This window comes from Gossypium arboreum, chromosome 13 (assembly GCF_025698485.1).
Source record: "Gossypium arboreum isolate Shixiya-1 chromosome 13, ASM2569848v2, whole genome shotgun sequence".
NCBI classification, from domain to species: domain Eukaryota; kingdom Viridiplantae; phylum Streptophyta; class Magnoliopsida; order Malvales; family Malvaceae; genus Gossypium; species Gossypium arboreum.
Window position 1 is genome coordinate 92,730,975 of NC_069082.1, and position 72,089 is coordinate 92,803,063.

The 72,089-nt window shown below is 37.0% G+C and overlaps 1 non-coding gene across 1 annotated transcript; it reads right to left on the minus strand.

Annotated features, from left to right (window-relative positions):
- Positions 1-31,502: 31,502 nt before the first annotated feature.
- On the minus strand, positions 31,503-31,608 carry LOC128287417 (small nucleolar RNA R71). Its single transcript, XR_008278117.1, has one exon. It is a non-coding gene; the product is annotated as a small nucleolar RNA R71 (small nucleolar RNA).
- Positions 31,609-72,089: the final 40,481 nt, after the last annotated feature.

Sequence of the window (72,089 nt, forward strand, 5' to 3'; positions counted from 1 at the left end):
CTCTTTTGATATTATATTTATATCGCTATTATATATCTTTGTACATTGAGGACAATGTACATCTTAAGTGTGGGAGGGTTATTTATATCATTATCAGAAAAATCCTTGAATTTTGTCTTGGTCTCAAATAATCTTCTCATATCATTATTAGAATAAATTTTGATTAATTTGTGATTTTTATTGATATGTCTTGAATTAAAATATAGGCATTTATGCATTGATTGTTTAAACTTTAAGGAATTAGAGAATCAAGCATGATAAGTTGATTTTTGAGAATTAAAAAATTTTTTAGGTTGTTTTCCCAAGTTTAGGTATTATCTTGAGTTGAAATTCATAGGTTTAACATCAAAAAGCCATAAGTTTTTGTGAGATCTTGAGCCTTTAGAGCATATATTATTTCTTTCATGCTCACTTTTATTATTGCTATGAGTGCGTCAATATTAAATTGTTATTCTAGAACTTGTTTGATTATACGTGTCAAGACCACACCTTTGATTTGATATGTCAAGATGATAAAGACAGTTAGGTTTAACTCACTCATTCCATAAAAGCCTACCTTAATAATTAACCTTTAGTGAACCCCCTTGAGCCCAACAACCCATTCATTGATCTAACCTCAATATTAACCCATAACCCATTATTGTTGAAATCCCCTCAATTAATTTGATCCCTATTTTTTGTTGAGATTCGATTTGAATAAATTGCTTAGCTATGTTTTATTTTTAGCAAAGTTCTATGTTATATTTGACTTTTTTCTTAAAAAAAACATACATATTAGTAGTAATTCTTTTTTTTTGAGCTTAAATATTTAATTCCTTATTCCTTGAAGAAAAGCTTAATTCTAGGATCTTCTAATTAGGAATGTAATTTGTCAGTTGCAGTATTTTTCTAGTTAGGTAATTTTTCAATTCAATCTCGATTCTAACCTTTTCTTTCAGCTTGTAACCACACCCCCTAACCAAAGCCACGTTACAACCCTCTAAAGACCTTTTGATTGATGTATCATCTCAATATATAGTGGTAGAGATTTGATTTTCACGTAAGCTTATGGTAATAACTTTTCATATTGACTGTTGAGTGCTAGATTTCTTGTCCTTAAACACCTCGAGTGATTTGAGTGAATCTTTAGTGAGGATATGAAACTCTGTGATATTTTGAATCAAAGGTGATTACTTAAATGAGGGGAGACACCTAGGTTTTTGTGATAAAATGCTCAACTTGGAATGGTTGAAACTTTGATGTTCTTCGAGTTGAATTTTCAATATATGATTACTTATGGATTATTTTGAGATACTATTGATGAGAATTATAAGTTAAGAAGAATTTATTTTGATTGTGAGTTGAGGATTTTGCTTGAGAACAAGCAAACGCTTAAGTGTGGGGGTATTTGATAAACCGTAATTTATACATATTTTTTATCCCATGCTTAGCATATTTTTGGATGAATTAGCATATATTTGGATGAATTATCCTTAGATTTGGTGAATTTGATGCTCCTAATCCTTTAATTTCATATTTTATACTTAGGTGAGCATAGGAGAGTAAAAAGAGCGAGAAACGGGCAAAAAACAGAGAAAATGGGTCAATGTGAGAAATCAACACGGCCTGGACTTCCTCACACGGGTAGTTCACACGCCCGAGTAGTTTTAGCAGACTCTAACACGGCCTAGACTTCCTTACATGGGTAGACCACACTCCTGTGTCTATTCAACAGACTCGAAAATGGGTTGAAGCACTTGCACACAGGCGTGTCCCTGTCGAGCCCAAGTCTAGTCCAATTTAGAAAAGGCCACTCTTGAGGGTTCTGAAGCATTCTAAAGCCTATATAAACATCCCAGGAGGTACCTAGAATGATAGATACGGAGTAGGAGACAAGGAATTACTCGAAGAAAGCCGATTGATCCATCTCAGAAGCCAGATTATCCTTCAAGACTGAAGATCACCCTTCAATTTCCTTCAGGAGTTTTTGGGTTTTCTTTATGTTTTGTTATCATTATTCTTTTGAGATGTTTTCTTTCACACTTATGAACTAAACCCCCCAAATACCTAAGGGGAATGAAACCTAAGACGGATCTTATTATTATTTTCTGAATTATATGATAAATATTTGATTTCTTCTTAATTATGTGTTCTTAATTCTTGTTTTAATATTCCAGAATATTGATTCAAGTATTGATGTGCTTATTCAGAGGAGCAAAAGTCCTTGTTTAAGAGTAGATCTAGCATAATTAAGCGGAGTTGATTGCACGCCTAGACATAGGGTGACATAATTTTGCCGAATTAGGGTGAAACCTAATAAAAAAATCCATAGATCGAGTTAATGCAAAACAGGGGTTTTAATTAGAAAGAGATTTCAATTAATCAACCTAGGGTTAGACATTGTTAGTCTCGAGAGAGATAATAATATAAATTATGGATTTGTATGGATCAAGTCAAATGAATAAATCGTCTAATTCAGAGTCAATAACAAGTGAAGTCTAGGTGGATTTTTTTCCCTTGGGTATTGTCCCAATCATTCAGTTTTCCCAAAAGTTATTTCCTCAATTTACTTTCTGTGCATTCTTAGTTTAGTAATTAGTTTAGATAAAAACAAACCCTTTTAGTTTTAGGCTAGATAATAAAAATAAAGTTAATACTAGTACTCTTAGTTCCTTTGGGTTCGACATCCCGGTCTTCCCATAAGCTATACTACTGTTCGATAAGGTGCGCTTGCCTCTGTCGTGATAATAGTTAGTTTTCAAGAACAGACATTCATAAATTATAAAATTTATCATGATTCACATCAAAATAAGCCATGGACGTGTGCCTCTAATTGGTTGCTGATGTTAGAACAGAATGTCAAAGTTTTTAGACACGGGCTAAGACATGGGCATGTCATGGCCATGTGAGGGACACGAGCCATAGACATAGGGGTGTGTTAGGCCATGTGAAAACCCCTGTAGGTTTGAATTTAGAAATAAATTTACATGGGTTTGGGGCACTGGCGTGTCCCCTTATGCTTAGGCTGTGTGGTTCACATGGGCCCTCAGCACAACCATGTAAAAATGGTCACACGGGCGTGTCGCCTTTGTTTCAAGTGACATTTTTCAAAGTTTTCAAAGGTGTTCGGAATAATCCCGAATCGTTTCCAAAGTGTATTTTGGTCCTCCTAGGCCCATATTAAGAATTTCTATATTAAGACTGAAGAGTTTTAAATTTGACCGAGTTTTTATGACTCGGAATGATTGTATGCATGTGTTTAAGTCAGGTAATGCCTCGTGCCCAGTCCCGACCTCGGACTCGGGTAAGGGGTGTTATAGCTATGGTCTTAAGCGAAGTCTCATATCGATGCCATAGCCCAGATATGGTCTTACACAAAGTCTCATAGTGATGCCATATCCCAAATATGGTTTTACACGTACTCTTAGTAACCCTAATGCCATGACATTTGTATCCTTATCTATTCCTAAGGTTCAACTAGGACTTTCGCTGTATCGAACCTCAATCGGTTATTTCCGTAATGTCGTACTGAATAACATTCATATTTTATTTCAATAATATAACATTTACCACAAACATATCAATTAAGCAATTATACATATATACTTTAATGCTTATTAATCATACGAACTTACCTTGGCATAAAAATGGTGAAAAGGACCTAACTGTAAAATATGCGTTTTTCCCCTGTTCCAGGCCCGAACCTCATTTTTCTTGATCTATATTATCACATTCAACTTATTTAATCATAAACTATTCAAATCAGCCCAAAATCCCATTATGGCAAAAATTACATTTTTACATTTTAGTCCTTAGGCTCGTAAAATGATTTTCATCAAATTTCTTCATTACCCAAGCCTAGCCGAATCTTTTTTGTACTCATACCAGCCCACATTTTTCATTAAATCACACATTTACTACTTATTTTATAACTTTTACAAATAGGTCCTTTTAGGCATTTTCATCAAAAATCACTTAGTAAAAGTCATTTATCAAACATCAAACTTGTATAATCTACCATTAAACATCAAAAAACACAAATATCAATCATGGGTAAAATTTTAGACTTTGATTATATCTTAAATTAGTGGTAGAAATAAATAGATCTTGTTAGGAGGATTTCAAAAACATAAAAATCATTAAAAACGGGGCTAGCATGGACTTACAATCGAGCTCGGAAGCTTGAAAAACCCTAGGCATGGTTTCTCCTTGGTACATTCGGCCATGGGGTAGAAGATGGACAAAATTTGGCTTTTAATTTTCTTTTTAATTCATTTAATTACCAAATTACCAAAATGCCCTTAATGAAAAACTTTAGAAACATACTTAACCATGTCCATTTTTGTCCAACAACTTAACCAATGGTCTAATTACCATTTAAGGACCTCCAATTTAAAATTTCATAACATTAGACACCTTTCGCTTATAGAAATCAAGTTTTACACTTTTTACATTTTGTCCTTTTGACTAAATTGAGTGCCCAAACGTCAAAATTTTCGAACGAAGTTTTTATGAAATCATTCAATAAAATTGTAGACCATAAAAATATAATAAAAATATTTTTTTTGTGTCGAATTTGTGGTCCTAAAACTACTGTTCCGACTAGACCCAAAATCGAGATTTATAAAATAAATAAACTTTAATAAGAAATCAAGAATTTGGTTTAAAAAGAATCTTGAATTTGTATTGATTGATGAAGCGCAAAATCCACAAGAGTTTGGTCGAATCTAAAAATCAGATTCTCCAAAAAACACGAATGGAAATAACTGAAAATAAATCTAAAGCCTCAAAGAAAAGAAAAACTAAAAACTAATTACAGAAGAAATTCTAAATTATGAAAGTTGTCCCTAAACAAGTGTCTAAAAGGCCTATTTATAGAGTTAGGTTAGCTGTCGTCCTTAACCCTAGGTTTGTTGATGTTTTTGTGTTAATTTTCATTGTACAGACCAAAGCGCCCTCAGCTTGTAAATCATTCCTGTATAGAGCCAATGTCGCGACACTGAAGAGAATATGCTTTATTTTCAGGCTCAGCTTCAGAGTGTGTCACGACATCATCTAGCTATGTTTCCACACCAAAGGCAATATTGGTATTCTTGTATTCTTCCCCCTATGTTGTGACATTGGACTTTCCATATTGCTACACGATGACCAGCTTTGAGCTTTTATGCCTTTGAATGGTGCCCTGCACACTCACTAAATACGTTAGCTCACCTTTAGGCCTTATTCAGTCCCTAAGGTCATAAAATGACTCAATTTACACTTTTTTCCGAATTAAAACTAAAATAGAAAAATTAACTAAAACATAATAGGATTTCTTGTATTCAAGTTCCTTAAGTATGAAAACTAGTTTAATTTGCTACACAGAATTATGACAGATCAAACTCCCCACACTTAAGTCATTGCTTGTCCTCAAGCAAGGAAAACTAAAAATGAAATAAAAGACGACCATTGAGCAAGTATGATACAAAGATTGGTTTTGGAGTACATAATTTGGCACATTTATATCTAAACATAATGTAACACCCCTAACCCATATCAGTCGCCAGACTAGGGTTAAAGGCATTACCAAATGAATTGGAACATTTAACTTTCATTTTGTAATCATTAAAGCAGCAGAGATCAATATCGATATAGAGTCCCTTATATAGGTCTTCGAGACCTAAAACATGCTTTAGAAAGGGGTTGGGACTACAACATTTTTTTTTGAAGAAGTACAGGCCACACACCCGTGTTAACAGGCCGTGTGCCTTACAAGGCATTAGACACGCCCGTGTGTCTAGGCCATGTCAAAACAGGGCATACATACTAACTTGCTTACAGGGCCACAAGACAAGCCCGTGTGCTTTGGCCGTGGTCGAGCCTGACCTAGTCCACACGACTGGCCACAGGCCCATGTGCCTTGGCCATGGTCGAGCTTGACTTACAATTGTAAGGTACCCTAGGGGGCACACGACTGTGCCACATAACCTTGTGTAGCACACGGCTGAGACACACACCTGTGTCTCTACCCCTATGGACAAAAATAGGTCATTTGAATAGTCAACTTGCCACCCCAATTGGGTCAAACCTACAAGCACCAAACCAAACATATATGCACAACCATTTCAGTCAATATCTATCGATAACATTATCAATCATTTCAAATCCAAATTCATCAATCAAATCATATTAGCATCACATATCATATACCATTATCAAACTATAAGTTCAAACACAAACAAGCTTGATCACATAGCTAAATATGTACATCACAAAACATAATTCCACAACTTTTACCCTATACATGCCATACTTTAACATATACATTTTCAAAGTACCAAAATAAGGTTCGATAGTGTGGTAACAATCCTGGATGATCGTTGAGCTCACAATAGCTTTGATATCTATAAAACAATGCAAACACATACAAAGTAAGCTTTCAAAAGCTTAGTAAGTCATATACAAATAAACATATCATTCAAAGCAAATAAGTATCATCAAATCATTTATAAATGCTAACAAAAATCTCATATTCAAATACTTACCTTTCATTCTCAATTAGGCTTTACAAAGTAAACATACCTGAATCTGATATGATTTCACCAAATTATTCATTTTCTTGGAATGGCTGTTGAACTATTCAGAAACGTAAGGATACGCGGATAGCTCAGAGAACATATACAATGCCAACGTCCCAGACATGGTCCTACATGTAATCAAACATTGATTCCACTGTCCCAGATAGGGTCTTACACAAAATTAGATATGATGCCGATGTCCCAGACATCGTCTTACACGTAAAACAGATGTAACATCCTAATTTTTAGATTTATTCGCGGTTTTCAATATTTTGTAAAGATTTTAAAATTTTGTATTTGGATGTGAAATTAATGTTTTGAGTAGGTAAATGGGCTTATAGAAGTCCCATGTGTTGACCAAAAACCGGTTGAATTTTTGAATTTTTGGACTTAGGAGTTAGGGGTTCTGGCTAGATGGCCCTTGTATAGAGTTATGGGTAAATGGCATCACAAAAAGAGCCTTAGTAGAGTGGCAAGGGTGATGCCACTAGGCTCTAAAAAGGTGGCGTGTGGAGCATTGGGGAAGGCATGGGATCGATTCGGTGTTGACAAATAGATGCATTTATTTTTAAGTCTTTGGAGGGGTAAGTGTTGGAGTTCAAGTGGATTCTGCTAAAGGAAAGTTTGAATCAAACTAAATGCTTGAATTAATGAGTGATAAGGGGAGAGATTTAAGGGATTGGGTGAGACACTGAGAGTTGGCCGAATTTAGGGAATTGAAGAGGAAAATTCGGCGGAGGGTTTAGGTTAATATTTGGCACCTAGGGCTTTGTGAGGTGCCGTTTTCTTCTTTCGAGCACCACAAGGGTTTTCTTTTCTCTCTTTTCCTCCCTAGCGAAACTTTCACCTATCCTGTTCTTCTTTCTACTTTTTCTCCAAATCCGTCCATCAAACCTCGCTATTCATCAGCACCTTTGCCGAAGTCGCAAAAGCCGAAATCCTGTGATCACTGCTTGTGCCGATTTCTTCAAAGCCAGGTCCTTCTATGTTCTTTTGTTTTATTAAATCTGCGATTATCTTTTCTTAATCCTAGATACTTGATGGCAATTCTACTTCAAGGTCATAGCCTCATATCGTCATCCCCTTCACCACCCAAAAGCCGAAAGTACCATTGGTTTAGGGGCTTATAGCCAAAACTTCTTCAACCCCTGGATTTGGGTTTTACCATTGTTCTAAGGATAAATCTGCATCGGATTGTGTGGAAATCAAGTAGGAGTAAGGGGTAAGTACTTATCATCTCAGATATGTTCTTATTTTACGATGTTAGGAAAAGCCGAAATCCCTAAAAAATTAGGGAGGCTGTCGATTTGAGCATAAGGCTTTAAGGGTTTGTAACTGATGTTTTCTTTTAGTGATTAGAGTCTTCTTAAATGTTGGGTCAAAAGCGTGAATCATTGGAGCAATCGGATTCGGAACTAGCTATCGATTTTGGCAAAAAGGTAAGGGTTTAAAGGCTTTTTAGGAACATGGTTCGACTTTGGTTGAGCAAGTTTTGGGTTTAGTGATTACGGTTTGTAAATAAGAACTGTGCTAATCAATTGTAGGACATTGGAAGAGATCTCAGTAGCGATCGTCGCGAATCAGGTGTGTACCGAACACCCTTTCTTAGTTCAATTATGCAAAAGCCGAAATACCAAAATTCTGGCATTTCATGGGCTTGTGAGTATGCGAATGCTCTCAAAGACGTAGAGTAATTGTTAGATCTAGCACCGCAAGGTGGTAAGTAAGTTTGTGTGACGTCTTAACGTACTTCGGAAAAAGAGGGCCTCGATGGGCCAAAACTGGGCCTAATGGGCTTACGGACCAATATGGGTAAGAGATGGGCAAAGTAGCATGTTAGTTAGATGGTGGAACCAAATTGCATAAAATGGCTAAAAATTACTGAAATAACTTGTGTAGTTGCGTAAGTACGAAATTACCCCTAAAGAGCATAATTACCGAAATACCCCTAGGGTTTAAATTGGCTAAACTGCATGATTGATTAATACTGTATTGTACATGATATGCTTTATTAATATCTGTTGCATGGGATTGGGGTATTGATGGAGGAAGTATTGAAATTGGTTCATCCACGTACTGGAGGCTTTGCCTCAACTTACTAATATTTGAGCAGCGTTGCTGTAATTGTGGAGTGTAGGGCTGGGTGGGTTGAGATATTCCCACATGGAGTGTAGGGCTGGTGCAGGCAGGCGATGTAGCGGTTAGTGGGTTGAGTAGTCTCCTTAGATGGGTTTGCATGCATTACTACTATTGTTACCTATGTTACTGAACTGGGCCTATGGGCCACACTGTTATGTTAAAAAGGGCTAAGGCCTTGCTACTGTATTCTGAAAAGGGCTTCGGTCCACTGTGTACTGTTATCTGAGTGGGGCTTAGGCCCAATAGGCTCGAGCTGATTTGGGCTTTGGATGGGTTTCTGTATACACTGAGTTTTCCCAAACTCACCCCATTTTCTTCCATCCTTGCAGGTGAGCCCTAGTTGGTGGACTTGGAGCTGGGCGGGATTCGGCGTGGCCAAACGTTTTCTGCAAATTCGTTTTCTTCTGGTGAACTAGATTTTCCATATTTTTCATTTCTGGTTTTGGGTTTTTTTGTAATAAGGCCGCTAATTATTTTATGGTTTGGGTTGTTTCTTTATTATTTAACTCTATTATGATAAAACTGAACTATGATAATTAACGGAATGGATTAGCTCTAGGACGCGTTTTCAAAAATGTTAAGTGATTTCAAAATAACACGAACACAAGTAAGACTTCCGCTAAGCAAACGTTTTCAACCTTAATCATTTTCTTAATATGAACATAACCAAACGGTTTTTCTCAAAATTATACGAGATGTTAGAGTGTGGCAATGGTGGTGTGCATGTCTAGGATTGGATCGAAGGGAGCTTGGTACTTAAGCAGTCCGACGGACTCACCTCCTCTTCTTCCTAGTTTCCTACCTGGTGCACAGCTTCCATTCACTTTAACCTACTTTTAAAAATGTCTTTTACAACACCAACTAAGTTTTCCAACTAAGTAATACGGAATGTTTTGAACGCTTCGATGTGGCGCATCAGATCCGGTCATAACGTCTAGGCCGGGTTTGGGGTGTTACGTTTAGTGGTATCAGAGCCAGGTTGCAACAACTCGGCGTGGATAGGGTCCGAAAATCTTTTTTTTATAAAAAAAAAGTTTTTCTATAAGTTTTTCAAAGATGTTCAAAGTTTTTCTATTGAACGAGGTTAAATCAATAGTTTTATAATAAAAGTGTTTTCAAATGAAATCTTTTTATTTTAAGTAAACAAAAACATGGGTTTTTTTTATGGACTGATAAAGAAGTGGCACACTGAATCCCCGGTACCAAGTCTGTAAGTGTTCTTTTTCTGCTTTAAATATTTATATGGAACTGGACTGGAAATAATAATGTAGATAGTACTGAGCCTTAGAGATAGTGCTATTGATAATGTAGTATTAGGGCTACAAAACTAGGACCGTAGCTAAATTGTGATTGCGCGAAAATAACTCTAAAACTCTATCGATCATAAGACATTCAGTAAAAATAGTGGAACCAAGAAACTAATGTCATAAAATTAAGTAAATGATAAATCGTTATGAGTACAAGGGTTATTCGGGAAGAGGCCGTGGTCGAGGCCGAGGTAGCACCAAGCCGGATCTGCGTCATCTGAACACATACCACCGGGCGGCGCACGTCCACCACCAGTTAATGAAAATGGGCCGTATGATCGGGCCGCAGGGATGACGCTTTGTCTCAGGCCATGTTGAGGGTGTTGGAAAGGGTGGCGGAGCTAACATCGGGCCCATGAATAGAGGTCCATTTCGAACGACTTGAATAACTGAGCTGAGATTTTAGGGCGTATCTAGAGTGGCCCCAAATGTGGCCGAATCTTGGTTGGAAGCCACAGAGCGGATCATGGATGACTGGGACGCTCAAGAGAAACGAAGTTGAAAGGGCGGTGTCGTTCTTGCGGGATGAAGCGTGTCGGTGGTGGATTCTTGTGAGAGAGGTACCCCAATGAGAGGGTAACATGGGAGCTGTTTAAGCAGACCTTTAAGGCAAAATATGTTGGAGCTAGCTATGTGGGCGCTTGCAGAAAGGAGTTCTTGAATCGACTCGGAAATAAGACCATTCTTTGAATATGAGGCGGAGTTTCTCGATTGAGTCGGTATACTAATGGCATCGTTTCCACGAATCTGAATCTGCGTTCGTTTTGAGGATGGCCTCGAAATGAGTTAAGGGTGCTCATAGCTCATGAGAGAGCGAGATTTATTTGCTGTAGAGAAGGCTAAGATAGCCGAGGAGGTGAAGCAAATCGAGCGGAGGAATCGTGATAAGGATCGAAATCGGTTCGGGAGGGATCTTTGGACTAGGGGTCTTTGCAAATCGAAATGTTAAGAGAGCTAGGATGGAGGAACCGGTTCGAGCAGTTCCGGTGAACACAGGTAGACCGCAAGCTTGTGGGGATTGTGGAAGAATGTATCAAAGAGAGTGCTGGAAGTGTTCTGGGGCTTGTCTTCGTTGTGCGTCTAAGGAGCATAGGATTAAGGATTGTCCTAGGAGGGCCACTCGAGCTCGTGTGGCGAACCAAGGGTCATCTGACACCGCTCAACTTGTGAGGATGGACCGTCACGCCAAGAGGTCGTGGACAAGGTCGCGGTGGTAATGGTCGTGGACGTGGGGCACCCGGCAGGGGTATTGGTAACGCAGATGCTCGTCAGCCAGCTTTGGTGTATCTTTGCTCGTTGCATGAGGAGGGTGACCTTTTGATGTCATAATCGGTACATTTTTTATCTATGGTGTACCTTATAACGCTCGATTGATGTGGGATCAACCCATTCATATGTGGCATATAACATTTCGGGGCCTTTGGGTGTGCACTTTGAGGAGACTGTATGTGGGGTGTCTGTGATAAGTCCTTTAGGTCATTCGGTTAAGGTAGAGAAACTCTTCAAGGAGGTGCCTCGGAGATTCAAGGCGGGGTTTTCGTGGGGATTTGATGGAGTTACCGCTTGAAGAATTTGATTTGATACTAGGGATGGATTGGTTGACCAAGCATAAGGCAACTTTGGATTGTGCGACTAAGAGGATGGTGTTAAGGATCACAATGATAAAGAGGTAATAATTATTGGAGAACGGAGGATTACTTAGCCAATGTAGTATCGGCGTTGAGGGTGGAAACTGATGCTCAAGGGGTGCGAGGCATATCTGGCTTTGGTAAGCCAAGCTGAAACTGAGGATCTGACTGTGGAGACCATCAAAACTGTTAGGGAATTCAGGGATGTTTTTCCGGAAGAGCTTCCTAGATTACCTCCGAATCGGGAAGTTGAGTTTGGAATCGATTTGTTGCCTGGAACAGCTCCAGTATCTATTGCACCCTATAGGATGGCACCAAGTAGTTAGTGGGCGAAGGCTCAAATTCAAGAGTTGTTAGACGAGGCTTCATTAGGCCTAGTGTGTCTCCTTGGGGAGCACCGGTCTGTTTGTGAAGAAAAGGACGGAACAATGCGCATGTGCATCAATTATCGCCATTGAACAAATTGACGATTAAGAATAAGTATCCACTACCAAGGATTGACGATCTGCTCGATCAAGCGAGGGAGCTTGGTATTCTCCAAAATCGATCTTCGCTCGGATACCATCGCCTAAGGGTAAAAGAAGGGATATTCATAAGACAACATTTTGAACTCGATATGGACATTATGAGTTTGTGGTCATGCCGTTTGGGTGACGAACGCACTGCAGACTTTTATGGATCGATGAACCGAGTATTCCAACCTTACTTGGATCGATTCGTAGTCGTCTTTATCGGCGATATCTGGTATACTCAAACGGAGGCAAAGCATGATGAGCATCTCCGTATTGTGCTGCAAGTGTTAAGGGAAAAGGAGCTATATGCGAAATTCAGCAAGTGTGAATTCTGGTTGAAGGAGGTAACCTTCCTAGGGCATGTGGTCTCTGCTGAGGGGATTAAGGTGGATCCTCGTAAAATTGAAGCAATTCTGGAATGGAAGCCACCTAGGTCAGTATCAGAAATTCGGAGTTTCCTAGGGTTGGCAGGTTACTACAGAAAGTTTATGGAGGGTTTCTCGGTGATGGCGGCACCCTTGATAAAACTCATAAGGAAAGGAGTACCATTTGTCTGGACCGAGAAACAGCAAAAAGCTTTTGATCGATTGAAAAGGTATTGACCAAGCGCCGGTGTTGATTCAACCGGTGTCAGGAAGGACTTTCTTGTATCTGACGATGCGTCGCATGTGGGGTTAGGTTAACGTCTTGATGCAAGAGGGCAAGGTGGTCGCTTATGCATCGTGACAGCTTAAGGCTCATGAGGTGAATTACCCTACGCATGATTTGGAGCTAGCAGTGGTGATTTTGGCGTTAAAATTTTGGAGACACTACTTATATGGGGAAAAGTGCATCATATACACAGATCATAAGAGCCTAAAGTATTTGTTGACTCAGAAGGAGTTGAACCTTGGCAACGAAGATGGGTGGAGTTGCTTAAAGACTACGACTGCTCGATAGAGTACCACCCAGAAAGGCTAATGTGGTGGCGGATGCGTTGAGTCGAAGGGTTATTCTTGATTTGAGAGCCTTGTTCGCACGATTAAGTCTGCATGACGATGGAAGCTTGTTGGCAAAGCGCAAGTAAGGCCTACTTGGACCGAAAGCAGATTAAGGAAAAACAGTTGAAGGGCGATTCATTAGCTCTTGGTTCCGACAAGTTAAGAGTGGTGAGAACGAGGATTTTGGGTTGAACAATGAAGGAGTTACGTACTTTCGTGGAAGGGTTTGTATTCCAAAGAACCCTGAATTGAGGCGATTAATTCTAAAGAGGCTCATGGTGGACTCTGTGCCATGCATCTGGAGGAATAAGTTATATCGAGACTTGCGAGAGATGTACTGGTGGCCCGAATTAAAACAAAAGGTGACTGAATTTGTTGGGAAATGTCGATGTGCCAAGAAAGTTAAGGTGAGCACCAATTGCCTTCGGGATTACTGCAACCTGTGAAAATTCTGCTATGGAAGTGGGAAAGAGTAACAATGGACTTTGTGAGTGGGTTACCTTTGTCACCCACCAAGAAAGATTCGGTGTGGGTGGTTGTGGATAGGTTAACAAAATCTGCTCATTTCATACCTGTTCGTACCGACTACTCACTGCAAAAGTTGGCCAAGTTATATATGGCGGAGGTAGTGCGACTGCATGGGGTGCCAGTGTCGATAATTTCTGATCGAGACCCTAGGTTTACATCTCGGTTTTGGCGGAAGTTGTAGGAAGCGTTGGGTGCGATTGGATTTTAGCATCTTTTCACCCACGCATGGATGGACGGTCGAAAGGGTTATTCAGGTTCTGGAAGATATGTTGAGAGGTTGTATCATTGATTTTCGTGGAAGTTGGGAGGACTACTTACCATTGGCGGAGTTTGCTTACAATAACAGCTATCAAGCAAGTATTGAGATGGCACCATATGAAGCGCTTTATGGGCGAAGATGTCGTACGCCGATGTGTTGGACAGAGTTGGGTGAACGATGAGTGCTTGGACCGGGACTGGTGGCAGACACTGAAAGCAAGGTTAGGCTGATAAGGGATCGGTTAAAGGAGGCATCCGATAGACAGAAGTCGTATGCGGATCTGAAGCGCAAAGAGATTGAGTTCACTGTTGGGGATATGGTTTTCTTGAAGGTTTCCCCTTGGAAGAAAATTTTGAGATTTGGTAAGAAGGGTAAGTTGAGCCCACAGTTTATTGGGCCTTACCGAATTGTTAAGCGGGTTGGACCAAAGGCTTATCGCCTAGAGTTACCACGAACGCATCGTATCCACGACGTTTTCATGTATCCATCTTTGGCGGTATCGATCGACCCAACTCATATCATATCGATTCTGCGAAATCGAGGTACGATCGATTTAACTTTCAAGAGGAACTGTGCAAATACTTGATCGTGACATCAAGGTGTTGAGAAGGAAATCAGTTCCACTAGTGAAAGTACTTTGGAGAAACCATGGCAAAGAAGAAGCTACTTGGGAGACGAGAGGAGGCTATCGTCAACAAGTACCCTCAAGCTATTCTAATAAGGTAAAATTTCGAGGTCGAAATTTCTTTAAGGAGGGTAGAGTTGTAACATCCCGATTTTCGGATTTATTCGCAGCTTTCAATATTTTGTAAAGATTTTAAAATTTTGTATTTAGATGTGAAATTAATGTTTTGAGTAGGTAAATGGGCTTATAGAAGGCCCATGTGTTGACCAAAACCGGTTGAATTTTGAATTTTTGGACTTAGGAGTTAGGGGTTCGGCTAAATGGCCCTTGTATAGAGTTATGGGTAAATGGCATCACAAAAGAGCCTTAGTAGAGTGGCAAGGGTGGCGCCACTAGGCTCCTAAAAGGTGGCGTGTGGAGCATTGGGGAAGGCATGGGATCGATTCCGGTGTTGACAAATAGATGCATTTATTTTTAAGTCTTTGGAGGGTAAGTGTTGGAGTCAAGTGGATTACGCTAAAGGAAAGTTTGAATCAGACTAAATGCTTGAATTAAGGAGTGATAAGGGGAGAGATTTAAGGGATTGGGTGAGAGACTGAGAGTTGGCCGAATTTAGGGAATTGAAGAGGGAAAATTTGGCAGAGGGTTTAGGTTAATATTTCGACACCTAGGGCTTTGTGAGGTGCCGTTTTCTTCTGCTCAGGCACCACAAGGGTTTTTCTTTTTCTCTCTTTTCCTCCCTAGCTGAAACTTTCACCTATCCTGTTCTTCTTTCTCTACTTTCTTCTCCAAAGCCGTCCATCAAACCTGCTATTCATCAGCACCTTTGCCGAAGTCGCAAAAGCCGAAATCCTGTGATCACTGCTTGTGCCGATTTCTTCAAAGCCAGGTCCTTCTATGTTCTTTTGTTTTATTAAATCTACGATTATCTTTTCTTAATCCTAGATACCTGACGGCAATTCTACTTCAAGGTCATAGCCTCATATCGTCATCCCCTTCACCACCCAAAAGCCGAAAGTACCATTGGTTTAGGGGCTTATAGCCGAAACTTCTTCAACCCCTGGATTCGGGTTTTACCATTGTTCTAAGGATAAATCTGCACCGGATTGCGTGGAAATCAAGTAGGAGTAAGGGGTAAGTACTTATCATCTCAGATCTGTTCTTATTTTACGATGTTAGGAAAAGCCGAAATCCCTAAAAAATTAGGGAGGCTGTCGATTTGAGCATAAGGCTTTAAGGGTTTGTAACTGATGTTTTCTTTTGGTGATTAGAGTCTTCATAAACATGGAAAATAATATTTAAATATTTTTTTGACTCGAATATGGGGTCCCAAAACCACTGTTCTGACTAGGTTCAAAATCGGACTGTTACACATAATCCTGGCATGATATGTAAATTACTTACCACTTTCAATATCAAACTCCTAAGTTCAGTATATTACAAGGAATACAAACAATAAAGTCCTCAAACATAGAGATCCTTCAATAAAACATGCAGGTAATTTGTTTATCCTAGAAGAATACAAATAGTCGTTATTGTTATTACTTAATACAATGTCAATTCTTGAATAAGTTTAACTAGGTCACATAGGGCTTTTCAGCTTGTAATGTTCTGAGGGTTAAGACAGGTATGAAATTTAAGAACAAGATGCATCGAAATAATTTCAAACACGAAAGTAGTTTGGCACATCGTATTGTTCCATATTCTCCCCTTAATAACCCTTGCCTGCTCACCGGATTATTTCTCCTTCGCCCACCTTCCTTATTTCTCCACCTAAGAAGTTACAGTATAATAAAGCAACTGCATCTAGCTCACAAGTTTTTGTGCACTAATGACTGAGTTTTTTTACTTTTTTGAATTTGTCACGTTTGATCCTTTTCAATACATCTCACTCACAATACTTTTGTTTTTTACGTACTTTTTCTATTCTTTTTGACTTTTTCTGAAATTTTCTTTTGTTTTGCACATATTGGCTATCCTATAATCACTATATCACACTGCTTCTTCCTATTTCGCTTTGATTTTACAAAATCCATCATGTTTTATCCTTCAATACATATGACCAGACGTCTAAATTCATGCAATTCAGGGCCAAAGAAAAAGGATAAGTACAAATTAATATTTCTGACTCAAGTTGTGCATGAAGTTTCATCAAGAAGTATTTTCTGACTCAAAATAGGTATTAAGGAGGTATAAACAGGGTTAGCTATTTGGCTCTGGGTTTATACCAAACAAAGCCTTAAGTCATCCTTAGGTATCTCAACATTCATAAATTTAATATATCAAGCAGTCACAATTTCAATTCTTTATCATAAATACTAGCATGGTCATTTCCCTATATTTTCTATATCATTTGGTACATTCAATTACTCAATGCCTATTTATAGTGTAATATAAAAAACTTAGTAGTGTAATAATTGAAAATTTAAAATCATCCACTATCATGCCATATTTATAGTAAACACAATCAACCTATGTACATGCTCTTAACCGATCACTTGTATTTCTACAAGCTCAAGCACACTTTAGATAGCACGTTGTCCCTAGTGTGCATCCCCTAAATAGATAAGGAAAGAAGTTATCTGATTGATCATGACATTACTGTAGTCTAATGGTAGGTGCAACCTTCCTTATTCGTTGAAAGCTTGAAATTGTATTGCTTCTTTCATGTGTGGATTTTTACATAGAAATCATAAAAACACAAAATACATATAATTCTAATACTTTTATAAAATTGTCTAAATTAATTACAATTCTTAAAAAAAATTGTCAACTATGCCTAAATCTACTATTTTTCTAAAAAATTGTCAACTATGCCTAAATCTACTACTTTTCTTACTTCTAAATAAATTATCCTAATTTTCCATTGCATAAATATATGTTGAACTGTTTTATTTGATAAATTAATTTGATATAACAAACAAAAACATCTTTAAATAAAAAAATTTGAATAGAGAATTCAAAGCATAAATAATATTTCAAAAATTTCCAAACATTTTAGAAAATGCTCGAACAATTAGAATAATTTTGATAAAGCTCTGGAAACAAATTTGAAATCTTAAACTCAATTAAAATTGTTTCGAATCAATTGTAAAATTGCTCCCTACAAGCAGTATCAATATTTTCTAAAATGTATCAATACTTGTACAATTTTTATCGTTACCTTATTTTTTATCGATAGCAAAACTACTCTTTGGTTTGAATAAAACATTCAACACAAACAATAAGTATCGATCCCTTTAAAAGTTTTATGGATACCTATTGAATTTTATCAATACCAAAACTTTATATTGATACCAATTTTGCATTTTTTTCATGATCGTTCAAAAAATGACAAAAAGTATCGATACCCATAAAATATGTCAATACCTTTTACTAGGTATCGATAAATCATTTTTGGTATCGTTGGTAACTAACTTTAACGGTCACTGAATCAAACATTAAATGCTACTAGTATCAATGCTCATAAAAAAAGGATTGATACTTTTTTTGTAGGTGAATTTAATGATCTGGTATTTTTCATCACAACAACTCTATTAATTTTCTCAACAAGCACAACGGTTGGAAATGAATTAGGGGTATAAATACTAGTTTCTAAAGGTTCTACAACAACTAGAAAGAACACTCAAGCTTAAAGATCAATCAAAATAATATTGTAGCCATAAATTTCCATACTTTTCTTTAATATACTTGTGAGCTTTATTTCTATTCTTTTGCTCAAGTGTTTTTCATTGTAATTAAGCTTAATTTTGCAAACACTCATATCTTGTAAGGATTACTTTTTTGTTTGCTACTTTGTATATCTTTGAGAGGGATAGTGTCTGATCTACGTAACACAGTGTAGCAAATAAAAAGTGTATTTTGAGTCTTTTATTGACCTTAGGGGCTGAATGAGACCTAAAGGTGAGCTAACGTACTTAGCTGGTGTATAGGAGAACATGCAAAGGTATAGGAACTCAATATTGGTCGTTGTGTTGCAAGACATGGAGTTCGAGATCACAACATAAGGAGTAGAATGCAAGAATTGCCATACTTCCTTTGGTGTCGCGACACAACCATAGGATGTCGCGACACACCCCTAAAGCCATCCCTGAACTACACATACTGCCCTCGATGTCAAGACACAAGCACTAGAGTGTTACAACACCAGCTCTGTACGAGATATAATTACGAGTCAGGGGCATTTTGGTCCACAAAATAAAAATTTAAACACGAGAGCGTCAGCAAATCTAGGGTTGAGGATGACGGCAACCCTAACTCTATAAATAAGGCCTTAAACACTTGTTAAAGGAAAACTTTTCATATTCCCAGTTTTTCCTATAATTTAGTTTTCAGTTTTATCAATTCTTTTCATTCATGTTCTTTGGAGAACTTGATTTGCAGATGCAACCAAACGTTTGAGGATTTTTACGATTCATCAATTGAATACAATCAGGATTTCCTAAACTTTATTCTTAATTTATTTTTCATGCATATCTTTACCATCAATTTCATTATATTTATGGATTTTATAAGGAACTAATCCTCTTATGGAGGATTAGCAAGTGGAGGTTTGATTAATTAATTTTTATGTAGGGTTTTCTTAACAGATCAGCTGTTCAGGAGAGGAAGAACTTAAGCCCCAGGATTAATGACCCTAAAAAGTCATTTAAGTGAGAATTAACCCAAAATTGGTATGGCCTATCCGTGAACAACTTAGCAGCAAATTGGTCTGGACTGTGAGGTTGAGAGATAAGTAGTAATTGTTGACTCGTTAGTTTAGTGGAAGATTGAGAGATACTGCTACGGTAACGACTAGTTGATTGAATAGAAACTCGAAATAGGAATTAGTTAAGATCAAAGCAAGCTAATCACCCATATTTTCATTTGATTGAGTTTAGAAATTAGGTTTTTGAAGTCCCTTTTATTTATGCAGTTTTTAATTCTTTATTTAAAAAAAACCCCAAAAATATTTCCTTTAAGTTTTATCATAATATAATTTATTTAAACTACTAATTAATTCTATTTTTGTTTAGGTTAACTTTAATTCAGTACTCACCTCCCTTGGGTACGATCCTCAAAGTATTCTCCTACTTCGTTGTAAAACTATATTTCAGCCTAACTTGTATACTTGCGAACACCACCACAAATCTATATTTTTAATTGTAATATTCACCCTCTGAATGTTAGTACATCCAGAGGCGATCAGTGTCTTAAGATTTAGGTAGAAATCTTGTCCTCAAAGGTTGATCAAATTAGTGAATTTGGGAAAATCCTTAGTTGTGGAAAGATAAGGTAGTGGAGTAGGCAATTAGGGTCGAACCACTCTAATTTATGTGTTCACTTTTCTTATTTTTTCTCTCTAGCTTTCACAATTTTTTTTTTAAAAAAAGTCAATTCACCCCCTCTTGGCAATTTCAGTTTGATCATTTGAGCTAACAATATATAAATAAGATTTTTTTAAGAAGAACTGCCTCGTTCATCCTCCTTTTGTAGTCCATTTTTCTTCTTTCTTCTCTTTGCTTTCTATGAAGTATTACAAATTGTTTGTATAGTCTATCTCCTAATAATTTCTTTGGAGGGTTCATATTCCTTTCCATTGGATCCCACAGGTGCTACTGCTTCTTTGCATAATATCATTATTAAGTGTGGGAAGAATGACCCTTTTGATTGGTCCTGTACATACTGAAGCATATTTTGATAAATCCATGTACCGATGTATATCTATTTCTTTTGCAAAATTGCATATACTGGAATAGCCTGTAACAGGTTGATATTGGACATATCTGCTATAGGCCAAATTCTTGAACACACGAAATTAATCTATATTTTTGCGATTGATGTCATTAGTATTTGATATAATGTTATTGGGATCTTTATACCTGGTTGATAGGTCCATTCTTTTTTTCCTTTAGTTAAAAATCTCAACACTTCCTCCATGTCTACGTTTTTGAATTATTTGAGACGTGCTCTAAACGTATAGTCATGGTAATAGTACAAAGAATCATAAAAAAATCAAAAAATACTTCTTTCAGTTACTAAAACATCTACCCCTCTGACTTTAACACATGTTCGTATCTCATAATATGGTCTCATTGCTTCTCTTTCCTTTAATACGAGATAAAATTCTAGTACAATTGGTATTATAGTTCGTTCTTTCGGTGGTAAGCAGAAGGTAATCTATTTACGCTAAGTTACAGTTTCCCACATTCCTTTGCAATTGCTCATTAAAGGGTCAAACCCTTTTACTTGGACGAATGTGTTGGGGGTGCAAATGTTGTAGGTATTTGTATATGTTGTCTTCCTGGAATTCAATAGATGTATTCATAATTGCAAACAAAATTTTTAATAGAATTGAACCTGAATTTGATGTAGCTTCTTCTTTCACTGTTGTTGAACTGCTTACGATGTTTAATGAGTTGCTACAAATTTTGGTTTTAATACTTGCAATTTTTACAAATTTGGAAAAGGGGAAAGGGATTTTTGTGGCTTACTAAGTCCTAAGAAAGGCAGATGATAAGAGTTAAAGGTTAAGGTCGAGATATTGATTTTATTTATAAAGGAATAATAAGTAATTTGTCCTAATTCTACTAAAATTCTACTACAAATTCCCCATTTGTTGTCACGACATCGAGAATAGTATAACACCCCTAACTCATGTTCAACGCCAGAATAGGGTTACGGAGCATTACCAGACTTATAAAACAATTAAACATTCATTTCTCATACATATTCCAATATCATGTAATCATCAATAAACATCAATCACATCATCCCTAATACGAGCTTACAAGGCCCAAAACATGCATTCGGGGTGGTTCGGGACTAAACTGATTAACTTATGAAATTTTTGAAACACTTAGAAAATTTTCCAAAATATAAGGGACACAAGCCCGTGTGGCTGGCCGTGTGAGACGCCTATGTCACAAGCCGTGTGGACATTCGGAATGGGATCACATGGCCGTGTCTCAGCCCATGCCTGACCTCGTGTAACTCTCTGACTTGGGTCACACTGCCATCACACATGCATGTGTTGCTAGCCTGTGTGCCCTAAAAATGGCCACACACATCCGTGTACCAACTCGTGTGCCAGGCCGTGTCAAACCTGTAGCGTATACTGACTTATGCCACATAGCCAAGACACACGCCCGTGTTGAGCATACTGACTTGATTTCAATTTTGAACACCAGGGGACACACGGCCGTGTAACTTGACCGTGTGTCACACAAGGCTGAGACACATGCCCGTGTCTTTGCCCATATGGATGAAAATAGGCTATTTACCAAGCCATTTTGCCACCCAAACTTGCATATACCTACATTAAACCAAATGGCACAATTCATGGCATAAAAATAGGCATTCTATTAACCTCATTCAAGAATAATTCATACATTTTAACACCAACCAATGCAAAACATATCAACACCACAATATTCCATTCCAATTCATATCAAATTTCACTATCTCAAATCATCAATATGATCAGTTTTCTAAACATGCGTCATTTGCCTAGATTCACTAGCTTACCAATAATCAAAACTCAACCATTTGATATCCATAGTACCTATTTTCAACTAGCAACATATATCCATCATCAAACATATAACATAAGATATATGCACATATATATACAACCAAATTAACCAAAATAAGCCAACTTCCATGGCTATATACAAAACCAAAACATTTATACTTACAAGCCAATTCAAATGGCTAAATTCATTATCAATCCATAATCAAAGTGACCAAAGTTCCTATACATGCCATATACTTGAAATACTTAAATTCAAAAGCAGCAAAGTGATAGTAAGATAGTGTGACGAAGTCTCTGATGATTCTCGAATCAAAGCTAGCCTTGATTTCACTATAAAACATGAAAAATTGAACAAAGTAAGCTATAAAGCTTGGTAAGCTCATTTGAATTAATAAGCAAACTCACCATTTATTCACAATCAAATAATATAAACATAATATGCTACAAAACATTCAAATCAAAATGTTAACTTATATTCAATCACAAATATAGCCATGAACTTATAACTTCCATAAATTCGATGCTCACATAGTTTCTGTACATACTTGTACTATTACGTATCTATTTCTCACTATTTTGTATCTTTGATATACCCGTTGAACCATTCAAAATAATACAGGATACCCGGGAATTCGTACCCTAAGTTTCAATATATATATAGCCGAAGCTATCTCAATAAATCTTGCACTGAAGTACCAATACATAGCCGAAGCTATCTCAATATCATATCTCAATAATGCTCACTCTCGAGCTATTAATAGGTCTGCTCACACAAGTTGATGATCATGACGTAGCTACACGGTGCTACTCACACAAGCTGATAAATATCAGCAACACATGCCGGATAACTCAACCACCGATAGGACATACGGACCAGCACCCAAAACAATAATAACCCCTAATGACATGTCATTCGTATCCTAATCTATTCCGAAGGTTCAACCAGGATTTCCAATGCCGAATCTCATCGAATAGGTCGACAAGGTCCTATTAACAATGTATGCAATATCAAAGCATTTAAAATACAAGTATAAAAATGCTTATTACATAGAACTTACCTCAGATACAAAAATGACAAAACGAGTCAATTAATCCAAAACTTTGTTCTTTCCCCGATCTAAAGTCCGTATTTCGCCTTTCTTGATCTAAATGTAATCAAAATTAATTTATTTAATAATCTCTTTATCCAATTTAGTTCAAATTATACATTAAGGTAATTTTACACATTTTCCCCTAACATTTCACATTTTTACAATTTAGTCCCTATTTCCTAAAATCACAAATTCATGCAATTCAACCACAACCCATGTTAGCAAAATTTTAATTAGGTCCCTAGCAGCCTATATTTTTCATTTCTTTCACAATTTAATGACCAAACTTCAACATTTCACAAATTAATCCCTAATTGGACATTTTACTAAAAATCACTTTATAAATGTTGTTTATCTAACAACAATCATGCATTTTCTACCATTAAACATCAAAATACATCAACATTCATCAATGGAAAAACCCTAAACCTTTAACAATTTTGCAAAATAGTCCCTAAGCTAGCTAGACTAAGCTGCAACGATCTAAAAAACATAGAAATCATTAAAAATAGGACAAAAACGAACTTACAATTAAAGCATGGAGTAGTTGAACCCTCGAAAGCTTCCATGGAGGTTTTTATTTTGTATTTTTGATGGAGAAAGATGAGTTAAAAGATGACAAAAAAAATGTTTTCTTTATTTTTACCATCATATTTCAAAATTTACTAAATTAACCTTAATAATAAACCATTAAAATTACCTAATTAAAAGCCATATTTGTCCATTCATAATAAAAATGGTCTAATTACAACATGAGGGCATCAAATTTAAGGTTTTATAGCTATTAGACACCTTTAGCTATTAAAACTCCACTTTTACAGTTTACGCGATTTAGTCTTTTTTATCAAATTGACCACTCAAATAATAAAATTTCTTAACGAGATTTTTACACAATCATACTATCATGTTGTAAACATTAAAATATTAATAAAATAAATAATTTTACCTCATATTTGTGGTCCCAAAACCACTATTTTAATTTGACTAAAAATGGGTTGTTACAACTCTCCCCCTTAGGGATTTTCGTCCCTGAAAATCTTACCAGAAAAGAGATTAGGGTACTGTTTTCTCATAGCTTCCTTGGGTTCCCATATGACTTCTTCGATCCATGACGTTTCCATAAAACTATCACCAAAGCTATGTGTTTATTTCTCAATTCTTTAACCTCTCAAAATAAAATTCTGATAGGTTTTTCGTTACAAGTCATATCAGGTTGAATTTCTATCTCAGACAGAAAAATGATATGTGACGGATCTAATTCATACCTTTGTAACATCGATACATAAAACACATTGTGAATCTTTTCTAATTCTGATGGTAACGTTAGCCGATATGCCACTGGTCCTATTCTTTCGATAATCTCATACGGTCCGATGAATCACAGACTCAATTTGACTTTACAACCAAAACAAAGGATTTTCTTCCATAGAGATACTCTAAAAAATACTTTATCACTGATCTGAAATTCAATATCTTTTCATTTCAAATCTATGTACGATTTTTTTTTATCTGAAGCTACTTCCAGACTATCATGAATTACTTTTACTTTCTCTTCAATCTCTCTGATCAAATCAGCCTTGTGAATCTTTTTCTCACTAAGCTCGGTCTAGTACAATGGAGTTCAGCATTTACAACCATACAAAACTTCATACGATGCCATTTTAATTCTAGATTGAAAATTGTTGTTATACTCAAATTCAACCAATGGTAAAAATTTCTCCCAATTGCTTTCAAATTCTAAAACACAACAACGAAGCATATCTTTGAGAATTTGTATCACTCTCTCAGACTGACCATTGGTTTGTGGATGAAATATGGTGCTAAAGTTCAACTTCTTACAAAATTGTGATGTAAACCTCGGATCTCTATCCGAAATAATTGAAACTAGCACACCGTGCAATCTAACGATCTCAAAAATATACAATTCAACCAATTTATCAAGCGAACAGTTTGTAGGTACTGGAATGAAATGTGCAGACTTCATTAGTCAATCTATGACAACCCAAATAACATCTTTCTTCTTTGGAGACAGGGGTAATCCGAAAACAAAATCCATCGTAATTCTATCCCATTTCCATTCTAGCATCATTACAAGCTATAGTAATCCTGAAGGTACTTGATGCTTGGCTTTTACTTGTTGACAAACTAAACATCTTGACACAAACTTTGAAATGTCTTGTTTCATGCTCGACCACCAATACAACTATTTTAAATCATTGTACATTTTTGTACTCCCCGGATGAACGGATAAACAACCATTATATGCTTCGTGAAAACTTTTCTGCATAAGCTCAGAATTCTTTGGTACACAAATTCTGTTTCAAAACTTTAGATAATCATTGTGTCTGATCTGATAGTCTGAATCACTATTCCACTCGCACTATACTCTTTTAGCTTGTGACTCATTATCAAACTTCTGAGCTTCACAAATTTGTTGAAGAAATATCGGTTTAGCTTTCAACTCTGCTAGAATCAAACCATCATCAGATAAGGTTAGTTGAGTATTCATTGCCTACAAAGTAAATAATGATTTTCTACTCAAAGCATCCATGACTATGTTCAGTTTCCCTAGATGATAATCGATCACTAACTCGTAGTCTTTCAGTAACTCGAGCCATCTCCGTTGTCGCAAATTCAAATATTTTTGAGTCATTATATATTTTAAGCTCTTATGATCAGTAAAGATATGACATTTTTCACCGTATAAATGATGTTGCCAAATTTACAATGCAAACACAATAGCGGCCAACTCTAAATCGTGCAATCAACTGTCTAGAAGCATAAGTGTAATAACCTAATTTTGGGCCTAGTCGGAATAGTGGTTTCGGGACCACAAATCTGACATAGAAAAATTTATTTTTCTTATATTTTTATGGTCTACAGATTTATGAAATGATTCTGTGTAAATTTCGCTCAAAACTTTTAACGTTTGAGCACTCAATTTAGCAAAAGGGATTAAATTGCAAAAAGTGCGTTCTACATGCTAGAGGTGTCTAATTGCTATGAAATTTTAAATTTAAGGTCCTTAGATGGTAATTAGCCTATTTTTTAAAGTAAGTGAACAAAAATGGACATGGAATAAGAGAGTTTTAATGTTTTAAGAAAATAGCTTTTTAGTCATTTAGTTAATAAAAGAATTAATAATCAAATTAAAAGCCAATTTTTGCTCATCTTCTAGCCATGGCCAAAAATTTAAAAGGAGAACCATAGCTAGGATTTTTTCATCTTTCAAGCTCGATTGTAAGTCCGTTCTTGTCCCGTTTTTAATGCTCTTTACATTTTTTAAGTCGTTATCACTCGATCTACCTATTTCTACCACTAATTTGAGAAATGATTAAGGTCTAGGGTTTGAACCATGTTATAAATGTATGTATTTTGATTTTTAATGGCATATTATGCAAGTTTGATGTTTGATAAATGACTTTTGCTAAGTGATTTTTGATGAAAATGCCTAAAAGGACCTATTTGTAAAAAGTTATAAAATGAGTAGTAAAAATTTGAAAGAATGGAAAATTTGGGCTATTATAAACATAAAAGAGGTTTAGCTAGGCTTGGGAATCGAAGAAATTGAATCCATTTCATTTTACGAGCCTAGCACCAAAGTGTAAAAATGTCAAAGTTTAGGGGCAAAAATATAATTTTTACCATAGTGTAATTTTTAGGCTGAATTGAACAGTGTGAATATTAAATAAGTTAAATTTGTTATTATAGATCAAGAGAAAAGAGGTTTGGACCTAGATCGGGGGAAAAACAAAGTGTTTGACGATTAGGTTTCATTTCTACTATTTTTTTTCACGGAGGTAAGTTTGTATGTAAATAATGCATTGTTTTATTATTGTATGAATTGTGATTGACCTTTGGATGTATCCAAAATAGTTTTGACAAGCATGAAATCCTGGTTGAACCATAGGAATAGATAGGATACAAATGTCATGACATTACGATTTTTGAGACTACGTGTAATACCATATCTGGGATATGGCATCGATATGAGACTTCATGTAAGACCATAGCTGGGCTACTGGCATCGATACGAGATTACATGTAAGACCATATCAGGGATATGGCATTGGTATGATACCGTGTGTACGGGACTCCCGAGTATCCTTTAGTATTCCAAGTCGTTCAACGGGTAATTTAACGAGTATATCAAAGATAACTTGTGGGTAAATCCAATTCGATATGACTCAGGTATGTACGTAAAAATCATACGTAATGAGCTCGTTATGTGATGAACCCTTAGTTAGGTTATGATTGTGTTAGTTATGTTTATGAGATCTTAATAATATTTATGCCAATTATCATCATGTTAATTTTATGTTAAATGTTTGGATATGATGCTTATTATTTGCATAGGAACTTACTAAGCTATATAGCTTACTCCCCTTTCTTTTCCCTTTCCTTATAGTGTCACCAAGCTATCTCGGAGATTGAAGACTATCAGAGATCCACTCACACTATCAACTTATTAATTTGGGGAACCAATGAATTCAACATTTTAAGTTATGGCATGTATAAGGCCTTGGTCATTTTGTCATGTGTCATGATTGAATTGCCCTAATAGTGTTGGCCTATATTATTTGGTAATTCATCTTGTAAATGGCCATTTGAAATTGGCTAATATTGGTATAAGTATATACATATGATTATGCTTTCATGGATGTGGGAATTTATATGATTTTAATTGATATGTGTGTAAAGTAGGTGAATGAGGTGTTGATGTCTTAGTTATGGCTGATTTGGTTGTATGTATGTGCTCGGATTGGTGTTGTATGTTGTTGTGTAGGTATGTGCATGGAAGGGTAACAAAATGGCTTGGTAAATAGCCTTATTTGTGTCCACACAGGCAGACACACGGGCGTGTGTCTGGGCCGTGTGTGACACACAGCTTGCCCTATTGGCATGTGTTTCGGCTGTGTGTCCCCTGCACCTTAATTGTTGCAAACCAGAATGCTTAGAATTGAACACTTGGGCATGTGTCTTTGCCGTGTGGATGGCACGGCCTCGAACACAGGCGTGTGCCCTGGTCGTGTGAAGTTTGCACCTATTTTATGAACAATCAATATTTTTAAATCGACCACACGGTCTAGCACACGGGCGTGTGAATTGGCCGTGTGTCTTCAATTTGTTCTTGGGTGACAAACAGAGAGTTACACGGGTTAGGGACATTGGCGTGTGTGACCACACGGGTGTGTCTCAGGCCACACTGGCGTGTGACCCCAGTTCAGTGAAAAATTTCCTATGTTCTGTAAAATTTTTTGAAGTTCTTGGTTTAGTCCAGAACCGTTTCCAATGCATGTTTTGGGCCTCGTAGGTTCGCTTTAGGGACGATATGAATGTATGTGAAAAGTTTTAAATTTGGATGGAACTTAACGTCTCGTTTTGTATGATTGCTTGTGTATAAGTCTGGTAATGCCTCGTACCTTATTCTTGCATTGAATAGGGGTAAAGAGTGTTACATTTAGTGGTATCAGAGCTACAATTTAATCAATTCTCAAACTATAGTAGCGTATGTAAGAGTCTAGCTATACATGCCATAAATGAATTGTGATAGTGTGATGACTCCTGACAATTTTAAATTGTGTTTTCATATAGTAAATGGATCCCAATCAACCTGAGGCTGATGATGTTAAAAGTAATGTGCCGACTCCCATTGGCAGTGCCGTCGATAGTAGACCTTCAACGGTTGGTCAGGGAGAGGAGGCTAAGGAAGCCTTTCTCCACATGATGAACAAGTGGTATTCGAAGTTTGTTCGAACAAATCCGAATGCCCAACCTTCTCCACCCCCACCTATTTCTTGACTGATTCCTGTAGCTCCACAAGGTATGAAATTTGTAAGAATGACAAGCCCCAGTTGATAAGATCCAAAAACATAGAGCTGAAGATTTCAGAGCCAATGTGGATGATAATCCCGAGACAGATGAGTTTTGGCTCAAAAACTCCGTCAAGGTATTTTATGTGTTGTTTTACACACCAGAGGAGTGTTTAAAGTGTGTCATCTCACTTCTGAGAGATTCTGCATATCACTAGTGGAATACACTAGTATCAGTGGTACCGAGAGAGAGGATTACATGAGAATTCTTTCAAGAGGAGTTCCAAAAGAAATATATTAGTTAGCGGTTCATCGATCAGAATCGTAAGGAATTTATTGAGCTGAAACAAGGTTGAATGTCAGTGATAGAATATGAGCAAGAATTTTTCAGACTTAGTAAATATGCTGTGTGTGTTTCCATCGAGGCTATCATGTGCAAGAGATTTGAGGATGGATCGAATGAGGATATTTGTGTGTTAGTTGGGATTTTAGAGTTGAAAGAATTTGTGGTGTTAGTCGAGCGAGCTTGTAAGGTCGAAGAGTTTAATAAAGAGAAGAGGAAAGTTGATTGTGAAGCTAGAGATTCAAGGAAAATATCGATTAGTAAGTCATTTCCATCTTAGTGAAAGAAATGTAAAGAAATTTATTCTTGTTCGAATCTATCAGCTGGGTATTCCCATAGAGACCGTAGGATGCAATACTCGAGTTTTAAATCTTAAGCCACTTTAATGGCAAGTCTGGGTAATGTACGGCCTAATAGACCTAAATGTCAGTAATGTGGAAGAAGACATCCTGGTGAGTGTAGGACGAATGACCAGGCTTGTTTCAAGTGTGGCTCTCACGAGCATTTTATCCGAGATTGCCCCGAAATGGCTGAGAAAGAAAAATTTCAGAGCGCAAGACTGAGTAATACTACCAATATGGGTAGGCCACCGAGAAATACTAGAAATGGAACTAGTAGTAAAGGTGTGATGAAAGATTCAGTCGTGAGATCTGAAGCTCGAGCACCTGCTAGAGCCTATGCCATCCGTGCTCATGAAGAAGCGACATCTCCCGATGTTATCACTGGTACTTTTTCTGTAACACCCCTAACCAGTATCCATCACCAGATTAGGGTTAAAGGCATTATCAGACAAATTAGAATATTTCACAATCATTTCACATTCATAAATCATACATTTTCATATCACCATCAAATATCATCAAAATGTCCCTTTCTTAGGTCAACGAGACCTTAAATGTGCATTAGAAAAAGGTCGAGAAGAAATCAAGCTCATACAAAATTTTTTGAAACTTAAACATTTTTCTGAGTTATAAAGGTCACACGCCCGTGTGAGCAGGCCGTGTGCCTCACACGGTATTAGACACACCCGTGTGTCTAGGCTGTGGCAAAATAGGTCATACATTCCGACTTTTCTACGCGGCCACAAGACACGTCTGTGTGCTAGGCTGTGTGAAAATTAGGAAGGCTACTGACTTGGGTCACACGGTCAGTCACATGCCCGTGTCTCTAGCTTTTTGCTCGAAACTGACTTGGCCACACAGCCTAGCACACGCTCATGTGTGCGACCATGTGGTCTACCTAGGCTCATTTCGAAATGTCCTTCGAGCAACATGGTAGTGACATACGTCTGTATCTCTACTTGTGTGGGCAAAAATAGGCCATTTATAAGGCCAAAATGCCATCCTTTAAAGGTCTTCCCTAAAAGCATCAAAACCAAAACATTTTGTACCAAATTTTCAACCAATTCACAACCAAAACATACACCATTCATGCCATATCATTATAAACAAATATCATGCTTGTAATCCATACCAAATTATGCCAAATCATAAGACAAAATCATATCTAAACATTTGTTTCATAACCTTGATAAACCGTAATTTATACATATTTTTACCCCATGCTTAACGCATTTTATGGATGATTTTTCCTTAGAATTGGTGAATTCGATGCTCCTAATGCCTTAATTTCATGTTTTGTACTTAGGTGAGCATAAAAGAGCGAAAGGAACAAGAAAAGAGCCAAAAACGGAGAAAATGGGCCAATGTATGAAATCAACACGGCCTGGACTTCCTCACACGGGCATACCACACGACCGTGTCAATCTGGCGGAACCAAAGCACGACTCACAAGGGCGTGTCACACGGGTGTGTCCCTACTGGGCGATACACATTGAAATAGCGAATTAGAATCCTGCTCCTCTTACTATGTATGATTATGCTAAACCTACTTTAACAGGAACTGAGTCAAGTATAGTTAGGCCTGCTATTACTGCAAATAATTTTGAACTAAAACCTAACATTATTCAAATGATACAGCAATTTGTTCAGTTTGATGGTTTGCAGGATGAGGATCCGAACACTCCCGTGGAAAATTTTCTGGAATTTTGCGATATATTTAAAATTAATGGCGTTTCTGACGATGCCATTCGTCTTCGGTTATTCCCTTTTTCATTGAGAAACAAAGCTAAACAGTGGTTGAACTCGTTACCACGAGGGTCAATCACTACTTCGGAACAAATGACCGAAAATTTCTATTAAAATATTTTTCTCCGGCTAAAACGACCAAATTACATAATGATATTTCTTCGTTTGTTCAGATGGACTTAGAAACTCTTTACGATGCATGGGAGAGATACAAGGACTTACTGAGAAGGTGCCCTCATCATGGGTTACTGCTTTGGCTACAGGTTCAAACATTCCATAATGGCCTAAATCCTTCGACTCGACAAATGGTTGACACCGCTGTAGGCGAAACCATAAATAATAAAACACCTAAAAATGCTTATGAGTTTATTGAAAAGATGTCACTGAATAACTATCAATGGTAAGTCATGAGGACTAAGCCAACCAAAACAGCAGACATTGCTAACGTTGATTCGGTTACTATGCTGTCAAACCAGGTAGAACTTCTAAATAAAAAGATTGATGGTTTACTTGGTTCTACTCAGGTACATCCAGTAATGAGGTGCGACACGAATGGAGAAGGAGCATGCATAGAGTATCAACCCTTCAACCCTAGCATCGAAGAGGAACAAGTTCAATATATGGGTAACAATAACTCTAGATCCTAAAATAACCATATAGTAACACTTATAATGCAGGTTGGAGGAACCATCCCAATTTCTCTTGGGGCAGTCAAGGAAATCAAAGACCACAACATCCTCCGGGTTTTTAACAACCACTCTATCAATAGGAAAAGAAACCGAACCTTGAAGAGATGCTGTCTAAATTTATCTCAGTGTCAGAAACCTATTTCCAGAACATCGAGACAACACTTAAAATCAACAAGCGTCGATCCAAGGGCTCGAAACTCAGATCGGCTAGCTTTCCAAACTAATCTTCGAACGACCACAAGGTAGCTTGCCAAGTAATACTGAACCCAACCCAAGGGAATAGCTCAACACGATTACTATTCAAGATGAAGAAGGATTCGTTGAGCCTGAGCCTGAACCGAGGAAAGAAACTGTGGTAAGCAGAGGTCAAGGTGAGGTAGGTCATAATAAAAATAAATCAGTGAATGTCGAATATAAACCTCATATGCCATACCCCAACGTGACAAGGAAAGACTGCTCAAATGAACAATTTGGTAAATTCCTTAAACTCTTAAAAAATTACATATTAACTTACCGTTTATTGAAGCTCTATTGCAGATGCCAAACGCAATGAAATTTTTAAAGGAGCTTTTAGCAAATAAACGGAAGTTGGACGAGGCATCGCATGTGGAGCTAAACGGAGTTTGCTCAACTATTCTACAGAATAAACTACCCAACAAACTAAAAGATCCAGGGAGTTTTACGATTCCTTGCTTAATTGGGAGTTTAGATGTTAATAATGCATTAGCTGATTTAGGGGCTAGTATTAATGTCATGCCCTACAAAATGTTCAAACAATTAGGTCTTGGGAAACCCAAACAGACTAGGATGATCATTCAATTAATAGATAAAACTATAAGATTCCCTAGGGGTATTATTGAAGATGTGCTAGTTAAAGTCGATAAATTTATATTTCCCGTTGACTTCATTGTTCTAGACATAGAGGAGGATAGCAAAACTCATTTGATTTTGGGACGGCCCTTTTTAGCAACTGCTAAAACGATTATTGATGTTAGCATAGGTGAGGTCACACTCCGTGTGGGAGACAAAACAATCACCCTTCAAGCTCGCAATTCTGGCGCCACATCGAAAATTGAAGGTGATCGTATAAACCATTCTACTAAAACTGACAATATGGTACAACGTACTTCGCAGGAAATGAGTCTAAAGGAAGCACATGAGTCATTCTCAAGCAGTAGTAGAGGACCTATTCATGAAGATAGAAGGCTACAATTCGAGGAGCTAGATGAATGGCGGACGCATAAACCAAGAACACATGATAAACCAAAACTATGATAGAACAAGCTCAACACCTTCCCACGTCAACTTAAGGTTGGAGATAAAGTCTTATTAGATGCCGCAGATCCTCACATTGTCACTACCACACCGAACGAAGAAATCCCTCTTCCAGTACTTAGCATTTTTCCATTCGATACAGTCAAGGTAAGTCATCCCAAGTTCGGCACTTTTAAGGTAAAAAACACCCGTTTAAAACCTTATTTTGATGAGAATGATAGCAGGAATGAGTCGAGCTTAGACTATAAATAAGCGCTTCTCGGGAGGCAACCCGAGCACTAACAATATTAATTTCTTTAAATTTTAGTATTTAACACCTAACTCACTAATAGAGATCTTAAATATAGGTTTTTCCACACAGACACGGCTAAGCACATGGGCGTGCTTAGGGCCGTGTGAAAACAAGGGAAAGATTTCCCCAACACAAGCTACGATAAATCGCCACGGCCGTCCGACATGGCCGTGGGCAAACCTTCCAAAACAACACAGGCAGGTAACACGCTCGTGTCTAGAACCCGTGGTCGAACCTGTTAAACGAACACGGGCGTGGGCCTACATACACGAGCATGGGAGAAGCGAACAAAGCTAGGCACGGTCGTGCGACACGGTTGTGTGCACCCATATGCCCAAGGAACACGGGCATGGACTAAAATTCAAACGCACCCAAATTCAAAATTCGCGAGTCACACGAGTAAAAATTGGGGAACACGGGCGTGTTTCCTGGCCGTGTGCCCCAAAATCTATAAATAGGCTACACTATTCATTGTCTTCTTCACCCAAAAAACCCTAACCCTAGCCACTGCAAGTCCAACGCCCTCTCCACCACACCGGTGTGCCGCTTCCAACTGTATTTTCGACACCCAACCTCTCTCCTTTAGCTTTTGTCTACTCTTGTCTCTTTTATTTCACTAATTTATAATGCTATTTATCATGGTAATCTATACTTTTCATATTATTTTCATCTTTCTATCACTCAAATGTCATTTATAGAACAAGTTATCATCTTTTTCTTGTTCAAATTCTTATTCATTACATGATTTCTCTACTCCACTTGACTAGTTAGAAGTGCATATTCATGGTTAGGATAGTTGAAATATTCATGCCTCTTGTGTTGACATTTATGTTCATTCGTATAGTATGATACATTCCATTCTTTGCCATTTTTACTTATATCACCATGCTAATGCCACAAAAGTAGGTCATTGAACTTATTGTTTTTGCTAAACTTAGTAATTGTGGCTGAACATATTTATGGATTTTCCTCTTCGAATTTAGTCACATTTTCCCCTGTCTACTCATCAAGATCAATTAATGTTTCCAATTGCAGGCATACAATGTCATCTTCACGTGGTAAAAAGGCCGCTGTCCCTGCTTCAAAGAAAAAGAAGGGAGCGTCATCTTCTTCGGGTCCTACCGCAGAAGTTCGTTACCCTTTCCTGAGGTTCCCCATCGGGCCCCAAGAAGAACTTTTCCAAATACTTCAGGCCCGACCTTTAATTGCGGGCTGCTGTATCGACTGGGCTACAGTAGAATAAGTTTAGTTGGTTGATGGGATCCGGGCCCTCCTAACCACCGACCCTTGGGAGCTTTTCTTTGGGATCATTGAGCTGACGTATCTCGAGCTCACGATGGAATTATGCTCCACATTTCATCTTCAGACCATGATGACGAATTACGATTATCCTGGCATGGTGTAATTTTTCCTAGGCGGATTAGTCCACCAGATTAGCCTCCCAAAATTCGATACTGCACTGGGTTTATATACGGCGGAATTCAAGGAGGAGAATGACTTACATGCTCTCAACCGCCACATCCATCGTTCTTCTTCACGGTGCTGGGACGCACTAGTACCAGGCTCAGCCACCTACAATCCTAGTCCCTCCAAGGCATCGGCTCTCCCTCCATCTTTGAGATACCTACACGCCATTTTGGCTCACACGATAACAGGAAGGCAAAAGAGCACTGGCGTCGTCAATACTCACGACGCCTACTTTCTATGGTGTATGTCGCATGGGCACGTCATCGACCTTGTTTATTTCATTACCCTCACCATTCAACACCAAACAGAGCGACATAAGAAGGGGGTCATCTCCATTGGCCCCTATGTGACGCGATTGGGTCGACACTTTGTGCTCCTCAGTACCACGGCCCAAAAATCATCCTTGACCCTCATTGGCCAGTTGTCTCCACAAGGTATCTCGAGCATGCTTAGCATGAGGATGATCGAAAAGCGTCGAGGAACCTACCCTCCTCAGTATCATCTCATCCAATCTACCGAGGAGGAGGCCTCCAAGGACATTACTGATGATGTCCCCCCACAGCACAAGAACCCACCGTCTCAGCCACCACCACCCTCTCATCCAGTTCATGCGGCGGCTTCATATGCTGACATCTCTGAGCACCTCACTCGATTTGAGCAGTAGTGTTTTCAACGATTTGACATCATTGATGCTACTCTATAGCAGATTTGTCAGCACCTCCACATCTCATCGCCACCCCCACCTCACGAACCATTTAGCGATGAAGATGTTTAAAAACATTTATTTATTATTTTATGTTTTTACTTTTATTTTATTTTAAGACTACTTTTTATTTTTCTTTCACCTTATTTTTATTAGGACTTATAATTATTATTTTACAATTTTTAATTTTGGCTAATTCCTATTGAGTACTTACCCTTCCTTATATATTTCCTAAAAGATTTACTAATTCTATCACAGTTATAAAGAGCTCCACAGCTCACTATTACTTCGGAACTCGAAACTCCACTAGGAAAGGTTCTCCACGACTGCCATGTCATGCTCAACCACGATCATAACCAACTTCAGATATAGTATTCTTTTGGTACAGGACTTTGGACTAATGAACCTCTACCACCGCCGGAGTATCCTCCTCCACCCTCACGCCGATTATTCTCCAAAACTCTAGTTCAAGGAAATTCACTCATCACTCAGGAAGTTTCACTCCTGTCCTTATCTTATTTCTATATTCTTATATCTATCTTTGAACATTGAGGACAATGTACATCTTAAGTGTGGGGGTATTCATTTCATTATCAGAAAAATCCCTGAATAACTGCCTTGTTCTCTTGAAAAGCTCTTATATCATATTTAGGATAAATTTTGATTGATTTATGATTTTTATTGATATATCTTGAATTAAAACATAGGCATTTATGCATTGATTGTTTAAAATTTAAGACATTAGAGAATCAAGCATGATAAGTTGATTTTTAAGAATTTAAAATTTTAGGTTGTTTCCCCAAAGTTTGGGTATTACTTTGTGTTGGAATTCACAAGTTTTAAACATCAAAAAGCCATAATTTTTGTGAAATTTTTGAGCCTTTTGAACATCTATTAATTCTTTCATGCTCATTTTTATTATTGCTTTGAGTGCTTCAGTATTGAACTATTATTCTAGAACTTTCTTGATTATGCATGTGAAGACCACACCATTTGATTTGATATGTCAAAATGATTAAGGCACTTAGGATTAACCCACTCATTCCATGAAAAACCTACCTCCAAAATTAGCCCCTAGTGAATCCCTTTGAGCCTAACAACCCAGTTTTTTTTTGTATTACCCGTAATATTAACCCTTAACCCATTATTGTTGAAATCCCCTAAATTAAATTTGATCCCTATTTTTGTCTAGATTTGAATTGGAATAGTTACTCAACTATTTCTTGTTCTTAATAGTTAGTCTATGTTATTTAACTTGTTCTTAAAAAAAATATGTATACACATTAGTAGTAATCATTTGTTTTTGAGCTTAAGTATTTAAATTTTATATTCTGAGAAGAAGCTCTGTTGTACGCAAGTGATGACTAAATCTTTTTCTAGTTAAGTGATTTTTCAATTCAATCTCGATTCTAACCATTTCTTTCAGCTTGTGACCACACCCCCTAACCAAAGCCACGTTACAACCCTCTAAAGACCTTTTGATTGATGGATCATCTCAATTTATAATAGTGGAGATGTGATTTTCATGCAAGCCTATGGTAATAACTTTTCATATTGACTCATGAGTGCTACTTGCATTGTCCTTAAACACTTTGAGTGATTTGAGTGAATCTTTAGTGAAGATGTTAAACTCCGTGAGATTTCGATTCAAGGTAACCACTTAGATAAGGGAGATACCTAAAGTTTTGCATGATTAAATACTCAAATTGGAATGTTTGGAACTTTGATGTTCTTTCAGTTGAATTTTCAATGTATGATTACCTATGGATTATTTTGAGATATTATTGATAGAAATTATAGGTTGAGAAGAATTTATTTTGAATATGTGTTGAGAATTTTGCTTGAGGACAAGCAAATGCTTAAGTGTGGGGGTATTTGATAAACCGTAATTTATACATATTTTTACCCCATGCTGAACGCATTTTATGGATGATTTTTCCTTAGAATTGGTGAACTCGATGTTCCTAATGCCTTAATTTCATGTTTTATACTTAGGTGAGCATATGAGAGCGAAAAGAACAAGAAACAAGCCAAAAACAGAGAAAATGGGCCAAAGTACGAAATCAACACGACCTGGACTTCCTCACACAGGCATACCACACGGCCATGTCAATCTGGCACAATCGAAGCATGACTCACACGGACTTGTCCCTGCCAAGCCCAAGTTGAGTCCGATTCGGAAAAGGCTAATTTTGAGGGTTCCTAGGCATTCCAAAGCCTATAAATACACCCTAGAGGAAGAGGAAAGGGGGCACAGAGAGAAGGAGGCAGGGAACTGCTCAAGGGAAGTCGATTGATCCAGCTCAGAAGCTGGAGTCACCATCAAGACTGAAGATCTCCCCTCAATTTCCCTTCAAGAGTTTTGGGTTTTCTTTATGTTTTGTATTCATTAGTCTTCTGAGATATTTTCCTTTTAGTTATGAACTAAATCCACTAAATACCTAAGGGGAACGAAATGTAAGACGAATCTTGTTATTATTTTCTGAATTGTATGATAAATATTTAACTTGTTCTTAATTATGTGTTCTTAATTCTTGTTTTGATATCCCAGGATACTGATTCAAGATAAGCTCTTATTCAGAGGAGGAATAGACCCTGTCTAAGAGTACATTTGTCATAATTAAGTAGAGTTGATTGCGTGCCTAGACATAGGGTGACAAGATTTTTCCGGATTAGGGTGAAACCTAATAAGGGGATCCATAGATCGAGTTAATGCAACCTTAGGGTGTTAATTAGAGAAAAGTCTCAATTATTCAATCTAGGGATTAGACGTTATTAGTCCTGAATAGGGATAATAACATAACTTAAGGATCTCTACGGGACAAGTTAAATGAATAAATTGTCCGATTCGGAGCCAAAATAACAAGTAAAGTCTAGGTGGATTTTTCTTTAGGCATTGTCTTAATTCAATCGTTTTCCAAAAGTAATCCCCCAATTCTACTTCCTGCGAATTCTTAGTTTAGATAATTAGTTAGTTAAAATAAGACCCCCTTATTTTTAGGCTAGATAATAAAAAGACAATCATTACTAGTACTTTTAGTTCCTTTGGGTTCGACTATCCGGTCTTGCAAAAACTATACTACTGTTCGATAGGTACACTTGCCTACATCGTGATAATAGTTAGTTTCAAGAATGATTCTTTATAAATATTTAAAACCTATCACACGAAAATCGCGATCAAACCTCATTTCGTTTCATTCATTCTCTTGCCAAAATCTAACCAAATTCCAGAATAGGTACATCAGATAGACATTATTGAATCAGATAATTCATGTAACAGCCCAAACCCGACCCAGACATTATGACCGAATCTAGTGATATGACATTGAAGTGTTTTCCTAAAAACATAAAACCAAACTTTACCTAGCCTCTTTGTATAATTTGGGAAGCCGATCGAAAGTCGTGTTTGTTCAGTGATTGTATGTTTAAGTTTACTTATATTAAAAAGTTATTAAATTTGTAAAACGGTTTTCACTCGCGGAAGCTTTTAAAACTAGTGGTGATTTCATGGTGTTTTTGAAACGTTTGTCTTTTGAAATCATACGACTATCCTAATACTAGCAGGTATATATATTCAACGAAAAAATAAATATAAAATACCAAATTAAAAATAAATATCGAATAGGCTTTATTACATAAAAAACCCAAAATAAAACCAAAACTTAAGTTAAATAAAGATGAGTAAGGCGAGTGGCCACTGCTGAGTCCTCCGTTGCAACGATCCACCTAAGTTTGGGGATTACCTGCACAATTAACTGATGAGTGAGTTCACAAACCTCAGTGTGTAATCTCATAATAGCAATCAATCAGAGTAAACATATTTTGGGCCTAAGCCCTTGCAGTCTCAGTTAGGGCCTTAGCCCATTTCAGAAACAGTAGTAGTCTGGGCCTGAGCCCATTTTAGTAAGAGTATCGGTGGGGCCTAAGCCCACTACAGTATCAGAGCAGTATGCAATCAAAAAATCCTACCCAATCCAGCCTCTACACACCATCTCCGTACCAACCTACACACCATGTGGGGATAAAATCGACCCACCTAACCCTACACTCCAAATAGCATCGTTTACAGCACTATAACAATATTTGTAGCAAAGCTGCCAGTAATAGGCTTATAGCCTTTTAGTACACTTCTTCCAAATCATATATCCCACACCATGCAATCCAACATAATAAAAATATATAAATAGTATAAAAGGCATGCTCAACAGTCATACATCACATAGGGGTATATCGGTCATTTACCAAAAATTGAGGGTGCAGGTACACTTCTCGGCCCAACAGTAGGTCCACAGTCAACTTGGATGACCAGTGCAACCTTAACAAACAATCAGTGAAAATAGGCCTAAAGCCCATAACACGGGCCATGTGAGCCCACAAGCTCCTGTGGCCCAATAAGCCCAAAAATGGTCTTGGCTGTGCGAATTACACAGCCTAACCCAATGATTTCCATATATTTGCATGGTTTACTCGTGTGGGCCCACGAGCTTGTGGGTCCCACATGGCCAATTTCGGCCCAACGTAGCCCACATTGGCTTAAGCCCATGACATCGCCCATAGTGGCCTCTATGATCGAACGCCTACGTTTGTGCATCCAACTCACCACACAAGCAAGCGTACGCTTGTGTAGCGTCAAGGTCATACGTTTCTGGCTTTTGCCGATCTATGCTAACAGTAGTGTGATTACACACCTATTTGCGAAAAGTGCGCTAGTCTCCACAGACACCAAACCTAGATTCAATCATGACCCAACGTCAGTCCTTTAATCATTACAGTTAACACCCTCTTAATAACATCAACCCTAAAGATGGCAATTGTTACCTACCATGAATAAGCAGAACGGTTTGTCTCACTTAAACCACTAATTGAAGTTGCTTTCAAATCCTTAACAAAATCTGAATTGTATCCCAATATTGTTAACTAAAACCATGAACGTAAATGACTTGAACGAAGTGAACAATGACTTACCACCACATAGAAGTAATCGGCTTGTAACGGTACTATCTAAAATCTAGACACGAGATAAAACAATCACACCCATGTAAGATAACAGATAAAAGATGGTGTTAGAGAGGAAGCTTAATCCGATCGAGAGAGAAAAGATAAAGAGAAGCCGTAAACCCTAACATAGATGGCATCACAGCAGAAACCGGTTATAAGCCAAGGATTCAACAACCCGAACAAAAGACCAATTACCCTATCAAGAGCAGAGGGATTCGGTTCCCAAAAGAAAATAATAACCGGCTAGGAATAAGAAAACCAAATGAGTAGAGAGGGGGAGGAGGGAAGGGACATTCAGCCAAAGCATAAAGAAGAAAGAGAAACAGTTGAGGGAAGGGAGAAGAACAGAGAAAGGATCGAAAGGGATTCGGCCAAACCAATCAAGCAAGGGAGAAAGAAGCAAAAAAAGATTCGGCACAGTAGAAAAAATGTCTAAAGGGAAAACAAACCCGAAAGAATGCAAAAGGAGAGAATACCCGAATGGTCACACTTAGAATTCGACTACCAAAAACCCCAAGCAGTAAACGGCCTCCCAAAACCGAAAGTGAAGAAAGCCAAAAAGAAACGCCCTCGCTAGCAACCGAAATGAAACAAAGAAACCTCAACACCCCAAACTAAACTCATTTAAGTCCCTAGAGTCCCCATACGACACTACCACTCCCCCTTCATCACATCTCCTTGATTCTCTCCTAAAACCTCTCCTCAACGACCTCAAACCGATCACTATCCAAATCCACCTTTTTCCTCCTAAGATTCGGCTACATGATCCCCAACTCCACTCAAACACCCCAACCATCCAAAGCAGTAGAGTCCCACTGCCACACAGCTATCCACTCAACTGTTTGTAAAAAATAAGACACACTAGCACGTAGCAAGACTCGAACCTTATTCTCCTAGCCACAGCAACACGACACTATCCCCTACACCAGTAGTCTTTTTATGACACAACTTAACCATATTTATTTAAAAACCCTACTGTCTAGAGACAGGGTTTAATTCAAGCAAAAACAAAATTTTGTACATGCCAAGGCTTGAACCCAGGACTTCTCCCACACTCCTCAGGACACTTAACTACTGATGCAGACATGCATTAGTAAAACACAACGTACAAAACTAATTACTTAGATTTTGGGGGCATTACAACTCTACCCCCTAAAAGAAAATTTCGGCCTCAAAATTTAATTGATCAAAATAGATAAGGGTATTGTTGTCACATCACCTACTCTGGTCCCCACGTGGCTTCCTCAGAATTGTGATTACGCCATAGTACCTTAACCAATGGAACTGAATTCCTCCTTAGAACCTTTACATCACGATTTAAAATCTAAACCGGCTCTTCCTCAAAAGTCAGATCTGGCCTAACTTCAATCTCCTCAGTCAAAATGATGTGCGCAGGCATAGAGACGTGGAACACATCATGAATCCGGTCCAACTCTGAAGGTAACTCAAGTTGATAGGCAACTAGTCCCACATGCTTCAATATACAATAAGGCCCAATGAACCTAGGGCTTAACTTGCCCTTTCGGCCAAACCTTAATACCTTCTTCTTTGGGAGACCTTAAAAAACACCAAGTCCCCTACAGAAAACTCAATCTCCTTACGCTTTAGATACGCATATGACTTCTATCTGTCAGATGCCGCCTTCAATCGATCTCGAATCAATCTAACTTTATCTTCCGTATCAGAAATTAATTTAGGACCCAGAACACGTTGTTTGCCCAACTCAGTCCAACACGTAGGAGTACGACACCTACAACAAGATAATGCCTCGTAAGGTGCCATATGTATGCTAGACTGGTAGCCATTGTTGTATGCGAACTCTGCCAACGACAAGTAATCCTCCCAACTACCCCAGAAGTCAACCACATAACTCCTTAACATGTCCTCCAGTGTCTGAATCACCCTCTCCGACTAACCGTCTGTCTGAGTATGGAACAACGCAGTACTGAAGTCCAACCTTGTATCCAATGCCTCGTGTAGTTCCTTCTAGAACTGAAACGTGAAACTAGGATCTCTATCAGATATTATGGAAATTTGTAGCCAATACAGTCTCACTAACTTAGACACATACAGTTTAGCCAGCTTCTGCAATGAGTAATTAGTACGAACAGGTATAAAATGAGCAGACTTGGTTAATCGATCCATGATAACCCATACTGAATCTTTCTTAGTAGGTGTCAAGGGCAGCCAACTAACAAAATCCATGGTTACTCTCTCCCACTTCCACATTGGAATCTTAACTGGCTGAAGCAATCCTAAAGCTAACTAGTGTTTAGCCTTAACCTGTTGACAAGTAAGGCATTTACCCACGAAATCTGTAACTTCACGCTTAAGACATGACCACCAATATAACTCGCAAAGATCTCAGTACATCTTATTCCTGCTAGGATGCATAGCATAAGGACTACTATGTGCCTCTTGCAGTATTAACTACCTCTGATCAGTATCCTTCGGTACATAGACTCTCCCACAAAAACAAAGTACACCTTCGCTGTTCAGTCCAAAATCTGAAGTTTTTCCACCCTCTATTTGTCGAAATCAAGGACCCAATGACTCATTCTCTAACTTTTTACCCTTAATCTGCTCAATCCACCTCAGTTTAACTTGAAGCTCGGCCAACAGACTACCATCATCGAATAAGCTGAGACAAGCAAACATTACCCTTAGATCAGTCATAGCCCTATGGCTCAGTGCGTCGGCCACCACATTGGGTTTACTAGGATGGTATTCAATTGAACAGTCATAATCATTGAGCAACTCAATTTATCTACGCTGCCTAAGGTTTAACTCCTTCTGAGTGAGGAGATACTTGAGGCTCTTGTGACTCGTATAAATGATACACTTCTGACCGTACAGGTAATGCCTCTAAATTTTTAGTGCAAATACCACTACAGCCAATTCCAAGTCATGTGCCAGATAGTTCGCTTCATGCATCTTAAGCTTACGAGACACATATGCCACTACTTTACCTTCTTGCATCAACACACAACTCAAACCAACGTGTGATGCATCACTGTACACAGTAAACTCTTTCCTAGACTCTAGCTTAATCAAAACAGGAGCCTCAGGCAGAACTCTCTTCAACTTCTCAAAACTTTCCTGCTGCTTATCAGTCCAGTTAAACGGTACCACTTTAAGCAACAACTTCATCAGAGGTGCAGCAATTAACGAAAACCCCTCAACAAACTGTCTATAACACCCTACCAGTCTCAAAAAGCTCTAAATCTCAGATACTGACTTAGGCTACTTCCAATCCAAAACAGCTTCAATTTTCTGAGGATCAACCCTAATCCCCTCAGAAGATACTACATGACCCAGAAACGTCACCTCTTGAACTTGGCGTACAATTGCTTCTCTTTCAAAATGTGTAGAAACTCTCAGAGATGTTCATCATGTTCAACCTCAGTCTTCGAATACACTAGAATATCATCAATAAACACTACTACAAACTGATCTAGATAGGACTGGAACACGCTGTACATCAAATCCATAAAAGCTACTGGTGCATTCGTCAGTCCAAACATCATTACCAAGAACTCATAATGACCATAACGAGTCCTAAACGCCATCTTATGCACATCAGTCTCTTTGACTCTCAGTTGATGTTATCCAAATTGAAGATCTATCTTAGAGAAAATTGAAGCACCACAAAACTGATCGAATAGATCATCAATCCTTAGTAGAGGGTACTTATTCTTAATCGTCAATTTATTCAGTTGCTGGTAGTCGATACACATACACATGGTTCTATTCTTCTTTCTCACAAATAAAACTAGTGCTCCCTACAGAGACACGCTAGGGCGGATGAATCCTCGATCCAATGACTCTTGAATTTGAGCATTGAGTTCCACAAGCTCAGTCCCAAATTCAACTTCACAGTTTGGAGGTAATCCAGGTAGCTCATCAGGAAAGACGTCCAAAAAATCTTTGACTGTTCTGATGTCCTTAACAGAGGAACCCTCGAATTCTGAAACACTAACGTAGGCGAGATACGCCTCACAACCCTTACGAACCAATTTCTCATCCCTTAATGCAAAAATTACATTACTCAAGTAGTTCCGTCGTTCCCCAATTACCAGTACCTCCTTGTCCTCCTCAGTTCTCAGTACTACCCATTTAGTGGCACAATCCAAGTTCACTCGATGCTTAACTAACCAATCCATGCCCAGTATCAAATCAAATTCTCCAAAACGGAGTTTCATTAGATCTGCCAGAAAGATAACCCCTTGTACCTCTAAAGGGACGTCTCTAAACAATTTATTAACTTTGACAGACTGCCCCAATGGACTCAATACAGTAATTTTATTCGAAGTATTCTCAATCAGAATCCCCAAGATCTCAGTAACAGTACAAGCAACATAGGAATGGGTAGATCCTACATCTATCAATGCAGTATAAAGTACATTGAAAATAAAAAGCATACCCGTAATAACATCTAGAGCATCTCTATCCTCTCGGTGACATGCAGCATAAACCAGTTTTGGCTGCCTCGCCTCAGTATGACTGGCACCTCAACCTGGTGCTCCACGACCATGACCCAAACCATTTCCACCTCTAGCCTGACCACGGCTTCTCGGTGGCTGCTGAACAACCCTCTGAGGTGCATTACCAGAACCAAAACCAATAGTGCACTTGATCAGTCCTCTACGAACAATCTCTGATATAATGCTTCATAGAGCCGCACCTCAAACATGCCCCAATCCATTTCTAGCACTTGCCTTGATGGCGTCTCCCACAATCAACACAAAATTGCGGTCCAGTAGCAGCAGGGGCCCAACTCTGATCGGCCCATCAGCTCTGGCCTTTTTCTTAGGCCTCTGAAATGAATTTGAGGGCTTAGCATCCCTCTTACCCCTACCTTTCTCTCTGTTCTGGTGCTCAGCGCGTTTCACTTCCTCGGCGATTTTTGTCCTGTGGACTAGTGTTGCAAAATCTCGCTCCCTATGATGAGCTATCAGAACCCTTAGACCATCCCTGAGGCCATCCGCAAATCAAATGCACCGCTCGTATTCAGTTGCCACCATCCCACGTGCATAGATGCTCAGACGTAGAAATTCAGCCTCACACTCAGCTACTGACTTATCCCCTTGAGTTAGGTTCAGAAATTCCCTCCTACGAGCATCTACATAGCTGGCATCCACATACTTAGCCTAGAATGTAGTCTTAAAAAACTCCTAAGTCAACCAATCGGCTTGAGTGCCCTCTTTGACAGTAAGCCACCACTGGCATGCGTGTCTCTCAACAGTGATACTGCCCCCTTTAGTTTCTGCTCGAGGGTGTAGTCTAAGTCATCCATGATCCTCTCAGTGGCCTCGATCCAATATTCACCGCATTAGGGCCACTCCAAAGAATACCTCAATATCTCAAATTTCATTAGACCCGAGTCGCTCAGAATCGACCCACGGCCTACAGTACCAATATTAGGCCCAGCGACCCTTTCCGGAATCCTGAACATCACTTGGGATAATGTGTCGTCCCCAGCCACTCGATTTTGAGACCCTGTCTCAATCATAGGTGAAGCTGGTGCCTCTCTAGTCCCCTCATTAGGCTGGTGTCCAGACAACGAACACCTAGCCCGGGCACCTCCATAGCATCTCCGGCGGCCTCTACCACGAGTGCCCTAGTGTTCATTATTGAATCACGCTTTTATCTGTATTAACAGTTTTATACCAGTTAGTTTATTGTTCCAATGTTTATTACAGATGTTTTATGAAAAATATTATCTCAGAGTTTGTTTTCGCAGTCTACACTTCTATTACGGTTTGTAGTTTACTCTAACTAGAGAGTTTCAGTATAGTTTTACTACCTAAAGTAGTCTCAGTAATAGCATTATTATAATCCTTTCAGTATAAACAGTTAGAAGCCTTACAGGATCGGCGCGGAGACTCGGTGTACCACTCCTTCAATGAAACATTTCCACATTATATCAATCACTTTAAACCAATTGAAATAATTTTGTTAAAATTTCACGTTTTTGCAAAAGCCCAAATCAACAGCTGAGTTTTACAACCCGACTCTGATACCACTAAATTTAACAACCCAAACTTGGCCCATACGTCACGACCGGATCTGGCGATATCACATTGAAGTGTTTTCCTAAAAGCATAAAACCAAACTTTACCAAGCCTCTTTGTATAATTTGGGAAGCCGATCAAAAGTCATGTTTGTTCAGTAATTGTATGTTTAAAGTTTACTTATATTAAAATTTTATTAATTTTGTAAAACGGTTTTCACTCGCGAAAGCTTTTAAAACTACTTATATCCTACTGCTAGCAGGTATATATATTCAACAAAAAATAAAAATAAAATACCAAATTAAAAATAAATACCCAAAAGGCCTTATAACATAAAAAAAACCAAAAAAAAAACCAAAACTTAAGTTAAATAAAGATGAGCACGGCGAGTGGCCATCGCTAAGTCCTCCGTCGCAACAATCTGACTAAGTCTGGGGATTACCTGCGCAATTAATTGATAAGGGAGTTTACAAAACCCAGTGTGTAATCCCATAATAGCAATCAATCAGAGTAAACATATTTTGGGCCTTAGCCCTTGCAGGCTCAGGTAGGGCCTTAGCTTATTTCAGTAACAGTAGCAGTTTGGGCCTGATCCCATTTTGGTAACAGTATCAGTGGGGCCTGAGCCTACTATAGTATTATTACAATATGAAATCTGAAAATCCTACCCATTCCAGCCTCTACACACCATCTCCGTACCAACCCTACACATCATGTGGGGATAAAATCGACCCACCCAACCCTACACTCCAAATAGCACCGATTGCGGCACTATAATAGTATTTGCAGTAGAGTTGCTAGTAATAGGCTTATAGCCTTTCAGTACACTTCCTCCAAATCATATATCCCACCCCGTGCAATCCAACATAATAGAAATGTATAAACACTATAAAAGGCATGCTCAACAGTCATACATCACATAGGGGTATATCAGTCATTTACCAAAAATGAGGGTGCAGGTTCACTTTCCGGCCCAACAGTAGGTCCACAGTCATCTTGGGCGACCCGTGCAACCTTAACAGACAATCAGTGAAAATGGGCCCAAAACCCATAACACGGCCCATGTGGGCCAACACGCCCGTGTGGCCCAATAAGCCCAAGAATGGTCTTGGCTATGCGAACTACACAACCTTACCCAATGATTTCCATATATTCGTGTGGTTTACCCGTATGGGCCCACGAGCTCATGGGGCCCACACAGCCCATTTCAATCCAACGTGGCCCACATTGGCCTATGCCCAGGACATCACCTACGGTGGCCTATATGATCGAACGCCCATGTTTGGGCATCTAACTCACCACACAAGCGAATGTACGCTCGTGTAGCGTCAACGGTCATACGTTTCTGGCTTTTGCTGATATATGCTAACAGCAGTGTGATTACACACCTATTTGCAAAAAGTGCACTAGTCTCCACGGACGCCAAACCTAGATTCAATCATGACCCAACGTCAGTCCTTTAATCATTACAGTTAACACCCTCTTAATAACACCAACCCTAAAGATGGTAATTGATACCTACCTTGAATAACCAGAACTGTTTGTCTCACTTAAACCACTAATCGAAGTTGCTTTCAAATCCTTGATGAAATCTGAATTGCATCCCAATATTGTTAACTAAAACCATGAACGTAAATGACTAGAACCAAGTGAACAATGACTTACCACCACAAAGAAGTAATCAGCCTACAGCGGTACTATCTAAAATCGAGACACGAGATGAAACAGTCACACCCCTGTCAGAAATAACATATAAGAGATAGTGTTAGAGAGGAAGCTTAATCCGATCAAGAGATAAAAGAAAAAGAGAAGCCGCGAACCCTAACATAGATGGCGTCACAACAGAAACCGGCTATAAGCCAAGGATTCAACAACCCAAACGAAAGACCAATTACCTTATCAAGAGCAGAGAGATTCGGTTCCCAAAAGAAAAGAATAACTAGCCAGCAATGAGAAAACTGAATGAGTAGAGAGAGGGAGGAGGCAAGGGACATTCAGCCAAAGCACAAAGAAGAAAGAGCAATAGTTGATGGAAGGGAGAAGAACAGAGAAAGGATCAAAATGGATTTGGCCAAACAAATCAAGCAAGGGAGAAAGAAGCAAAAAAAGATTCAGCACAGTAGAGAAAAGGTCTAAAGGGAAAACAAACTCGAAAGAATGCAAAAGAAGAGAATACCCGAATGGTCACACTCAGAATTCGGCTACCAAAAACCCCAAGCAGTAAACGTCCTCCCAAGATCGAAAGTGTAAAAAGCCAAAAAAAAGCCCTAACTAGTAACCGAAATGAAACAAAGAAGCCTCAACACCCCCAAACCAAATTCCTTTGAGTCCTTAGATTCCCCATATGGCACTACCACTCCCCCCTTCATCACATCTCCTTGATTCCCTCCTAAAACCTCTCCTCAACAACCTCAAACCGATCACTATCCAAATCCCTATTTTTCCTCCTAAGATTCGTCCAGATGATCCCTTACTCCACTCAAACACCCCAACCGTCTAAGCAGTAGAGTCCCACTGCCACACAGCTATCCACTCAGCCATTTGCAAAAAATAAGACACACTTGCACGTAGTAAGACTCGAACCCCAGTCTCCTAGCCACAACAACACGCCACTATCCCCTACACTAGTAGGCTTTTTATGACACAAGTTAACCATATTTATTTAAGAACGCTACTGTCTAGAGACAAGGTTTAATTCAAGAAAAAACAAAATTTTGTACACGCCAAGGCTTGAACCCAAGTCTTCTCCCACACTCCTCAGGACACTCAACCACTGACGCAGACATGCATTAGTGCAACAAAACGTACAAAATTAATTACTTAGATTTTTGAGGCGTTACAATTCATACCAAAAACTCATTCATATACACAACCAAAACCAAGCCAAATCACATAACTGGATATATACATTAACAAACATATTCACAAACTTTTAGCCTATACATGGCATACTTCAGTATATACATTTTCAAAAGGTACCAAAATAGAGTTCAATAGTGCGGTGATGATGCTCGACGATCCCTAAGCTTCCAATAGATATAGTATCTATAAAACAATTGAAAACACACACAAAGTAAGCTTTCAAAAGCTTAGTAAGCCATATACAAATAAGCTTATCACAAATCATAATTATAAACAAATCATTTGTATGAATCAAGGCACAACTCAATATCAAGTTCATATTTCTCATTTAGCTCAAATACTCATAAACATTTGCTCATATATACATCACTTTTCCACATAATAAAAACATATTTCATATGTTCACACATATATACATATGCTTACCTTTCATTCTCAATCTTAATATACATTTCAAACGTACTTGAATCGGATACATGTTCACATAGTCATTCATTTTCTCGGAATGCCCATTAAACCGTTCAGAATCAATAAGGATACTCGGATAGCTCAAAAAGCTCATACAATGACAACGTCCCAGATGTGGTCTTACATGTAATCAAATATCGATGCCACTGTTCCAAATAGGGTCTTACATGAAATCAAATATGATGCTGATGTCCTAGACATGGTCTTACACATAAATCATAAGTCAATGCCAACATCACAGACGTGGTCTTACACGAAAACACATATCGGATCCTATGTCATAACATATGTATCCTAACTATTCATATGGTTTGTACGGGGCTTTTTGGACGTCGTTACATTGTTGGAACCTTTTCGAATTTCATATACTCAGCTTTCATATCCATTCATCACAATTCAGATATCATATAAGCAATTGATAATTCAAATCAAACACATTTATTTTTATATAGACTTACCTTGTACAGATTCGAACGAACGGAATCAACTACTCGACGACTTTTCCCGGTCTAATTCTGTTTTCTTTAATTCTTGATCTAATCACATTCAAATTTGACTTATTCAATCTCAAATTCATTCAAATCAATCATAAATACATATTTAGGGCATTTTACAAATTAGCCCTCACATTTTTACATTTTGACATTTTAGTCCCTAATCACAAAAATCACAAAATATACAAAATTTCCATATACACATGCTTAGTTGAATTTTCATATAGTTCATACAAGTCCACATATTTCATTTATTTCATATTTTAGTCCCTTAAAATCTCATTTTTACAATCTAGCCCAAATTACTCAAATTCAACAAAAATTCAAAGACAAAACATATTTATCTATCACATATCTTTCATTATTCATCATTCATCATTTAACAACACAAAGTTCACAATTTCATCAATGGCTTAACTCAAAATCATCAAAAAAATTAGAAATTGAGACATGGGCTTAGTAAAACACAAAGTAATAATCATAAAAATGTAGAAATCATCAAAAACCGATCTAAAACACATACCTAATTCAAAGTGAAGAAGGTCGAACCCTAACTTGTATTTTTATTTCTTTTTCTTTGATAATTTCGGCAAACATGGATGATAACGGCCAATTTTCATGCTTTTTTTTTATTTAATATAACTTAAATTACCAAATACCAATTTTGCCCTTAATATAATAAACATTTAAACTTATAATGGATGTCCAACAATGTCCATTTAATATATCAATGGTCTAATAACATAATAAGGACCTCTCATTTAAAAAGATATAACAAATAGGTACTTTTAACGAATAACATGCAACTTTTATATTTTCTGCGATTAGGTCCTTTTATCAAATTAAGCACACAAACAATAAAATTTTCATACGGAATTTTCACACTTACTAATTCACATATAATAAGGACAGAAAATAATATTAAAATATTTTTTGACTTGGATTTGTGGTCCTGAAAACACTATTCTGACTAGGGTCTAAACCGGGTTGTTACATTTTCTCTCTATAATACTAATGTAGTTGCATTGATTGATCCTGGATCGGCCCATTCTTATGTTTGTGTGAAATTGGTAACTAGTAAGAGCTTGCCTGTTAAGTTTAATGAGTTTGTGATTAGAGTGTCAAACCCCTTAGGTAAACATGTATTAGTTGATAGAGTTTGCAAGAATTGTCCCTTGATGATTCGAGGTCACTATATTTTGACTGATTTAATGTTGTTTCCATTTGATGAATTTGATGTTATTTTGGGTATGGATTGGTTGACACTGCATGATGCCGTAATGAACTGTAAAAGAAAGACTATTGAACTGAAATGTGAAAATGGAGAAACTCTTTGGATTGATTCAGATGAGTCGGGTGAGCTACCTGTTGTGATTTCTTCGATGTCTGCCCAAAAATATGTAAGGAAAGCTTGTGAAGCTTATCTTACTTATGTGTTGAATACAAAGATGTTTGAATTGAAAATTGAATCAGTGCTGATAGTTTGTGAATATCCGGATGTGTTTCCAGAAGAGCTGCCTGAGTTACCTCCGATTAGAGAAGTTGAGTTTGGTATTGATTTAGTACCAGGGACCTCGCCAATATCTATTGCTCCAAATAGAATGGCTCTGACTAAATTGAAAGAATTAAAAGCTCAATTGCAAAAGCTGACAGATAAGGGTTTTGCGAGACCGAGTTTTTCTCCCTGGGGTGCTCTAATGTTATTAGTAAAGAAGAAAAACGAATCCATGAGGCTTTACATCGACTGCTGACAGCTCAACAAGGTGACTATAAAGAAAAATATCCTTTACTGAAGATTGATGACTTGTTTGATCAGTTGAAAGGAGCAACGATATTCTCGAATATTAATTTGAGATCAGGCTACTATCAGTTGAGAGTTAAAGAGGCGGTTGTGCCAAAAATCACTTTCAGGACAAGGTATGGGCATTATGAATTTCTGGTTATGCCTTTCAGACTAACTAATGCACCTGTTTTTTTATGGACTTGATGAATAGAATCTTCCAACCATATTTAGATAAGTTTGTGGATGTGTTCATTGATGGCATCTTGATTTATTCTTCAGACAAGACTGAGCATGCCGAGCACTTGAAAACTGTATTGTAGACATTAAGGGATAAGAAAATGTTTGCTAAATTCAGTAAAAGTGAGTTTTGGCTCCGAGCAGTTAGATTTTTGGGACATAATGTTTCAAGTGATGGTATTCGGGTTGATCCAAGTAAGATTTCGGCAATTATTGATTGGAAATCGCCGAGGAATGTATCTAAATTTAGAAGCTTTCTGGGCTTAGCCGGGTATTACAGACTTTTTCTCAAAGGATTTTCGATGATTGCTACTCCTATGACTAAGCTATTACAAAAAGATGTTAAATTTGAATGGTTTGAAAAATGTCAACAAAATTTCGAGAAATTGAAAGCATTATTGACTAAAGCGCTGATTTTAGTGCAACCTAAACCAAGAAAAGAGTTTATGATTTATAATGATGGGTCACTGAATGGATTAGGATGTATGTTGATGTAAGAGGGCAAAGTGATAGCTTATACCTCAACTGCATGAGAAGAATTATCTGACGCGTGATCTAGAATTAGCCGCCATTGTGTTTGCTTTAAAAATTTGGAGACATCATTTGTACAGTGAGAAATGCCATATCTTTACTGATCAGAAGAGTTTAAAAATACTTGATAACTCAGTAAGATTTAAACTTGCGGTAACGGAGATGGCTCGAGTTACTGAAGGATTACGAGCTAGTAATTGATTACCACCTGGGTAAGGCAAATGTAGTCACAGATGCATTGAGTAGAAAGACTTTGTATGCTTTGAGAGTGATGAAACATTGTTGACTTTGTTCGATAATGATTTGATCCTAGTTGAGTTGAGAGCTAGATCATTATTTCTTCAACAAATTTGTGAAGCTCAGAAAATGTGACCATGATTTGCAAGCCAAAAGAGTTCTTTGTGAATCGGGTAGTGATTCATATTTTCATATCGGATCTGATGATTGTTTGACATTCCCAGGCAGAATTTGTGTACCAAAAAATGATGAATTTATTCTGAAAATTCTTCATGAAGCACATAATGGTTGTCTATCTGTGCATCTAGGTAGTACAAAAATGTTTAATGATTTGAAGAGATTGTATTGGTGGTCAGGTATGAAACAAGATATTTTATAGTTTGTTTCGAGATGTTTGGTTTATTAACAAGTGAAAGCTGAACACCAAGTGCCTTCGGGTTTACTTCAACCAGTGATGGTGCCCGAGTGGAAATGTGACACCCCAAACCCGGCCCAGACGATATGGTCGAATCTGGCACGTCACATTGAAGTATTTTAGCGAAAACCTTGTTCTCATAGAAAACCCTTCTTAAAATTAGAAACTTTAATTAACTTATAAAAACTCTCTTTCAATCGCGAAAGCTTGTTTAAAACATATGATTTATGAAAGTCTGTCATTTTAAAATTTAGTTGCGGAAATGTAGAAAAATAATCTATGATTTAGGAAACCCATGTTCACCTTTTCATAATTACAACGCATAAAGATAACAATCCAAATAATAATAAAAGGGAAGGCCTTATTACATTCCAGTCTGAAATTACTTAATAAACTAGAAACTATATGCTTTCTTTAAAAAAAAAAAGTCCAAGTCGTCTTGCTCGCTGGCCACCTCCGAGTCCCTCCAAACATCGAACCTTCTACTGAGCATCACCTGAGAAAATAAAAGAGGGGGTGAGTTTTTGAAAACTCAGTGTGTACAACCCTTGACGAGTAATAAGCATCCATCAATCCATAAAATCATACACGTAATGCAACGCAATGCAACCCACCTAATAATCCAACCGTTACACATCATCTCCGTCCGTTGATACACATCATGTAGGGATATAAATATCGACCCACCCATTTGATACACATCAATGGTAGCCCAATTGTGGAACTACCTTCATTGCAGTAAGCTGCCAATCACATATTGGGCTTAAAAGTCGTCGGTGGACCCACGATTGTCAAGAACCATGTGATCCTCATATACTTCCTCCGTTCCATAATTCCCAACCCATATGCAACCTAAACAGAATATCGTATGTATGCAGCAGATATACATGTAACATCCATAAATCTTACATTCAACACATAGGGGTATTTTGGTTAGTTTCGCCCTTAAAGGCATTTTGGTAATTTCTCTTTATTAAGTTTATTACTTACCTTGTCCCGTTAACAAGTCCTCATTGGCTAAAGTGAATAGATACTATGCACCAGGTAAGATTCTAGAGAAGAGGAGGTGAGTCATTAAGACCGGTTAAGTACCAAGCTCTCCTTAGATCCAATCCTAGACATGCATATACCCATTACCACACCTTAACCTTATGACTCGTCCATGGTTTTGATTAATTAATTAAGTTTTATGTCAATTAAACAATTATTAGATACTAGGCCCAAAACCCCTTACAGAGCCCAAACAAGTCTACATACATGCATATGGCCCATTGGGCCCAATCTCATTCATACATATGGCCCACTTGGCATTCATATGGCTCATTAGGCCTAAATCACATTCGTATGGCCCGTTAGGCCCAAATCAAATTCATAGGGCCTATTAGGCCCAAATCAGATTCATATACATGCTTTCATATAATTTCCATCACTTAACATCAAGTTGCCAATTTTGCTTATTATGGGCCCAACAGCCCACCGGGCCCACTTAGCCCATCCTGGCTTGGTTGGCCAAAACACGGGCCAAGTTCATGGAATCGCCCATAGGGACTCAAATAACCTATCGGTTTCCCCCTTACGAGTGTTCAAGCACTCACAAGACTACCGTAGCCAAACTTTCAGCTTTTTGGCATTTCGGCTTTTTGGCATTTCTAAATTTGTCGATCTACTTGTGTGTGTAGTGTATGTACACACCTAGTAATAAAGCATGCTGTGATCCTCCTTACCACAAACCTACAAGCGATATCACTTAATGATCACATATACTTATCGAATACTTTACCAAAATCCAAAGTCTCACCTTAACCTTACCTGAAACGCCAAGTCTTAATAGCTTTTCCTTGATCATTAATATGAGTACTTCCCAAATATACATTAACCTTTATCGTTAAAAACATATTGGGTGACTTGTATCCATCATATGTCACCCTTTACTACTAAAGCCTATTTGGCCAACCCTTACCGAACTTACCAAAATCTTACACCTAAGGAGCAAATCGGTAGGGATCTAGAAGACTAGATTCAATACTTGTCCTACCAAAACCAATTAGAAGAAGTGAGGGACAGAGTGATGTATACTAGCAAAACCGATTGAGAGAACAAATCACCTACACTAGAATTGACTGAGTGGAAAGGGTAGTGGCGGCACAGAGGATATTCGGCTCTTGAAACTTGTATGGTGAAAAAGGTTATTCGGTACAAAGAAAAGTAGAAATCATTTAAAACCAGAGGTGAATCAAAAAGAAAACTTTGAGTAGGGAAGAACGGAGAATCAGCACAAAGAAAAAGAAGGAAAAACAAGGGATTTTTAGCTTTTAGATCTTTAGAGAAAAAAGGTGCTTTCTGGCAACAAGGTGAGGGAGAATTCGGCATTAGCCTGGAAACCTCACATTCAGAACCTATACATAGCCTCTATGGTCGAATTTCCTATGCCCAAATTCCCAATTCGGCTTCACCTCTTCTTCCATCCTCATCTCCTAATTTTTCTCCCTAATAACTCCCTAATCCCCTCCTCAAATTTCTCCTCTTATCACTCCCTACAGTGTTCATATCCAACGCCACAAATCTCTTAAGAAAAAATAAATCCTTTTTTTGAGCAAAGAGGGATTCGAACCCCGGCCTCCTTGTCATGCATGTGACGCCACTTGCCACTCCACCACAAGGCTTGCTTGTGTCCAATTCTTCCTTCATTTATTTAAAAGCCAACCTACTTGTCCACAAGGTTTTTTAATAATTAAACTATAATTTCCTTCACCCCTTAGTTTGAACTCAAACCTTAAGCAAGACCTACTATCACATAATTAACACTTGAACGTTAAGCATAATTTTTTATCGAAACCAAAAAAAAAAGTTTGGGATTTCAAGATTTTTGGGGCGGTACAGGAAATGGGATAGGATTACGATGGATTTCGTAATGGGTTTGCCTTTGACTCCAAAAAGGAAAGATGCCGTATGAGTTGTGGTTGATAGATTGACGAAATCTGCTCATTTCATCCCAGTACGTACAAACTATTCTCTTGATAAGTTAGCTGAATTTTATGTGGCCAAAATTGTAAGATTACATGGAGTACCTATTTCTATTATTTCGGATAGAGATCCAAGGTTTACTTCGCGATTTTGGAAGAAGCTGCATGAAGCTTTGGGTACAAAGTTGAACTTTAGTTGTAATAGCCCGTTTTTAGTTAAATCAGAATAGTGGTTTTGGAACCAAAAATCTGAAGTCAAAATATTTATTTTTTTATTTTATTAAGGTATAAAACATGATAGAATTATTGGGTGAAAATTTCGTTAAGAAATTTTATCATTTGGTTAGTCAATTTGATAAAAAGGACTAAATCGCGTAATATGTAAAAGTGGAGTTCCATTAGCTAAAAGTATCTAATAGCTATAGAACCCTAAATTAAAGGTCCTTATGTTGTAATTAGACCATTAAATGTATAAGTGGATGTTTATGGGCATAGAATGGATGATTTAAATGTTTATTTAATAAGGTTATATTTGTAATTTAGTAATTTAACTTATAATAAATAAAACAAAACCAAATTAAAGCTTCATTATCATCTTTATCCACCGAAATTAAATGGAAGAAGAAGCCATGGGAATAAGCTAGGGTTCAACCATTTCAAGATTTAATTGGTGAGTAAATTTTGCTCGATTTTTAATGATTTTTACGTTTTTGAGATCGTTGCTTCGTATTCTAGCTAGTCCGTACCCTAGATTTTGAAATTGTTAAAGCTTTTTCATGTTGGCATTGTTGAATGCTTGAGTAATTTGATGGTTGATGATGGATTTTCAATAATTGTTGATAGTTAAACTAGTTTTTTAAAGTGATTTTTGACAAAAATGTTAAAAAGGGGTTAACTTGTGAAATGTAAAATTTTGTGGGTAAAAGTGTGAATAAATTGAAAATATGGGCTACTAGTAACTTGTAATATTCGGTCAGCATGAATTTGTATTAAATTGAATAAATTGTGATTTTATGTGATAACGACTAAATTGTAAAAATGTGAAATAATAGGGGCAAAAATATAATTTTGCCAAAACTTGTAAATTGTGCTAAATTGAATGAAATGATGATTAAACAAGTAAAATTTGATATTATATAGATTGAGATAAATGAGATTTGGATCTAGAACAGGGGAAAACAAAGTATTGGATTAATCGACCTAATTCGTCGTTACAGCGAACAAGGTAAGTTCATATAATTAGAATTGAACTTTTAAATACTTGTAATTATTTGAAATGAATGTATGTAATTGAATAAATGATCTACTTGAAATACGAATGCCTTATGGATATAGTCTAATGGTTACCGAGCCTCATTTGAATTGTAGCAATTTGTAGGATACGAGTGACATGTAGGGTTACTGTTTAGGTCGAGATCTTGTATGTGTTGCAGACTCACCTTAGCTCGTATGAGCTTACTGATATATCAGCTCGTAAGAGCTTACTATTCTCAGCTCATCAGAGCTTACTGTTTTAGCTCAATAGAGCTTATTGTCCATCAGCTCAAGAGGAGCTTACCGATAATAACTCGAAAGAGTGAATATGATGATGAATTGACAAATTATCGATTAATACACCTAGTGTGTATCACCCGTGTATCTATCGATATTATAATAGGTTCAACAGGGCATAAATTCTATTATTGGTTATGTGTAAAAGCAATGTGTTATACAGATGAATTACTGTTATATGGATGAAGTACTGTTTAAACGGATGAGTTACTGTTATGGAATGATTTACTGTTTATATGATTGAGAGTGAAATGTTACAAATGATGTACATGTTATATGAATTTGATATGATACAATGTATTGAGTATTAAATTGAGATAATGGATGATTACATGCATTTATGTGACTAACTTGTTGATGAATGCTTGTGTATAGGCATTTGGCAAGTGAATTTGATATACTTTGTTTAATTATTTGATTATGTATAAATGGTAAGTTATATTCTTAATTATACGGGCTTACTAAGCTATAAAACTTACTCTGTTTCTTTTCCATGATTTATAGAGGTTCGATAGCTCGCTCTTTTTGGATAAAGTTAGAGATACGCATCATACTATCCAGTTACTAATTGGTATCTTTGAACTTATGGATATATGTAAATATGGCATGTATAGGCTAGTTATAAAGATGATAGTTATGGTTACTTGAGATAATGATTTTGGTACATGTTTTGGTATAAGATAAAGCCATGTGATTTTGCTTAACTTGGTATAATGTTTTGGTTGCATATAAGTACTCAATATGGTATGTAAGTAGTAAATGGAATGGAAATATGCAAATGTTGTTTTATATGTGATTGGCATATGAATAGAAAATGCTTAGGTATTTGAATACCATGTTAGGTTGGTTATAACATTTGAATATTGAATTTAGAAATGATTGTTGTTGAATTGGCATAATATGTGTATGAAATGTTATGGATTGGCTGCCTATTGAGTTATAAAATGTTGCAAATTATGCTTGTGCAGGTATGTAAAATTAGGGTGGCAAAATGGCTTTTCAAATAGCTTATTTTTGTCCACACGAGTAGAGACACGGACGTGTGTCTTGGCCATGTGTGACACACGGCCTTGTTACACGGCCATGTGTCCCCTGATATTGAAACTAAAATCAAGTCAGTACACTCCACACGGCCTCACACAGTGCGTGTGAGTTGGCCATGTGGCATAAGTCAGTATACCCTACAAGTTTGACATGACCTAGCACATGGCCTAGTACACGGGCATGTGTGGCCATTTCGAAGAGCACATGGTTAGACACATGGGCGCGTGGTTGGCCGTGTAACCCAAGTCAGTATGTACCATCTGTTTTTACACAGCCGGTGACACAGGTGTGTTTAGTAGCCGTGTGAGACACATGGCCTGCCTATACGGGTTTGTGTCCCCTATTTGAAGCAAAAAAAAAAATTTCTAAGTTTCCCAAACTTGTTCTGAATTATCGGTTTAGTCCCAAACCATTTCTAAAGCATGTTTAAGGTATTATAAGGGAGAAATTGATTGAGATTGAATGATGATTGTATGAATTGATTAAATGCATGAGAAAAGTACAGTTATATGCGTTATAAGTCCGATAATGCTCCGTAACCCTATTCTGGCGTTGAATATGGGAGAGGGGTGTTACATTATTATCGTTTTTCATCTGCAAACCAATGGCCAGTCTGATAGAGTAATTCAAATTCTTAAAGATATGCTCCAATGTTGTGTTCTAGAATTCGAGGGTAGTTGGGAAAAATATCTACCATTAGTTTATAACAACAGTTTTTAGTCGAGTATAAAGATGGCACCTTTTGAGGCATTGTATGGCCGCAAGTGCCGAACACCCTTGTTTTGGGCTGAGCTTAGTGAGAAACAGATTCACAGGGTTGATTTGGTTAGAGAAATCGAAGAAAAAGTAAAGGTAATCCGTGATTGCTTGAAAGCAGCTTCAGATTGACAAGTCGTATGCGGATTTGAAAAGAAAAGAGATTGAGTTTCAGGTTGGTGATAAAGTATTTTTGAAATTATCTCCATGGAAGAAAATTCTCAAATTTGGACGTAAAGGTAAGTTGAGTCCATGTTTCATTGGGTCGTGTGAAATTACTGAAAGAATAGGGCTAGTGGAATATCGGTTAGCTTTACTGATAGAGTTGGAAAGGATCCATAATGTGTTTCATGTGTTGATGTTGTGACGATATCGTTCTGATCCTTCACATGTGATTTCTCCAACAGAAATTGAGATTCGACCGGATATGACGTATGGTGAAAAACCAATCAAGATTTTAGCTTGGAAAGTTAAACAGTTGAGAAATAAGAGTATAGCCCTAGTGAAAGTTTTATGGAAACGACATGGGGTCGAAGAGGCTTCGTAGGAACTTGAGGAGTCTATGAGAAAACAATACCCAAACCTATTTTCTAGTAAGATTTTCGGGGACGAAAATCTCTAAAGGGGGGACAGTTGTAACAGCCCAATTTTGGGCCTAATCAGAATAGTGATTTTGTGACCACAAATCCAGCACAGAAAAATTTATGTTTCTTATATCTATATGGTCTACAGTTTTATGGAATGATTCTGTGAAAATTTCTTTCAAAAATTTTGACGTTTGAGAACTCAATTTAGCAAAAAGGATTAAATTGTAAAAAGTGCTAAACTTGAGTTCTACATGCTAGAGGTGTCTAATTGCTATGAAATTTTAAATTGAAGGTCCTTAGATAGTAATTAGAATATTTGTTAAGTTAGTGGATAAAAAAAGACATGAAGTAGGAGAATTTTAATGTTTTAAGAAAAGGAAATTTAGGTCATATAGTTAATAAAAGAATTAATAATCAAATTAAAAGCCAATTTTTGCTCATCTTCTACCTATGGCCAAAAATTTCAAAGGAGAACCATAGTTAGGGTTTTTTTCATCTTTCAAGCTCGACTGTAAGTCCGTTCTTGTCTCGTTTTTAAATCTCTTTACATTTTTTAAGTCATTATCACTCGATCTACCTATTTCTACCATAATTTGAGAAATGATTAAGGTATAGGGTTTGAACCATGTTAGACATGTGTGTATTTTGATATTTAATGGTAGATTATGCAAGTTTGATGTTTGATAAACGACTTTTGCTAAGTGATTTTCGATGAAAAAGCCTAAAAGGACCTATTTGTAAAAAGTTATAAAATGAGTAGTAAAAATGTGAAAGAATGGAAAATGTGGGCTGTTATAAACATGAAAGAGGTTTAACTAGGCTTGGGAATCAAAGAAATTGAATCCATTTCATTTTACGAGCCTATGGACCAAAGTGTAAAAATGTCAAAGTTTAGGGGCAAAAATTTAATTTTTGCCATAGTGTAATTTTTGGGCTGAATTGAACAATGTGAACATTAAATGAGTTGAATTTGTTATTATATATCAAGAGAAACGAGGTTTGGACCTAGATCGGGGAAAAACAAAGTGGACGATTAGGTCCCATTTTTATTTGTTTTCACCGAGGTAAGTTCGTATGTAAATAATGCATTTTTTAATCATGTTTAAATGCTTTGTTATTGTATGAATTGTGATTTACCTTTGGACGTATTCAACAAAGTTTCGACAAACGTAAAATCCCAGTTGAACCTTAGAAATAGATGGGATACAAATGTCATGACATTAGGGTTACTGAGACTACGTGTAAGACCATATCTGGGATATGGCATTGGTACGATACCATGTGTACGGGACTCCCGAGTATCCTTTAGAATTCCAAGTGGTTCAACGGGTAATTTAACGAGTATGTCAAAGATGAATTGTGTGTAAATCCAATACAAGATGACTCAGGTATGTACGTAAAACTCATATGTAATGAGCTCGTTATGTGATAAACCCTTGGTAAGGTTATGATTGAGTAAGTTAGTTTATGAGATCTTAATAATATTTATGCTAATTATCATCATGTTAACTGTATGTTAAATGTTTGGATATGATGCTTATTATTTGCGTAGGAACTTACTATGCTATATAGCTTACTCCCCTTTCTTTTCCCTTGCCTTATAGTGTCACCAAGCTATCTCGGGGATTAGAGACTGTTGGATATCCACTCACACTATCAACTTATTATTTTGGGGTACCACTGGATTCAACATTTTGAGTTATGGCATGTATAGGCACTTGGTCATTTTGTTATGTGTCATAAATAAATTGGCTTAATGTGTTGGCGTATATTGGTTGGTAATTCATCTTGTGAATGGCCATTTTAAATTGGCTAATATTGGTATAAGTATATACATATGATGATGCTTTTCATGGATGTACGAATTTGCATGATTTGAATTGATATATGTGTGAAGTATGTGTATGATAAATTTTAGTATGTGAATGAGGTGTTGATGTCTTGGTTATGGCTGATTTGGTTGTATGTATGTGCTTGGATTGGCATTGTATGTTGTTGTGTAGGTATGTGCATGGAAGGGTGACAAAATGGCTTGGTAAATAGCCTTATTTTTGTCCACATAGGTAGACACACAAGCGTGTGTTACACACGTCTTGCCTCATGGGCGTGCGTTCCAGTCGTGTGTCCCTTACACCTTAATTATTACAAAACAGAATGCTCAGAATTAAGCACACAAGTAGAGACACGAGCATGTATCTCAATCGTGTGGACGACACGACCTCGAACACGGGCGTGTGCCCTGGCTGTGTGAAGTCTACACCTATTTTATGAAAAATCAAAATTTTTAAATCGATCACATACCTGAGCACACGGGCGTGTGACTTGGCCTTGTGTTTTCAATTTGTTCTTGGGTGACACACAGAGAGTTACACGGGTTAGGGTCACGGGCGTGTGTTATCAAAAGGCCTGCCCACACGAGCGTGTCTCAGGCCACACGGGCGTGTGACCCCTATTTAGTGAAAAATTTCCTAAGTTCTGTAAAATATTCTAAAGTTCTCGATTTAGTCCCGAACCATTTCCAATGCATGTTTTAGGCCTCGTAGGTTTTTTTAGGGACGATATGATTGTATGTGAAATGTTTTAAATTTGGATGGAACTTTACATCTCGATTTTGTATGATTGCTTGTGTATAAGTCTGGTAATGCCTCGTACCCTATTCCAGCATTGAATATGTAATAGCCCAATTTTAACCCTATTTGGAACGGTGGTTTTGGGACCCTGAATCTGAGTCAAAATAATATTTAAATATTATTTTCTATGATAAAAATGTGTGAAGTTGCTTTTGTGAAAGTATCGTTTAAAAATTTTTGATGTTTGGAGGTCGATTGATGAAAAAGGGTTTAATCGCATAAAATAAAAATTTAAGGGTTAATGTATAAGGGCCAAATTATGAATGTTTTTATACTATGGAATATTAAGGTTGCAATTTAGCCATAATTAGGAATTAGTGGTGGCCAAAATGCATGAAATAGTAACTTGAATTGTTTATTATATATTATGACATTATGATATATTTTAATATATATTAATATATTATATTTGATAAAAGATGAAAGTGTTCATCTTTTATTCTCATTTGGCGAAACTAAGAGAAAGAAAAGAAAGTCTAAGCTTTGGTATTTTCGGTCCTTGCAAATTCAATTAGGTAAGTGATTTGAGTTCGGTTTTTATTAATTTTTACGTTTTTGAGATCGTTGCTATGAATATTATAAAGCCCATGCTTGAAATTTTGAAATTGATTATGTATTCATGAAGTGTCATTGTTAATAGTTTGATGAAATTTATGTTTGATGTTAAAAATAAGATAAATGTGTTAGATTAACATTTTGGTATTGAATATTTTTTGGTAATTTTAAGCATTTAGGGTTAAATTTTGAAAATATTAAATTGAAGGATTAGATTGTGAAATTAGTGAAATGGGAGGACTTATATAAGCCTAGTGAACATTCGGCCTTAGCATTGTACATGCAAATTCTTTATATTTTGTATTATGTAAAAATTGGATTAAATTGTAAAAGTGCATAATGTTAGGGGTGATTTGGTAAATTGCTCAATTATATGTATTTGGATTTAAATGAATAAAGTTTTATTTGAATGAGCTTAATTTGGAACTTTTTAGATCAAGAACCAAAAAGATCGGACGTGGATCGGGGAAAATCAAAAATCGTTGAGTAGTCAAACTCAACTGTCTGTCGATATCCGAGGTAAGTTATTAAGCAAATTTTTGTGTTGTTGATATAAATTTAAATCAAATTAAGTAGAAGAGCTGAATTGAATTACATAAAAGATTGATGTTGCCGAATTTAAAAGAAATTGATGAACTTAAATTGACGTGTATTGAGTAATAGAATTTAGGCACTAAGTGTGCGAGTGTAAACGATTACGCATGTGAATCTTGCACTAAGTATGCGAATGTGGTTATTGAGCACTAAGTGTGCGAGTTTAAATATTAAGCACTAAGTGTGCAAATTGTATATATATTTTCCGAGTAAACATTGGCGCTAGGTGTGAGATTTATTTGAGTAGTTCAGAAATGGTTGAATGAATTAAAGCTTCAAATTTCTTGATGAATAACTATGATGTATAGCTCAAGTTTGTGCAGGTGAGCATCGATTCTATGTGATGAGTATTATAAATTGAAAGTATGTATAAAGATAGATTGGATTTAATGGCTTTGTGATCGAATATATTAATGTTATTCGATGATGAATGTTAAATGCATTGATTTTTTTTGTGTTTGTGAGTAATGTAGTATATTATGGTTGAGCAGATGCATATTGGGCATATGATTAATAAATTATTTTGAATGTGGTAAGATATTGATTAATTGATCTAGTAGCATGACTTAGTTAGATAATACTAGCCTATTAAATTTAATTTGGAGTTGTTGAAGCTTATAACTTACTAAGCTATGGTAGCTTACTTTGGATGTGTTTTCTTGTCTCTATTTTATAGATTTTGGAAATCGTTATGTGCTCGGGGATCGTTAGTAAAGTCATCCACACTATCTTCAATATTTTGGTACTTTTAAAAGTTGGTTCGGTACTTATGGCATGTATAAGCTAATAACTCTTTTGGAGATGTTTAAATTTCATATATGTTTAATGGTTAAGTCATGCGAAAATGACTTAATTTACATGTTAAAGTTTGGTTATATTTGGTTGTGGTTTGAGTTTGCCTTTATTTGTGATGTCTAAATTATGTGCATTTGTTTATAGTAATGATCAATATGGTATGTATATGTTGTGGTAAGTGAGTTGTTTTATATGTTATTGGTTTATAATTGAAAATTTTACTTATAATTTGGTCAATTGTGGGTTGGATATTGATATTCGATGTTAATGGCAAGCATGAATATGTTTTAAGCTTAGTGATTGGTATTTATATTTGGATTATTACCTACATGATTTTGCTATGTATATTGAATATATATATATATATATGGTTTTATATAGATGTTCAAAATGATTGAAATGGACATGGTTATTTTACTTAAACATTGATGACAAATGATGCACATTTGGTCTTGTTATAATCTTATTTCATGCGCATAAATTTTTGTTAAGTACTTATATATATACCTTATTTTGTTGAGTAAATATCAAGCATTGATGGCATTTGGTTTAACCTATTATTATTATTATTTTTTTTGAATTAAGTAAAATGGTGAATTGACCTTGTTAGTAAGTATAAACAAATGAGTTGTTAAGTTTATATTTAAATTTGGCTTGGCAACATATTATTATCTGATTATAATTTACTATATGAATGTTCAAAGGTTGTTGTGATCGTTAGGTAATACCTCATAACCCCTCTAGCGGCAGAATCGGGTTAGGGGGTGTTACAGAATACGGGTAAGGGGTGTTACAATAAGCTATCACTTTTCCCTCTTGCATCAAAATACAACCCAAACCGTTGAATGACACATCGTTGAAAATCATAAATTCTTTACCCGACTCAGGTTGAACCAAAACTAGTGCCTCAATTAACAATGCTTTCAACTGTTCAAAACTTTGTTGACATTTCTCAGACCACTCGAATTTCACATCTTTCTGTAGCAATCTAGTCATCTGTGTAGCAATCATCAAGAATCCTTTAACAAAACGTCTATAATAACCAGCTAAATCCCAGAAATCTTCTAACTTCGGATACATTTCTAGTGGTTTCCAATCAAAAACTGCAGAAATCTTGCTCGGATCAACTCGTATACCTTCTACTAAAACAATATCCCAAAAATCCAACTTCTCGGAGGCAAAACTCACATTTGCCAAATTTAGCAAATAGTTGCTTACCTCTCGAGGTTTGTAGCACAATCCTAAATGCTCGGTATGCTCAATTTCATCTCGTCAATAGATCAGAATGTCATCAATGAATACAACCATAAATCTATCTAAATACGGTCTAAAGATTCGATATATCAAATCCATAAAAATTGTAGGAGCATTAGTTAATCCAAAATGCATAACAAGAAATTCATAGTGCCCGTACCTCGTTCTGAAAACAGTTTTTAGCACATCAGAATCTTTAACTCCCAACTAATAGTAGCCAGATCTCTAATCAATCTTTGCGAACACTGTTGCCCCTTTCAATTGATCAAACAAATCATCGATTCACGGCAAAGGATACTTATTCTTTATGGTAACCTTGTTGAGCTAATGATAATCAATACAAAGTCTCATTGATCTATCTCTCTTCTTTACGAACAACACTAGTGCACCCCAAGGCTAAAAAATAGGTCGTGCAAAACCTCTATTCGTTAACTCTTGTAACTAAGCTTTCAATTCTTTCAATTCTATCAGTGCCATTCTATATGGAGTTATAGACATCGGTGATGTTCCCAGTACTAATTCAATAGCAAATTTGACCTCTCTGATTGGTGGTAACCCTGGTAACTCTTCTGGAAACATATCTGGATATTCACAGACTACTAGCACTGATTCAATTTTTGATTCAGACACTTTTGTATCAAAAATGTAAGGAAGATAAGCTTCACAACCCTTTCTCACACATCGCTGAGCTGAAATAGATGAAATCACAACAGGTAATTCACTTGACTCATCTGATTCAATTCAAATGATTTCACTAATCTAGCATTTCAATTCAATAGTCTTTCATCTACAATTCACAACCGCATCATGTAACATCAACCAATCCATACCCAGAATTACATCGAATTCATCAAACGGTAGTAACATCAAATTAGCCGAAAAGCAGTAACCCCAAATCATTAAAGGAAAGTTCTTGCAAACTTTATCAACTATAACATATTTGCCTAAGGGGTTCAACACTTTAATCATAAACTCGGTAAACTCAACAGGAAAACTTTTACTAGACACCAAATTCATACAAATATATGAATAAGTTGATCCAAGATCAATCAATGCAACTACATTAGTGTCATAAAGAGAAAATGTACTAGTAATAAAATCAGGTGATGACACATCATTGCGAGCATGAATAGCATAAACTACAGCAAGTGCGCTAGCCTCAGATCTCACAATAGAGTCCTTTGTCGTTCCTCTACTACTAGTCACATTCCAACACTTTTGGGTGGTCTCCCTCTATTAGTTGTGTTGTTTGGTCTTGCATTCTGGAATTTATCTTTCTCAGCTAACTCGGGACAATCTCGAATTAAATGATCTTTAGTATTACATTTAAAACATCCTCTATTATTCATCTAGCACTCACCAAAATGTCATTGACCACACTGTTGACACTCAGGTTTATTGGTTCTCACGCTGCCAACACTCGATACTAATATAGCTTGAGCTTTAGGACTAGAGTATTGCTTTCCACGATCTCTGTTTGCATACCCGATTGAAGCATTTGAATGAGTGTATGAATCCTGTGATTTCTTTGACAAGGATTGATATGACTCATTCATTGATCTTTTTCTCGAATCTCTAGCCTCAAAATCTATTTTTCTCTTTTCTTTGCCAAGTTCTTTGGCTTTACAGGATTTGTCAACTAGAACCATAAATTCTTTCAACTCTAAAATCCCAACCAACAGTCCGATGTCTTCATTCAATCCATCTTTGAACCTTTTACACATAATGGTCTCAGTTGAAACACACTTCCGAGCTTATTTACTAAGCCTTACAAACTGTCACTCATATTCGGTTATAGACATACGGCCCTGTTTTAGCTCCAAAAACTTATTGCATTTTTTATCGATAAATCGTTGATTGATATTTTTCTTTCTGAACTTAGCTTTAAAGAATTCCCAGGTAACTTTTTCTCTCAGTACCACAAACACCAAGCATTCCACCACTAATATGCAATATCCTTCACAAGTGATACAGTATATTTTAAACACTCTGCCGGTGTGTAAGAAAGTTCATCAAACACCCAAATCGTATTTTCAAGCCAAAACTCGACTCTCTCAGGATTTTTGTCAACATTAGCTCTAAACTCTTCAGCTCTGTGTTTTTGAATCTTATCAACTGGTGGCTTACTCAGTTGTAGAAGTTCCACACCTTGAGGAGCTACGGGAATAGGTTAAGGATTAGGTGGGCGTGGAGGTTGTTGAGCATTTGGATTTGTTCGAACAAATTTCGTGAACCACTCGTTCATCATTTGGAAGAAGGCTTCTTTAGCCTCTCCTCCCTAGCTACCTGATACAAGTCTCAACTCCGATTGCGCTACTCCGTGAATGGAGGCTAGCGCATTACTTTCAACACTATCAGTTATAGCTCGATTAGGATCAATTTCCTATACGAAAACACGACTTAAACTGTCAAGAGATATAACAATATCACAGGTTATATATAGCATGTATAGCTAAACTCTCACATACCCTACTTTAGTCTAAGAATCGACTAAACCGTTGCCCTGATACCAATAAATGTAACACCTCTCACCTGTATTCAATGCCGGAATAGGGTTACGGACCATTACCGGACTTATAAAATAATTAAACATTCATTTCTTATACATATTCTAATATCATGTAATCATCAATAAAAATCAATCACATCGTCCCTAATACGAGCCTATGAGGCCCAAAACATGCATTCGGGGTGGTTTGGGACTAAACCGATAACTTATGAATTTTTTGAAACACTTAGAAAATTTTCCAAAATACAAGGGACACAAACCCGTGTCACAGGTCGTGTGACCATTCAAAATAGTATCACATGGCTGTGTCCCAACCCGCAGCCAACCTGTGTAACTCTCTGACTTGGGTCACATAGCCAACACACATGCCTGCGTGCCTTAAAAATGGCTACACACGCCCGTGTGCCAGGCTGTGTGCTAGGCCGTGCCAAACCTCTAAGGTATACTAACTTTTGCCATACGGCCAAGACACACGCCCGTGTGGAGCATACTAACTTGATTTCAATTTCAACACTAGAGGACACATGGCCATGTAACCTGACCGTGTGTCACATACGGTTGAGACACACGCCCGTGTCTCTGCCCGTGTAGACAAAAATAGGCTATTTGGCAAGCCATTTTTCCACCCAAACTTGCATATACCTACATTAAACCAAATGGAATAATTCATGGCATAAAATAGGCATTTTATTAACCTTATTCAAGCATAATTCATACATTTTATCACCAACCAATGCAAAACATATCAACACCACAATATGACATTCCAATTCATATCAAATTTCACTATCTCAAATCACCAATATGATCATTTTTCTAAACATGCATCATTTGCCTAGATTCACTAGCTTACCAATAATCAAAACTCAACCATTTAATATCCATAGTACCGATTTTCAACTAGCAACATATATCCATCATCAAACACATAGCACAAGCTATATACAAAACCAAAATATTTATACTTACAAGCCAATTCAAATGGCTAAATTCATTATCAATCCATAACCAAAGTGACCAAAGTTCCTATACATGCCATATACTCAAAATACTTAAGTTCAAAAGTACTAAAGTGATAGTAGGATAGTGTGACGAAGTCTCCGACGATTCCCGAATCCAAGCTAGCCTATAAAACAAGAAAAATTAAACAAAGTAAGCTATAAAGATTAGTAAGCTCGTATGAATTAATAAGCAAACTCACCATTTATTCACAATCAAATAATATAAACATAATATGCTACAAAACATTCAAATCAAAATGTTAACTTATATTCAATCACAAATATAGCCATGAACTTATAACTTCCATAAATTCGATGCTCATATAGTTTCCGTACATCCCTATACTATCACGTATCTAATCTCACTATTTTCTATCTTCGATATACCCGTTGAACCATTCGGAATAATACAGGATACTCGAGAATCTCGCACCCTAAGTGCCAATATATATATAGCCAAAGCTATCTCAATAAATCTTACACCGAAGTGCCAATACATAGCCGAAGCTATCTCAATATCATATATCAATCACTTTATAAATGTTGTTTATCTAACAACAACCATGCATTTTCTATCATTAAACATCAAAATCCATCAACATTCATCAATGAAAAAACCCTAAACCTTTAACAATTTTGCAAAATAGTCCCTGGGCTAGCTAGACTAAGCTGCAATGATCTCAAAAACATAGAAATCATTAAAAACAAGACAAAAACGAACTTACAATTAAACCATGAAGTGGCTGAACCCTAGAAAACTTCAATGGAAGTTTTTCTTTTGTATTTTTGGTGGAGAAAGATGAGTTAAAAGATGACAAAAAAATGTTTTCTTTATTTTTACTATCATATTTCAAACTTTACTAAATTAACCTTAATAATAAACCATTAAAATCACCTAATTAATGGCCATATTTGTCCACTCATAATAACAATGATCTAATTCCACTCATAATAACAATGGTCTAATTACAACATAAAGACCTCAACTTTAAGGTTCTATAGCTATTAGAACTCCACTTTTACAGTTTACGCGATTTAGTCCTTTTTATCAAATTGACCACTCAAACAATAAAATTTCTTAACGAGATTTCCAAACAATCATACTATCATGCTGTAAACATTAAAATATTAATAAAATAAATATTTTGACCTCAGATTTGTGGTCCCAAAACCACTATTCTAATTTAACTAAAAACGGGCTGTTACAAACAGTGTACCTGTGTCAGATTTCTTTTAGTGTTGTGACATGGTAAATAAATTCTGACCTAATTTGTTTTCGTAACTAGGCTTTCATTCCTTCATTCAATTCTTTACCCATTGGTTCCACCCTCGTCGCCTATGTCCCTATCTTTCTCTATTATTTTTCCTTTTCCGTGTTGTGTTCAAATAACCTTGCATTACAACACCTATTTTTCGACTATTTCCTTAGTCATCCCTCCATAGTAGTGTTTTACCCTTTGATCGTTTGCGAGAAAGGTTTGTTCCCCATTTCCAATAAGTTCTATTGTGCCATGAGGTGCTACTTGATTTATAATGTATGATTCTGTCCATCTCGATTTCAGTTTCTTGGGAAATAGTTTCAATCTTGAATTAAACAAGAGTACTTTTTGACTTGGTAAGAACTCTCGTCATTTTTTTCTAACGTCATGCCAGAATTTGCTTCTCTCTTTATATAGCTTTGTATTTTCGTAGGTCATAAATTGGAATTCTTCTAATTCTTGCAGTTGGAATAGTCTTTGTTTCTTTACCAAGTCAAGTTCTAAGCTCAATTGTTTTATAGGCTCCTATACTTTCTTTTCGAACTTTATTGGCAAATGGCAGTTTTTTCCATACTTTTTAATTCTATTTGGATTGACATTTTTTTTCTAATATTTGTTTAATTTCTTGATTAGACACTTCTACTTGGCCATTGGTTTACGGATGATTTGCCATGGTTACTCGATGTCGTACGCTATATTTGGCTAAGGCCGTTTAAAACTGCTTACTGTAAAAATGAGATTTTTCATCACTTACCAAAGCATGAT